A 72,089-nucleotide genomic window follows, 5' to 3' on the forward strand; every position below is an offset into this window, starting at 1 on the left:
TCCACCTCGAAACATAAATCACATTTTACGACCTTCAAATCGTCTATTAGCTCAATATGATTCTAAATGCCTTTAAGTCTCTTAGGCATCAAATGCTCAAGATTCATCAAAAGAGTCAATTGTCTAGGGTAATCTACTCCTATATGCTTATCATATCCTCTAGCCTTCCTAGTCTAGGCTCACATAATCAACATAGGCCACTAGGTGGCTTGCACTAAGGCACACAATCACACACAAATCTACATTTTTGTTATCTAACCTAGGCACATACATCTAAGCATTTATATAAATTTACATATATAATATAATCTGGTACCATGGCAGCACTTTTAATAGGTGTCATGTATCACATTTAATTTAATTTCTACTCACAACGACAAATTGTAGGTGCTCCACATCCAAGCTTCGATCCTCAACCTCCAATCGTCTTTCAGCTCACAAATGCACTGATTATCCCCAACTTCTCCTTGAACACATCAACTGATCAGATGCCTCCTGCTGTAATAGCAATGCTTATAATGTTTTGGTCAACTCCTGATTAACCTGAAGTGTTTGAGACTTGATCTCTTCCTTCGTTGTCGTTCTTGAATCAGCCCTGCTGAAGTGTGGCTTAGGAATTCTTCTTTCGGAGAACTACAAGATCTTGGAAAGAGTACAAGGCATCGCCGTCCATCACCTTGAAGACCACCAAAAAGAAAGAAAACACCACACAAACTCCATGGATCAACTTCAAAAATACCAAGCCAGCACCCAAAAATCATCCATGGGACGACATCCGCCACACCATCGCATCACTCTCGAAAATTATAAACCCATGAAAAAACCAATTTTGACAATTTTCCAATTTCCAAACCGTAGTCAAACGAGCAGTCCAGTACTTTTTTCCACCTTAAAAACCGAGAACAGCTTCGTTGGTAATCAATAGGTTGCTCCACATTCTTTAATCCTCTTTTACAACCGTAGATTCACCATAAAAAAATCAGATAAAAAATAAGAATGACCCACCTGCACGGTCGGGGGGGAAAAAAAGATTGAAATTGCTTCAAAGTCGACCTTTCATCACCAATCGAAGAGATTCCCATCTGTTTGCCAAGACTCCAGATTTCCTCAACCTCCGTTAAAATCACTGTATTTCCTTAATGAACTTAGAATTTTATTCATTAATGAAGTATAATCTTTTGATTAATCATAAAATATAACGTCGATATATTATCAATGCATTAAATATAAATTTATATAAATATTTATTAAATTAAAAAATTATACACGTGAACTAAATAGGTGTCATCATGACATGCTTCAAAGATAAGCAGGGGCGTGGGAGAGGGGCGGCTAGAGGTCGCGGTAGCCACCTCTCATTTTTTTTTTTCTTTTTATGTGCATGAAAATTAAAATGATTAACGTTACCACTCCTACATAGATAAAATGTATTGATTTGGAGTAGTGGTAAGAAATTTAAGTTAATTTTAATTTTTTTTATATTTATTGCGATAGTTAATGTGAAAATCTAATGTTAAATTTTTTTATTTTATATTTATTTATATTGATAAATTTAAAAATTTATATTTAAATTATTAATAAAATTTTATATTATAATTTAATTTTATTTTAAAGTAATTAATTTTTTTATTCCAAATCAACTCATTGATCTGATCCATGACTTTATATGATTACTTTTTAACTATCTCTCATACAAAATCCTAAATCCACCACTCAGTGTATATAAATAAAATTGTGATAAATAAAAATTTATATCTCCTCGTAAAAGCTGGAGAACTTTTTTGACTGCTCTGGTGGTTAGCAACTAGTATCAAATTTAAAGCAAACCAAACGTATAAAAGAGATACATAGGCAGTAGCATTACACTTCTCGAACGTACCACGACACTTGGCCAAACTACTTACATAAAACTGATATTATTAATTAATTAAACATACTCTTCCATAGAGCCAAAGTAGGAGGAGGTCAGCACTGTTCCTGCCTTACTATATGCCATGTCTTTTTTATTTTTGATCCAGTCAACATTCAACGCCTTCGGCTGACGGGCTCTTTTTGAGCGTTGAAATAGACCGTGGCCACAGGCAGGCCCAAGTTGAGGTGCTGAGCGAAGAGCCTAGTGCTGAAGTTAGCCCGTGATGCTGGTTGCTGCACTTGCCCCAACGGACCCTTTTGTTGGAAGAGCACCAGAATATAGCGGTGAATGCCTACAGGAGGGCGTGGCCCCATGTAAACCAGGATCTCCTTTCCTGTAACAATCCCCAAAATTTGGATTACCCCAGCTAGAAAACTTACCTCGTACATTGCATGAGAGACGTCAGAAACAAAGTATTGGATATTGGTAAAATTATTATTAATTGCATTCATATACTATTTACAAATGACGATAGAAACAATCGAAAAATTGAACAAACGAACATTACTTTCTATTTTTTTTTTGTTTGTTGGGGAAATAACATTAATCCTTACTATTCTTTATATCATTATGTGCTTTGAAACTGAAAAAAATTCGGGGTTAAATCCTAAAGCCTGAAAACATCCAGATTGAAGCAACTTAGGGTTGGCTAATACTATTTTGTAATACAGAAGTAATAATTTAATTTCAAAAATAATTGTTATATATATGACTAATTAAACAATCAAACAATTCTAGTATTTACTTTAGGGTTAATTAAAACCTGTTTATATATTGATCCTACAAATTTATATAATTAATCTCATTAATTCATGGTATAGGGTTTCAGCTTACTGGGTCGAGTTGTTTAGTGCATTTTTCCAATTATTAAAGCATGATGAACTGGCATTGATATTTTCTAGGCCGATTTTCTGTCTTGTCGCCACATGGACAGTCTTATAACATGCCATGTGGTGTAAAAGAATCCAAAGCAGCTATCCTGACAAGTAGCATGGACGTGTCACCGTGGACGTGAGCTGATACTTGTTGTTCAAAGAACTAACCATGTGTCATAGAAGGCGATGCATGCAAATGCAATGGACAAGGTAAACGGGGGAAATTGGAAAGGGAGAAAGGGCAAGTATTGGGTGTAGAAAGAGCCAAGATGAGGTTTTAGCAGTCATGTAAGACAATTTTGCTGCTGGACAGCATTTGCTAAGGCAGTATTGGATCATGGAAAATGTTTCAAGAGGAAATATAATTTGTGATTATTGCAAATTCTTGTGATAAATGTAGGCCCTAGAGATTCTTCTTGAAAATTTGAGATGTTCTTGCATTATTGCCTAGGATGCGGCAGGCATGCATGCAAGAATTGTTTCTGACACCCATTTTGGGCAACCTCCTCCTCGTATTGAAAGGCCAAAAATTGCTAAAAGTACAAGATTTGGTTTGATTTTTGAGTTTTTTCTTATTTAATTTTTCTTCATCATAAATTACTAAAAAATTAAAAAAAAAACTTAATCCATTATAATTTATTCATATGAAAATAAAACGTTCTTATTTCACAAAAAGTTTAAATTCTAATTATTCAAAAATGTTATTTAAATTTTCATTTTCACATACCCTTTTTTGTAATTTGCTTTCTTTATTTGAAATTTAATATTGATGTTAAATTTTGTTTAGGTTCCTAAATACTTCATAATTGTTTTAATGAAAACTTTTCGATATATACGCAATTTTAAATTATTAATATTTAACATAATAAATCAAAATAAAAAATTTAAATACTATAAAAGTCCAATTAGCGAGGACAATATTTATAAGATGGAATACATAGTAATAGAAAGTATTCTATTTTAGGGTCCTATCGTTTACCTCGGGTGGGGTTGGTTCCTCCAGGAATGTCAGAAACGATCCTGAAACAGGGAAGAAGGCAAGTGAATGATGTTTTACGAAATGGTCGAGAACATTTGTAAAAACTACCCAAAAGAAGTATTCCAAAGAAAACGAAAACGGAACCCATGAAAGCAGAAACGGACCAATGAACCCATTCACGCATGCTTGGCTCGCTGGGGCTTGGCGCATCGGGGTCAGTCATCACCTATATCAATCACCAGCATCAACCGTCAGATAGATGTATTAACATGCATTAAACGATCATAGCCTCCCTTGAAGAAATAATGGAAAAGGCTACAAAGCTGATACAGAGAAATCAAAGGATAAATTTCATGCGTATAGTTTAGATAGCGCAATTCCAATTGGTAAAGATAACGAACCAAAGTATAAAGCTCGTCAGAATGGCCATTGATGCTAACTTTGGGAGGGTTGATTGTCGTAGATGGCTTTATGTCACAGCCGTTAGTGACATGCCTGGAACCGTAGTAGACGGACATGGTGACAGTAGGAACAAACATGTCGACGACATCGCCAATAACTCGACCAACAACGAGAGGATCAACGGAGACAGCCATGGAGAAGAAGAGTGCAAAAAGGAGAGGGGAGGAGATCAGGATGTTTGTTTGATTTGGTGTGAGGGTGGAGTAGAGAAAGGCAAGTAGGAGTTTATAAAGAGGAGTAAAAGGTGAGAAGTGGCTTAGATTAGTGTGACGTATATGCCATGCATAGGGCATTAAAAAGTTTATTCAGGCACAGACTGCCACGTGCGACGCCTCCCAGCTGTGAAACGATCGCCTATACTTTTTTATCCTAGATTCCTTGTTACAGGAACCAATTCAATAAGAAAAACATGAGCTAATTAACTTTGCTTTCACTTTAATTATGCCTATAAACTCTACTCGGAAATGTTTAAAACTTCAAAACTTTTCCGTGAATTTTTATTATTTATATATAATATCATTGGTTAAATGAAATATAAGTGTTTTGAGAGACATGGAATTAGTTGCTTAATTCACCGTTCATGTTTCCAAGGGTAGCAATTTTTTTAATCTGACAAGGGACTCGTCTGCTAATGTTACAATTCTTTTTCAGGTCACATGTCATTTATTTTTAATCTATGTCGTCCTTTATGTTTGGGTAGAGGTTTGGTGAGTGCATCTGCTAACTAATTATCACAATACACAGTGGGAGAATTAGGTAGCACTATCTGAACTTCTTGAAGGAGATACTGAATCCATGTTGCTTTTGAAACAGTAGTTGCAATAGCTTAATATTTAGCTTCTCTAGAGAACCTGGCTAGTGTCTTCTGTTTCTTTGAACTCCAAGAGATTGGTGTGCTTCCAAGATATACGATAAAGGTAGAAGTAGAGGTCCTATCATCAAGATTTTCTACCCAATAAGATTATGTGAAGACTTGCAAGGATGTAGTTTCCTTTTTAATGAATAGACCATGGAATAAGGTTCACTTAAGATATCTCAATACTCTCTTCAATGCTTGATAATGAAATCTTGATAAATTATGCATGAATTGACAGAGTTTGTTAACCACAAAACAAATATCAAGTCTGGTAAGAATAAGATATTGGAAACAGCCAACAATTTTCCCAAATTTCTCGTTATTGGATGTGAAACCTCACTTTTTAATTAAGGTTAGATTTGTAACTTAGCTCGGTGAGCATGTAAATTCTTGTTTTCAAATAATATTTTGAACATTTATTACTTAGAAAAATATATAAATTGATACTAATTGAGTTTACTTGAAAGATGTAAAGCCTGATCTTATAAAATACTTGTCATAACATACATGTGATGATAGCATGATTGCATGCTAATAGAGTCTCGAAAAATTTACAAAAAGTAGGTATTGTACCTAGAAGTACAACAAAATTGATTTAAGTCTCGAACTAGATCAAATAGAGATTTTAGGGTGAAATTGAAAATTTTAAAGTCCAGGAATGATTTAATATGGTGATTCGGAGTTCGAGAATCAATTTGGAGTCAAACTAGAAATTTCACTATCTAGGGGTAAAATGGTAATTTTGCCACTTGAGGACAAGATGAGAATTTTTTTGAAAGATTTTGATCATATTTGACTTCTTGGAGTATGATTTGAGGTTGAGAAGTGAAAATTATAATCTCCGTATTTTTCGGAGCATAGGGGTAAAATGGTAATTTTGTCACCTTAGTGGGAAAATTGTAATTTTACACCACTAACACTTGTCATGCTCATAGAATTCATTCATTGACTTCTTATGTTATGGATAAGTGAGAAAATATATGTGATGAAGATAAAAAGTTTAAATTTTTAAAGTTTTAAAAATGGACCAATAAGAAAATGACAAGTGTCAAGCTTAGAATATTTTATTATTTAGCTTAAAAATCAACATAAATCAGCCTATTATCTCTCCAAATATTCGGCCAAGCAAGGAAAAGAGGGAAACAAAGGAAGAACAAACCCTAGGTGGAGAATTTCAAGAGAAAAAGTGTGGAAAATCAAGAAAAACAAGTGAAAAAGGTAGGACTTTTCAATTTAAACTTGAAATCTATTTTCCTTAAGCATTTCTCCTTATTTTCCATGGTTAAATTACATGTTTTCATGATGAATTCATGGCTGGTCAAAATGGGTATGGAGAGAGAAAGATGTTAGATTGATTTGATTTTAAGATATATTAGTGTTTTTAGTTAGTTTAGCACATTTAGAAGCAAAACAACAAGAAAAGAATCCATTTTCCCCATGAATCTTCATTGGCTGAATCTTCCTTGATGTGTGTGGGTGATGGATTGTTATTATTTCAAGAGAAATGACTTAGAAAATGATGAATAATGGTGAGAAAAATTAAGTAGGAAAAATCACGGTGTTAGTGCATTGTAATGGCCGAATTTTTCCATGAAGAAATGGGAGGGTTTTGATGCTGAAATTGGTGTTATTTGAATAATGTTTGGTGAATTGAGGTATTAGAAAAGAAATGGAGAATTTTGGAGCTAAATTGGATGCGTTGGCCAATTAATCGGGTGATAAGTCGAATTAGGCCAATACCGGGGATTAGATGGTTACCAGTGCATTTTGCATTCCATATCATACATTAGTAGTCTAAATTAGTTTAAATTCAATTTAGTACCAATGAAGTAAGTTTCTCGATTTTGTACTGTGTTAAGGTGGTGAGTCCTCCGATAAAAGCAAAAAAATTGCACCCGAGGACCAGTAATCTGAGTACTTCGAAAATCCTCATTCTAGACATTGTGAGTAACCTTATCATCATTTTAATTTTCTAAAGTATGTTTTAACTCGGTTTTGGTAAAATTTTATGAAAATGAGTTAAATGGCTAATTTTAGGTTTTATAAACAAAAATGTGTTTAAATGAAAAGATTTTATAAATTGTCTTGAAACGAAATAACAATTTTGAAAATAGAGTAATTGGAGACCACCGGTATGTTGTAAATTTATGATTGGAAATTGATGGCTTATATTATATTGTTATTGTGTTGGCATGACTGGCTGGGCTGTGTTTTATGAATTGTATAAATTGTTTTATTTTACCCTTGTAGGTTGGGTAGTAAAATATTAGCCTTGTCATGCTATCAAAAGTTTATTATATGGTGGGTTTAGCTTGCTGCAGTAGGCGGATTCTGTGGATCAGCCTATTAGAGGGGCACGGAATCCGGATATATATATGTACCTCGGTCGGAGAGGCGTGTAGGGTATCTCCTGAGGTATGGTTAGAGTTCACGTCACGTCGAACCACCTCGTGATGATGAACTCCGCTAATGCCAAGGAACGACTGTGTTTTTCAAACTAATAATTTGTTTACGTGTATATGAAATTTTTAACAGCCTTGGTGGACTCGATTAGATGCCTTGACCAAGGTATACCCGAGAATGATTTTGGCAGGAGCCAAGCTTTTAAAATACTCATAAGCCATGTTGATGATTTAAATAAAATGAGTATTTATGTTATGAAAAACATATTTAGATGAAATGTTTTAATAGTCTCCTTTTACTCGACTTTAGATCTTTTGAATGATGTTTGTTTACTCACTGGGATTATAAAATCTCACCACTCTCATTTCCACCAATTTCAAGTTCAGATTAGGCTGTAGATAGCTGAGTTCATCAAGGACTACCTTTGGATTTACATTCCTTCAAACTGTAGGTTCACAGTCCTCTTTACTTTTGGTTATTCGGGAGCCCACTTGTTATTGTAAATTAAGTTAAATACTCTGACTTACTGTATTACAGTATGTATGAATTTATTTAGCTTTTACGCTACAAAAAATTATTTACGTATAACTCTATAAATATTGTTTTATAAGAAAATAAAATATTTAACTTAATACTTTTTTTATTTTCTTATTATATCCAAATAATTGCAATTTCGTTTTAAATGAAGATTTTAGACTTTAAAACTCATTTTGATTATGAATTACGTGTTTTGTACTCGCTTACTACATTTTTAGCGGATTTCGAGATTTTTGAGAAAAAATTACCAAAATGCCCCTGTGAGGAAAAATTTATTTTTCTATTGTTTTGAATTGGAAATAGTTTATAATCTCTCAAAACATGATTTTAGCAACTAACACTCACGGGGGAAGTGAGAAAAACCGATGTTAAACCTTGCGAGGTTTCGATTGACATTTCGGGTAATGAATGTCTATTGGGACGCCGCAATGGTTGTCACAGGCTCGATAGGAGTTCTAGGTCGTGACAAAAGATGAGACTTAGAGAGGATCAAAATACTTGATTTTAGCCTTAAAATTGTATTTTGGAGTACAAGAATCAATACTTGTTAATATAGTATTCATACTTGTTAATACAGTATCAATACCTAAAACCTAGAAATGCATCTTGATGAACATCTATCAGTACATGTTCATGATGTATCGATAACTTTAGCTAAAAAGGAAATGAATCGATACTTCTAGCGAATTATGGATACTTCAACTGCAAATATGAAAGAAAAAAAATAGAGCATGTTAGACTTTTACACTTATTTTAAAGCCTAAATCCTCATATTTTTCCTCAAGGAGCTAAAAATGTGTTTTCTACAAAACCTAGCCTCTTTTTTTCTCTCTCTCCCTCTTCCCTATCTATATTCCCTCTCATCCAACCAACTTATTTCAAATCTCCAAATTTCATATTTGAAGTCAAATTTTGATTTTAAGTTCATCTGGAAGTAACGTTTCACCTTTTACAAACAATAAATTGTAGCTCAATAACCTCAAAGGCCTAAAGCTAAATATTCAAATGAGACATTTTTTATTAAATTTAAGAAAATTGGGCCTTTTTTTATTAAAGTTAATGAAGAAAGAGCAAATGAGGAAAGAAAATTCTTAAGTGGATATTATAAATGGAAAAAAATTGGTTTTATGTATAGGAAGAAAAATAACGATTGGAGACCATTAAATACATATTATCTGTAGTTGATTTGAAAAAAGAAAAATGGTTGAGCATTAATAGCATTTGTGGGAATTGGGAAGTGATAAAAAATTGAGATTTATTAGACTCATAATTAGAGAAGTAAGAGAAAATGTCATTTTATTAATTATATTTACTTTTACATATTTTTAATAGAAAATTAGATAAATAGCTGAAAATCAATAGAGAAGTGGAAGTGAGAGAAAATAAATATTTATTAGGCATGAGAGAATAGGTAGATATTTTATTAATTATCTTAATTTTTATATATGTTTAATATAATTAATTATATTATTACAAAATCATGGGGCTTATGAAAACTTGAGGCCTAAAGCCCTTGCTTTGGTGGCCTTACCCTAAACTCAGCCCTACAAACAACTAATCTTGGCTTGTGATTTCTAGAAATTTTGATTTATTAATAATTTGTTTTTCTTCCTAAAAATTTAGGTTTGGATTGATTTTTATACTCTCAAGCTCGCCAAGGTAAAGTTACTCTAAACCCTAACTATTAGAAGTTTAAACTTGTAGTTAGGATTAGATTTAGTTACCGATTTTTGTATTAATGATTAAGAAAAAAAGTTATGGAAAAGCAAATGGCTATTTATGAAAGATATAATTAGAGAACAAAGTATTAATGATGCAAAAATTGTGTGTTAGGTAATGTTGAAGAAGTTAGGATTTTGGAGAGATAGAGTTTTCGACAAAAGGTGCTAAAAGGAAAGGCACGCTTCAACGAGGTGGCTAGATGCGATGTTTTTAATTATTTTGGTATAATTATGCATGGCTTATCTACAATCTCACATTTAAATGTAGTTTTTATGAAGCATGAGTTTATACTAGGATTGTGATTTAAACGATGATTTTTAAAGTATGTTTGACGAAAGCTATATATTCTATGTAAATATGTTATCTATTATGTATTTAGCTTTGTGCATGAGAAACAAGCAATTTGAATGTTTTGATACCTCAAAAAAAAAAAAAAAAAACTTCTGAACATTTATCTATGGATTGATTAGATAAATGACTTTGAAATTTGAAATGAAAATGACTTTGAATAGACCTTAGCACTAGGTCACTTTGTCTTTGAAATGATAGCATAGGTTTATTACATTGGAGGAATCTTGTCTCGACCCCTGATAATTCTATTTTATAGAATTATTTTACTCTAATTTTGTTATTAAACATTAGTTAAGTCCTCAATTTTCAATTGTTATTTTATTTATTTTTAGTAGTTTTTATAATTAGGTTACTTTTAGTTAGTTATTTTAATTTTATGTTATTTCTTTTAATTTGTTTATTATTGATTAGTTTTTATATTTTTTGTAAGATTAAAAGTGATTGGGCTTAATTTTGGAAAGTAAGGTGTAGATAGACTCAAAATCTGCTTGCATATACTTCAATATTTTGGCTATATCTAGAGCTACAGAACTCCAAATGATGCGATTCTTAGACCAGTGGAAAGCTAAGAGACAAACCTACAACTTTTATGAAGATCACTTTGCCCAGTTCTATATCAAAAATAGAGAAAATCGCGTCGGAAAATAGCTAGATGTACTGTGCCGGGAATGAAAATTTGTAAAGATTCACAATTGAATTTTGGGCCTCTTATTATACTTTTAAGCCCAATTAAACCCTAGGTCAGCTTAAGGAACTTTAGGTTAAGTTTATTTGTATAAATAGGATATGTTTAACAATATTAGAAAGAGAACCTTTGGCAGATTCAAGAAACTAGAAGTTGAGGCTGAAACTTGGAGATTAAGACGGCAAATATTGTTTTGTTTCATTCCTTAGCTTTTATCTTTCTTGATACTTTTAATGGTTGAATTTTATACAATGTTATTTTATTTTGCGATAATGAGTAGCTAAATTTCTTTTTCTAGGATTGCAATTGAACTCACATGTAGTTTAAGTTTTTAATCTCTGTCTTACTTATTTTCAATGGGATTTGAATTGTTTATTCCAATTTTTTCTTAATGCTTTTAATTGCTTGGCCACCAATTAAATTGATCTAGGAACCTAAACAAACTTGAGAAAGGGAGTTTAAAGTAAACTAAAATTGAGATAGCATATGATCAAATTAATTGATTTACGTATAGGATAGGGATATACCTATAGGCCATATGTAGCCAGATTAGGGCCTGAACTTAATGAGTATGTTTTAATTTCAATTCACATAGGGATATAGTGTTTTGATTAAAATAGATATTTTTATAGGACGAGTCGGGAGACCCTTATAAATAATTGAGGACTCTAGGTGACCCCTCTTTGATTTTGTTGGTGAGTAAATCAACCCATTCATTTTAGAAATGAACTTTGGATAACTTTGCAATTTGGAAAATATTTTAGTGGAGCCTATTAAGTTAATGACCTATAGCTAGCAATGGTAAACATTAGCCATTGTGCATAATGCTTTGTTTATTAAGGTCAATGATTATATGTACCAGACCATTAGGTGTAACGATACCCTTTGCCTTTGATTAATTGTTGATATGATCCTACCCTTTGTTACTTAGTTGGTCGCAAAATGCCCAACTCACTTTGTTTTGGATAGTTCTTCGTAAGTTAGTGCTCCACTAATTACTCACTTTTTATTCGATATTTGGCTTGGAAGAATGAAATATGAGTTGTCCTTATATGTGAATCTTTGATCATTATTGAGTTTATTAGAGGTTTAAAGAAAACCCATTTAGATTGGACTTGTACTTTAAATTTGGTATTTGGACTTTGATAACTTTGAATCAGGTTGATTATAGACTTATTTAAGGACTTAGAACTTTATTTTTGATTGAAAACTGGGTTTTGTGAAGAAATACTTGTTCTTCAAAAACTCCCAAAACTACGTTCTATTTGAAAATGTTAGCATAGAAGTCTCACTAAGCAATATACCAAGAGGGGGGTGAATTGATATTTAAAAATTGTTTTAAACACTAAGTATAAAAATCAAAACTTTTGCAACCAAAAATTTCTTCTTGTGTCAAAAACAAAGTATATGATTTTCCTAAACAAGTTTTCAATAATGAATTGAAAAGAACAAAAAACAAATCAAGGTAAAATAGTTTTCCTAAGTTAAATGCAATTAAAGCATATATAATGAATTAAACTAAAATATTTTCCTAAGCTAAATGCAAGCAATAAATAACAATGTGGAAAGTTTAAAAGCAAGACACAAGATTTAATAATGGTTCGGCTTTCTTTAGTGCCTACATCTACTCCTTTGGAATACTAAGGAATTTAAAATCCACTAAGAGAAATGAGCTTTTTACGAGATCAAACGAAACCCTCACAATAGCTTTTTATGAGATCAAGTGAAACCTTCACAATGCTTCTTCACAAGATCAAGCTTACAAATGCTTTTTCATGGGATCAACTAAAACCTTTCAATAATGGTTTTTGCAAGTTCAATCACAAACCCACACATAGCTTTTCAAGGTTAAACTAGAACCTTACAATAGAGTACAAAGTTTAGTAAGAAAATGTCTCTACAAAGGTTGGATGCTAGGAGTTTAAGCTTGAATGTAGTGAGAGAAGAAATTTCAACTTGAATGAAGCAAGTATAAAACTTTTCAAAGTTTGGTGGAAGACTAAAATGAAGCTAGAGAGTGAGGATAAGCTTTTTGGAGGTCTCTCTAGGGTTTGAAACTTTATCTTAAGTCTTCTTTTGCTTCCAAATAGCTCAAAGGCAGTTGTTTATAACTGGTGTAAAGTTTGGAGTAGTTAGACACAAGTTTGAATCAAATCTAACCATTATTAGAGCCTAAGGGTTAACTACAATGCTCTTAAAGTCGACTATGTTCTTTAAATTTCTTAAATTAGGGCTCCATAATCGAGTATAACCTTGCGTTACTCGATCTAATTCCCAAGAGCATGATTGTTACAAGTCTAGGTTGTGGTAGTCAACTACACCTTTGCTAAGGTTGACAATAGCTGTATAAAGTCCTCTTTCTCACGCACTTGACCTGTCAAGGTCAACTATACTCGAGCCAAGGTCAATTGTGTTTGTTCAAATCGTCATTTTTCTAAAGCTTTTTGGAACAAGGTTGACTATAGGCACTCCAAGGTCGACTATGACTTGATATTCTTCAAGTTTTGCACTGTTTATGCCTTTGAATCAACTTGAGCTTCTTTAGGGTCGAATCTTGACTTGTGTCTTGACATTTGCATAGCTTTTTGGCGCCATTCTTCAACTATTTCTTCCTTGCCTTATTTCTATAATCAAAAAATAATTCAAGGCATGTTTGTTCTTTGTTTTCTTAACTGAATATGCATTGCTTGAAAGCTTTTATGATATTTTCTAACGATGCATGGCTTTTTAAACAAGTATTTGACCTTGAGGGATTAAAAATATATTTGAGACAATTTCTAATGCTTGATATTATTTTTAAGATAAAATATAATATTTGTGAAATCAAAACATGATACTACTTAAGACTAACAGAAAAGTATCAATACCCTTGGAGGATGTATCAATACTTAAGGTTTATTTGGAAACTTTTCAATGTTTTTAAAGGACTTTGAGATACAAATGGCTTTGGTATGACTATTAAACTTTGTAAAGACATTTTTTACAAGTAAATTTTTGCCTAATGCATTGAGTTTGAAAGTGTATTTTATAAACAATCTTTTATTTAGCTTGTTCCTGCTCCCCGTATCTACTCATGGAGTTTTTTTGACTCATCTATTAGTTTTCCTCATTTTTGTTTTCAGATTCCTAGGCTACTTGGCTCACTATCCTTTGAGAAGAGCTACTTTTGTTGGCTTTGGTAAGTTATCGATAAGGCATCCAATAGGCATTAATTCTTACTTTTGAGTTGTACTCTGTTGGTCATGTTTGTTTATTATGAGTTTGAACTTTGTTTTACATTTTGTAAATAAATATTATACTTTGCATTTGACACGAGGTGGCTTACACTTTAATGTTTGAAAATATTTTGTTTCGCATTTTGAGCATGAGGTAGTGCAAATTGATATATTTGAAATTTGATATACATTTTATATATGTTTACATGGTGATGCATCCCATGGTAAATATTTGATTATTGGATATTGTTCGTTTTTAGGCGTGCTTAGATTGAGTGAGGCTTACCCATTAGACCCTTGCGATAGTTATGGGCCCTAAGATTGGGTCGTGACATTGGTTGTTATAAAACCATCATGGAAAGTGAGGTGAGTTATAATAGAGATCGGTGTATTTTATTCTTTTGCCTTAGACATACCAACTTTGATTAAAATACCTAAGATATATTTATGTCGAGATTGAAAAACACCTTGTCGTGTAGGAATAGCTTCAATGTCAAGAAAGTAGTTTATGGAACCAAAATCTTTTATAGAAAGTTAGTTATGATGAAAAACTTTAAACAATGTTAGAGAGAAATGTCTTATTATTTCTTGTTAAAATCAGTTCATCACCATAGACAAATAGATATGCAATTATGTCATTGTAATGGCAAATGAATAAAGATGCATCAACTTTGATTAATTAAAGCCAAATGAAAGCAAAAAGCTACTAAAGGATTGATGTCATGAGCCAACTTTGTATAAGGTTATGACAAGGTCAAACTATCTAGGAGATTAAGTCTTTTGTACCTTTAAGGGAGATGCCCCCTTTTTAAACATTGTAATGGAATTTAATGACATCTTTAGAAATGCTTGTTACATCTTTAGGGAGAAGACCTTGTAAACTCTTGGTGAAATATGTGTAAAACCTCATAAACTCATTATAAAGGGTGAGCAGTCAGCGGATTGTTAAGCTGCCTCACTAGTAAAGGTATGTCTGTAGTGAACCATATAAGACTGCCTCTATGGCCCAACAATGGCATTTCTTTGTCCCTTTGTACTTATCTTGATATTAACAAAATATTTTCTTTAAGTGACTTTAGTGGTTGCATATATGGCATTCGTTGTGCCTTATGATTTTGATGTTACGTTGCCTTAAACTAATATGTGGCTATTATTAATGCTTGTTTAGATATAAACAAGTTATTGGCTAGCTTCTATGGAAACGTCCACTCAAATGCCACACGGACTATCGCATACTTAAGCGAAAGAGTGTAGTTCGTGACAATTGGTATTAGAGTACAGACGATACCTACTAAATGGAAGAGTAAACATATCGACCATGTAGAGTGCACTAGAAGACCATCAAAGAATTGTTGAGTTAAAGGCCGCGGTGGACATAATAAAAACTTAGATGGTCTTGCATAAGTGAATGGATAAATTGAGATAGTCCAGCAAGAACTGTATGAGATGCCAAATACCTTGAGTGATGAGACCAAGGATGGGTTAAGCACTCTCCAAGTCGAGTTTAAAGAATTAAAAGCTCACATAAACCTTTTGATTATTTCTGTAGTTAATAACAGTGCAAACCCAAGAGATTGAGGGAAAAGGGCTAAAATGCCAGAGCCCAAGTGATACAAAGGGGCTAGAAATGCAAATGAGCTAAAAAACTTCCTTTTTAATATTGAACAGTACTTTCAAGTTGTGCGTACAAAGTTGGAAGAAGAAAAGTTAGTGATGGCTACATTTGCTGGGGATGCAAAATTATGGTTATGTTCCAAATTTGTTGATGGCGAGTGCCACATCTAGAAATGGGAGACCTTAAGTGAGAATTGAAGAACCAATTTTTTCCTGAAAATGTAAAGTACATGGCTCAATGAAAATTGTGAGAGCTGACGTAAACCGGGTCAGTACAAAAATTTGTGAGGAACTTCTTTACCTTAATGTTGAATACTAAAGACATGATCGAGAAAGATAAGTTGTTCTATTTTCTTGAGTGTTTGAAGCCATTGGCAGGGATGGAGTTATAGTGATAAAACGTGTAGGACGTAACTTCAACAATAGCGATTGCTGAACATTTTACTGGTTATAGTGATGACTCAAATAAACGAAAGGATCCTCAATCAAGAATCAGTAGCTCGAGCTCTGATAATAGGGTGAAATTCTCAAAAGTTAACAGACCCTCGAGTGGGGAAAAAGAAAGGAGACCTCTCGCTAGGGACACACCTCAACCAAGAATAACTAAGTCGTAGGGCTTCAAACCTCGAGCCCCAATATCTTGTTTTCTTTGCAATGAACCTTATTAGGTAGCTGATTGTCCACATTGAGCAACTCTTGATGCGATATATATTGCTAACGTGGAAACACCTCAAGCCTAGACCCTAGTTGAGGAAGTCGAGGAGGAGCCGATGTGTATGGGTTCAATTTGTTTCCTTAGTGCCCTACAAGTGTAATTAGAAAAGATGAAGAAAGAGTCTCAATGAGGTCTTATGTATATGGATGTGTTTGTGGACGATAAAAAGACTAAAGCCATGCTCAACAGAAGGGACTTCGATACCTTAATCACTTCGAGAGAGGCAAAAAGATGTAGTTTCAAGTTTGAGAAAGACTTTAGGCAGATAAAAGTAGTTAACTCACAACCCTCAACTATTATGGGGAACTCCAAAGATGTAAAGATTAAAATTGGTTCCTAGGAGGGGAAAGTGAACATGATTGTGGCCACTATAGATGACTTTGATTTTGTTTCGCTTTTGGATTTTATGGCGAAAACATTAGCCATCCCATTCCCTGATGCGAGTTGTCTAATGTTTTTTAGGAAACAACCTTGTGTGGTACCAATTACAATTCTACCTGACAATGAGAAGAGGATTATATTAGCTATCTAGTTCAATAAAGGGATTAAGAAAGTAGAGCCTTCTTAGGTGGCCCTGCCCATCTAGAAAGGCGGAGATAGTATAAATCTAATACCCCGAAGGAGTGAAATTGGTTTTGGAAGAATTTCAAGATATAATGCCAGAATAACTGCCTAGAGTTCTTCCACCTCAATGAGTTATTAACCATAAGATAGAATTACTCCCAAACGTCAAGCTACTGTTGGCTCCATTAGTTTTTGATGAAAATAAAACATTTTCATTCATTTGTGTCTAATATTTCTACTTGAGTGTGCAGAACAAAAATTATATGCAAATGTTTAATCAATCATTAAAGTGCACACACCAAAGAGCATAGAAATAAAGAAGTCACAATTGAACAACAAGATAGAAGTCCTTTAATTGATTAATGAAGAGTTAGTCAGCTAAGATTTAAATCAAAGGTTGGCGGGCTGAAGAATATTGAGAAATAGAACTAACTTAGTTGACCAAGGAATGAGTTAGTCAATTAAGTGCACACTGCCAGAACTACCAGAAACTGGGAACAAAAGACAAAGACGACTTAGTCAACTAAGTTATTTGTTAGTCGACTAAGAGTATTCTGCCTGCAAGTTTGAATTCTACACGGAAAGATAGATTAACTACTAGAACCAACTCCCAACTGTTTTCAACGGTCAAAAAATTGTCAAACTACCATCAGAGTTGTTTCTCCAAGTATAAAAAAGGGTTCCAACGACTAGAAATAGAAGATAGAAGGCTTCTAAGGAAAAAAAGCTCAAAAACCAGAAACAATCTCTGTACTTTACTGCACTCAACGCCCATCTTTGTAGTTGTGTTTTACACTTCAACTTGTACCACTTAGATCAACTTTGTGATCATAGGTACACTTCAATTTCATTTCTCTTTATGTTCTTAGAGTGAAAAGGTCACTCTAAGGGGTTCAATCAAGCTAGAATTGCTTGTTCAGATAAAGGTTCTAACTTAGCCTTGAAAAGTTAGGTGCGGGTTATAGTTGAGGTCAAGAAAAACTATTGTGAAAGGTTTTGGCTGAGCTTGGTAAAAGCCATTGTAAAGCTTGGTGAAAGCTTGTGAATTTCATCGGTTCTTAGTGGATTGGTTGGAAAATCCTTGGTTGGATAATCAAGGTAGTGGATGTAGGTCTTGGACTAAACCACTCTAAATTCTGCTGTCTTATTTACTCTGTTTTTGTTTTATTTTCATTCTTTCTTTTATCTTGCATTTGTCTACACTTAGAGACAATTTTTGAAAGAGCCAAATTATGTTATTCAGCCCCCTTCTAGTACATTTAATTGGGACCAACAAGTGGTATCAGAGCTAGTTCCTTGTTTTTAAGGTGTAACACCTTTTGGGAAGATCCAATGGCTTTTCAAAAGTCAATAGTTGTTGAGGGACAATCAACAAATAGGCCACCACTGTTTGATAGCTCTAACTATGCTTATTGGAGCACTAGGATGTCAATATTTATTAGAGCTATAGATTATGAAATGTGGGATGTCATAACTGATGGATCATTCATTCCCTCAACTCTAAATGTAGTGACAAATAAGATGATCCCAAAGCCAAGGTCTAAATGGACTGAGACTGAAACGAAGAGAGTCCAAACAAATTTTAAGGCTATCAATACATTGCATTGTGCCTTGACTCCCACGAAATTCAACAAAGTATCAAGTTGTACAACAACTAAACAAGTGTGGGATAAGCTTAGAATTATCCATGAAGGGACTTCTCAAGTCAAGGAGTCCAAGATAGCCCTCTTGACCCATAATTATGAAATGTTTAGGATGGAGCCTGGTGAAAATATCACCAACATGTTAGATAAATTCACAAACATCACAAACAAAATAAGTCAACTAGGCAAACCAATTCTCGAGCGTGAGATTATTAAAAGTCTTTTTAGAAGCCTACCAAAAAATTAAAAGCCTAAAGTGACTACAATCCGAGAAGCCAAGGACCTAAATGTTATTACTCTAGATGAGATATGTGGTTCTCTCCTTACTCATAAGCTAGAACTCAAGGAAGAGGAAGAATAAGATAGGAGGGAAGCAAAAGAAAAGAAAAAGAGCATTGCATTAAAAGCCAACATTCTTGAAAAAAAGCTAGAAAAGTTGTCCTGTGATGATGATGAAGAGTTAGCACTGGTAGCAAGGAAATTCAGAAAGCTTATGGACAAAGAAACCAAATATTAGCTAGAAGAGGGTTTAGAAAGGATCAAGGTTCATCATGAAGAACTAGAAACAAAAATGACTCCAACAAAAAAGATGAATTGACCTGCTTCGAATGCAAGAAGCATGGACATTTTCAGTCTAAATGCCATTGCTCAAAGATGAGACTCTAAAGAAAAACAAGAAATCAAAGAAAGCAATGGTAGCAGTTGCTTGGTCAGGTAGTGACACATCAAGTTCTGAAAGTGAGGAAGAAAAGGCTGAGGAAAGAGCAAACCTGTGCTTGATGGCACAAGATGATTAATCCGAGGTATCCTCATCCCCCTATAGTATGAGTGCCTTTATGATGAATTTGAAAAACTATTTTCAAAATACAAGACTTTAAAGAAAAAGACTGCATCTCTTAAAAATGATTTGGAAAAGATAAAAGAAAAGTTCAATTTTATTTTCGAGCAAAGAAATTTTTTGCAAGTTGAGTTGGAACATTCGAAAATAGATTTTGAAGTTTTAAAATTAGAGTTGGAAAATAAATCTGAAGCTTTGCAAAAAACACTTGATGAAAACACAACTCTCAAATGTTCAAAAAGGGAAATATCAAGTAGAAACACATTTTTGAAGAAAAATTCTACTAATATAGCATCTAGATGTTATATTTGCAATAAAATTGGCCATTTATCATATGATTGTTTTTAAAAAAAGAAGGACACAAAAAATAAGAAAAATATGGGCTCCAAAAGGATCCTATGTTGCTGCTAACAATCAAAGACCTATCAAGGTATGGGTACCTTTAAAAAAAAACTGAAATTCTATTTTGTAGGTTGAGCTTCACTCAAATGAGACATGTTCAAGAGCTCAACTCAAGAAGAAGCAGCCTTGGTATATAGACAGTGGCTGCTCACGGCACATGACAGGCAATGAAATGTTATTTGCTCAACTGGACAAAAGAAAAGAATGTACCGTATCCTTTAGTGATGATTCAAAAGATAGAATGCATGGTATAGGAACGGTTGATAAGAACTCCCAAACTCAAATCAGTCATGTGTTATTGGTTAAAGGCTTGAAATATAATTTATTGAGTATTAGTCAATTATGTGATTAAGGATTTAAGTATGCTTTGATTCAAATAAGTGTGAAGTAATAGATATAAGCACAAATAAAGTTTCATTTATAGGAAAAAGATTAAAGAATATGTAGTATTTCTTGAAAATCTTGAAATGATTTCTAAAATGTGTTTAGTGGCAAATGCTAAAAATAATAGCTGGCTATGGCATAGGAGACTAGGACATGTGAGCATGCACACGATGTCAAAAATAATTAAGAAAAATCTAGTTGTTGGACTGCCAGATGTAAAATTTGAAAATCATAAAATATGTGATGCTTACCAACTAGGAAAACAAGTTAGAACATCCTTTAAGACGAAAAGATTGTATCTACATCTAGACCTCTTGAATTACTACACATTGATCTATTTGGTCCAATAAGTACAACTAGTCTAGGAGGAAAATCTTATGGCTTTGTAATAGTTGATGACTACTCTAGGTACACTTGGATTTATTTTCTTGCTCATAAGAATGATGCTTTACCAGCATTCATAAGTCATTGTAGGAAAGTTGAGAATGAAAAAGGACTAGCCATAGTTAGTATTAGGAGTGATCATGGAGGAGAATTTGAAAGTGATGAATTTGAGAAATTTTGCAATGAAAAAGGATTGGATCATAATTTTTCTACACCTAGAACACCCCAACAAAATGGAGTTGTAGAGAGAAAAAATCGAACCTTTAAAGAAATGGCTATAACTATGCTATGTGAGAATAACCTACCAAAGTAGTTTTGGGCTGAGACAGTGAACATAGTAGCATATATACTTAATAGAGTCTCAATTAGAGCCATGATATCAAAGACTCCATATGAACTTTACAAGGGTAGGAAACTAAATATTTCACACCTTAAGAGTTTCGATTGTAAATGTTTTGTGTTAAATAATGAAAACCAATTCTTAGGTAAGTTTGATGCAAAGAGTGATGAGGTAATATTTTTAGGATATACATAAAACTCAAAAGCTTATAGAGTTTTCAACAAAAGAACTCTAACTGTTGAAGAATCAATCCATGTAGTTTTTGATGAGTCCAATGCCTTACAAAAGGAAATTCATGCTGATGATGATGAAGTAGAGATCCTAGAAAAGCAAATGGAAGAAATGAGCTTAGAGAACAATAAGAATAATGAAGAAAGCTCACCTAGAAGAGAAAATGAAACTTCATCTTTAGAAAATTTGCAAAGGATAGAAATTCAGCATAGTGATCTTCCAAGGAGTTGGAAATATGCAAATGACCACCCACAAGAACTAATCATAGGTGATATTTCACAAAGTGTTAAAACTAAGAGAGCAACAAGAGAGACTTGTGAGTTTTCAGCTTTAATATCTCAAATTGAGCCTAAGACATTTGAGGAAGTAGAAAACAAGGAAAGTTGGATATTGGCCATGCAAGAGGTACTTGATCAATTCAAAAGAAACCATGTGTGGTTATTAGTCTTTAGACCTTTAAATCACCCTATTGTTGGCACAAAATGGGTGTTTAGAAATAAGGTAGATGAGCAAGGAAATGTAATTAGAAATAAAGTTAGGTTAGTAACCCAAGGATACAATCAAGAGGAAGGAATAGACTATGATGAAACCTTTGCACTGGTTGTTAGGATAGAAGCCATAAGGTTGTTGCTTGCTTTTGTATGCTTTATGAATTTTAAATTGTACCAAATGGATGTAAAAAGTGTATTTTTAAATGGATTCATTAAAGAGGAAGTGTATATTAAACAACCACCTGGATTTGAAGACTTTGAAAAACCAGATCATGTTTTTAAACTTCATAAAGCCTTGTATGGATTGAAACAAGCTCCTAAAGCTTGGTATAAGAGGCTTTCAAAATTTCTGATTGAAAAAGGCTATGTTAGAGGCAGCATTGATACAACATTGTTTATCAAAAGATACTTAAATGATTTTAATTGTTGTTCAAATTTATGTGGATGACATTGTGTTTGGTACAAATAATGAGGCTTTATGTAAGAACTTTGCTAAAGAAATATAGGGTGAATTTGAGATGAGCATGATGGGTGAGCTGAAGTACTTTCTTGGCCTTCAAATTACACAAAGTAAGAAAGGAATCTTCATCAACCAAGAAAGATACACTCAAGACATGCTTAAAAAGTTCGATATGATGAATCTAAAATCAATTTGTACACCAATGAGTCCATCCACCAGACTTGATTTAAATGAAAAAGAAAGGATGTTGATCAAAAGCTCTATAGAGGTATGATCAAATCATTACTTTACTTAACAGCAAGTAGACTAGATATTCAGTTTAGTGTGTGTTTGTGTGCTAGATTTAAGTCACTGCCTAAAAAATCACACTTAACTGCTGTTAAGAAAATTTTTAGTTACCTCTTAGAAACACAAACCTTAGGAATATGGTACTCTAAAGAATCATTATTTAATCTTGTAGGCTATTCGGATGCAAACTTTGCAGGAAGCAAAACCGATAAAAAAGTACTAGTGGTACATGCCAATTTCTAGGAAGTATGCTAGTATCCTGGTCGAGTAAGAAACAGAATTCAGTAGCACTATCCATAGCTAAAGCAGAATATGTTTCTCTAGGCAGCTGCTGTGCATAAATTTTGTTGATTAAACAATAATTAAAGGACTATGGAATAACAGCACATAATGTACCAAGATATTGTGGTAATACAAGTGCAACATTCTAGAACTAAACACATTGAAATTAGGCAGCATTTTGTTAGAGACAGTGTAGTGAAGGGAGATGTTAAAATTGAGTTTGTGAATACTTTGCATCAATTAGCTAACATCTTTACCAAACCTCTAAACGAAGATAGATTTTGTGAGATTAGAAGGAATTTAGGAATGATTAATATGCAGGAGTTGTAGGAAAATTTTTGACTTATACACATAAAACAGAAGGCACTTAGTCAACTAAAGAAAATCCTAGTCAACTAAAAGCATTCTGTTTCATTAAATAATAAGACACAGTTAAGTTAAAGGCAGAAGGAATAAAATAATAAGAGAAACTGCTTATAGGGAAATAAAATAGAGAAGAAAAACCGCCCAAACCAAAAGTAAATTTATGAGGTAATTTTTGAATTTTGAAAGGAGAGTTGCAAATTGCACTTAAATAGGGGAAGTCAGATAGTTTTTCATTTGGAAATAAACTGCTCTCAACCCATTTTCTTTACACACACTCTCTCTCTGCTAAAACCGAAGCCTGAAACTAAAACCCTCACCTCTTAACCATTCAAAACTCTAAATCCAAAATCATCCAAACCAAATGGTGAAGTCAGGAAAATCTCAAAAACTTATGGAAAAAAAGAAAGGCAAATGGTCGATGGAAGAAAATCTACAAGTTGAAATACTGAAGAAAAAGAAGAGGATTGAGTGAGAATCTGTAAGTAAAGAATTTGGAAAATCAAAGAGCCACAAATCTGAAAAAAAGAAAGAAAAGAACAAATTGCATAAGAAAAGTACTTTTTCATTTCCTAAATTCAAAAATAAAGTACATGAAGAGAGATTTAGGAAAATAGAGAATGCACCCATCACTTATGGAAAATTTATTGATTAGGAAAGTTTTAGTGAAATGCCTAAAATTTTGATAAGTCTATCAGAATATTTTGAAAAACTAAAATTGAAAGAGTTCAGCACATTTAAAAACCGATCATATAATGCTAGTTTAGTTAAGAAATTTTATTTGAGTATTGTTGTTGACAATGATGAACTGGAGGAACCAGATGATTATTCTGATGAGGGTCTAAATGTGTTTTTGAATGGGAAAGAATTTACTGTCATTGCTACAGACTTAGGGGAACTTCTTAAGATAGAGTGTAATGAGGGAAAATTTGAATTCCTTGATAAGTATGACCCCTCATCCCTGTGGGAAGTGATCATAGGGAAGAAAGAAAAGTATTCCTCTAAAAACAATGCAGGGCTTATCACAAGTCCTCAAATAAGGATTCTGCATTATTTTGTTATTGTTAATCTTCATGGGAGGAGTGGAAGCTTAAGCTACATTAGCCTCCAAGATTTATGGCTAATGGAACATGCCTTTAACGATGATGCAGACTGGAGAAGATCAACTTGCCTTATAGAAATATCATCACTTCTCTAGTGCAAAAAGAAAAGAATTTGGAGTTCTAGATATGAGGCAAACAAGGTCAAAACTAGAGACCAAGACATTTATCTAGGAAACTTATCTAAAATGGGGTACAAACTGGACGGAGAAAGATACATAAAAAACAACAAGGCTACTCTAGGAAAGGAATCCTCCTTACCTGCTCAACCAGAGACAGCACCATCCCAATTCTCAAATGAAGTAATCTTTAATCTGCTAATGAGAATTGATAGGAAACTCACATATCAAGGAGCAAGAATTCAAAAAATTGAAGAAAGGTAAACAGAAATGGAAAGCAAAAAGGAAGAAAAAAAATGCCATTTAAACCAGTTGCTGCAAACAACTCTACAACTCTTAGCTTGGCTCCAACATGACAGAAAGCTGAAGTGCAAGTTGAAGGTCATGAACCTGAGGTGGAACAATCGAGAAAATCCCCTTCACTTGAGCCTCGGGACAAGGAAAATTAGTACAAGCAATTGAGGAGCTTGAATCACTTAATGAAAATCCTCCCTCTGAACCTCAACCTCAACCAGAACCTCAATCATCTCCTCCACATTCTGAAGAGGTTTTCAATCATGGGACTTTTCCATCAAATGGTTCAAGAGGAGCAAGCTGAGAAAGAGGTAACTAAGGCAAAAGCTCAACAAACAACATCTGCATCAACTCCTACTGCAGAAGGGACACTTGGAAAAGGAAAAGCAAAGATCACTATTGCTCCCCAAGTCAAGTCCAAAGCACCTGGCATGGGCAAGAAAATAATGGCAACTAAAACAAAGTTCATCGAAATGAGGAAATCATCCAAATTGGCTGATAAGGCCAAGCCAGCACGAATCTCCTCTCCTCAAAACCCTTTTGAGATTTCATCCCCTGAACAATCCCCTGAAAAATCACCACCTCAACCTTATCCTCAACTAGAATCTTCTCCTTAACCCCTCAATGTCAAATACTACACTGATGATGAGTCCTCTCCCTTATCCTCCTTAAAAAGTGATTAGAAACTAATGATGACAAAAAGGGGGAGAAGTATAGCAAGGACCTTAAGAGAGATAGGAAGTAGAAAACTATCTAGGAGTAGTTTCAGAACATTAACAGTTATTTTGTGGTAGTCTACTGTTGGTGCCATGATGGCAATTGAATACTTAAATTTGACCTTGTTTATGTTTTTGTGTGTGAAATGGGATGCTGATATGTTTATGTTATTTGGTTATTGATAATTAAATATCTAATGATGTCTTACTATCTATGATATTTTAACTGCTGCTTGGTATATTAACTGTTGCTGATGAAAATCTGGGGCTGTATTGATAATTGGGATAGTATTATGGTATTTTAAATGCTGCTTGGTATTTTAACTGTTGCTGATAAAAATCTAGGGCTGTACTGATAATTGGGATAGTATGTTGATGACTGATTTTTATTATGACATTATGAATGGATTGTGTTTGTGAATACATATGAATGCTGAGTATATTATATTTGATGAATAATTGATGGGAAAGACAAAATTTGGTAACAATACATTGTTGACAGACACAGCAGAAATAAAGATAAAAACCTGTCAACATTCACCTGCTATAAATCACCTTATATTTTTGCATATATATACTCTGAATGTATAGTGTCATTTTCTGTATGACATGGATAAAATTTGCTGGAATAAATAAGCAAAATATGCACACACTAAGGGAGAGCACACGCTTAGGGGGAGCAATCTCCATTTTCTACAGAATTAAAAAGCATAAAATGACACTGTGGTGTTAATCAAGGAATGTTTTGTCATCATAAAAAAGGGGAGATTGTTGGCTCCATTAGTTTTTTGATGATAATAAAACATTCCCATTCATTTGTGTCTAATATTTTTACTTGAGTGTGTAAGAAAAAAATTATATGCAAATCTTTAATCAATCATTAAAGTGCACACACCAAAGAGCATAGAAATAAGGAAGTCACAATTGAACAATAAGACAAAAGTCCCTTAGTTTATTAATGAAGAGTTAGTCAGCTAAGATTTAAATCAAAGGTTGGTGGGCTGAAGAATATTGAAAAATAGAACTAACTTAGTCGACCAAGGAATGAGTTAGTCGACTAAGTGCACACTGCCAGAATTGCTAGAAACTGAGAACAAAAGACAGAGACGACTTAGTCTACTAAGTTATCTGTTAGTCGACTAAAAGCATTCTACCTGCAAGTTTGAATTTTGCACTAAAAGACAGATTAATGGCTAGAACCAACTCCTAACTGTTTTTAATGGCCAGAAAACTGTCAAATTTCCATCAAAGTTGTTTCTCCAAGTATAAAAGAAGGTTCTAACGGCTATAAATAGAAGATAGAAGGCTTTCAAGCAAAAAAAGCTCAAAAACCAGCAAAAATCTCTTTGTACTTTACTGCACTCAACGCCCATTTTTGTAGTTATGTTTTGCACTTCAACTTGTACCACTTAGATCAATTTTGTGATCATAGATACATTTCTATTTCATTTCTCTTTATGTTCTTAGAGTGAAAGGGTCACTCTAAGGGGTTCAATCAAGCTAGAATTGCTTGTTTAGATAAAGGTTCCAACTTAGCCTTGAAAAGTTAGGTATGGGTTATAGTTGAGTGCTAGAAAAACTATTGTGAAACATTTTGGCTGAACTAGGTAAAAGCCATTGTAAAACTTGGTGAAAGCTTGTGAATTTCACCGGTTCTTAGTGGATTGGTTGGAGAATCCTTGGTTGGATAATCAAAGTAGTGGATGTAGGTCTTGGACCGAACCACTCTAAATTCTACTGTCTTATTTACTCTATTTTTGTTTTATTTTCATTCTTTCTTTTATCTTGCATTTGTCTACACTTAGAGACAATTTTTGAAAAAGCCAAATTGTGCTATTCACCCTCCCTCTAGCACATTTAATTGAGACCAATAGCTACCTATAAAGGCCCATGTAGGATGGCTCTCCTAGAACTAGTAGAGTTAAGGAAACAATTAGATGAGTTGATCTAAGTTAAATTCATTCGACCTCCAAAAGTACCTTTTGGGGCCCCAATACTTTTCTAGAAAAAGAAAAATGGAAGTTTACAGTTATAAGTGGATTATTAGGCTCTGAACAAAGTCACAGGAATGAATAAATATCCAATTCCTCTTATAGCAGATCTTTTTGACCAGTTAAGTCGTGCAAAGTACTTCTCTAAATTAAATCTAAGATTGAGCTACCATTAAGTAAGAGATGTCTATGGAGATGAACCAAAAACCACTTGCGTGACATGGTATGGAGCATTTGAATTTCTTGTTATGCCTTTTGGACTAACCAATGCTCCCACCATTTTGTGCACAATGATGAATAAGGTTTTCCATGATTATTTGGGCAAATTCATGGTAATCTACTTGGATAATATTGTGGTGTACAGTTTAACCTTAAAAGAGTATTTAAGGCACTTGCTATAGGTCTTCCAAAGGTTGCATGACAACCAATTCTATGTGACAAGAGAGAAATGCACATTTGCACAAACCCAAATTCAGTTCCTTGGACATATAATTGAACAAGGTACATTTGGATGGATATGTAAAAGGTGAAGACTATCAAAGAGTGGCCACCCTAAGAATACAATTGAGCTTTGCTCATTTTTAGGGCTAGCCAACTATTATCAAAGATTTGTGGAGGGGAATTCAAAAAGAACGGTGGTACTTACAAAGCTATTTAGACAGGGACAAAAATGAGACTAGACACCTCAATGCCAAGAAACTTTTGAAGATTTGAAAAAAGTGATGATGCAGATCCTGTCTTAGCACTCACAGATATTGAAAAACCTTTCGAGATATAGACAAATGTGTCAGACTTTTCTCTTGAAGGGTATTATTACAAGATGGACATCTAATTGCATTGGAGAGTCAAAAGCTGAATAAAGCTATAAAGAGATACACGATGCAAGAAAACAAGCACTTAACTATGATTCGTTGTTACAAGTGTCGCGACACTAGTTATTAGGGTCTCAATTCGTGGTTAAGACAAATAATGCTACAGTTAGTCACTTTCTCACTTTGTCAAAATTTACAACTAAACAAGTAAGATGGCAGAAGTTCTTAATCGAGTTTAATTTCCCTTCGAACAGAAGTTCGAGGAGGCTAATCAAGTGGAAAATGCCCTTAGCAAAAAGTTTGATTTCCCAGCTCTCAAAGTTATAGCTTTGATCGTAATCAGCAGAGTAACTACAGATATTCGCAACATTAATGAAGAGAACTTAAAAAGAAACCCCCAAGCCATTGCCATCATGAAATTAGTGGAGAATGGGAAATCTAAGTATTTTTGAGTGGAAAATAGACTCTTACTAACAAAAAGGCCACGAATATTTGTTCCAAGAGCTGAAGAGTTAAAACAAAAATTGATGCTGGAATGTCATTACACTCAATGGCAAGACATCCAGGTTGGCAACGCATAATGACATTATTAAAACAAGGTTACTATTGGCCCCATATACTGCAAGATATGGTGGATTATATCAAGACATACTTTATTTGCCAACAAGACAAAGTGGAGAGACAGAAGCCGACAGGAATGCTTGAACTACTACCAGTACTGAGCAGGCTGTGGGAAAGCATTTCTCTTGATTTCATAATAAGGCTTCCTAAGGTGGGAGATATAACAACAATTCTGGTGGTAGTGAATTGTTTTTCAAAGTATGCTACATTTATTGTAAAGCCGGATCTTATAAAATACTATTCATGACATACATGTGATGATAGCATGATTGCATGCTAGGAGAGTCTTGAAAAATTTACAAAAGTTGGTATTGTACCTAGAGGTACAACAAAGTTTATTTAATCCTCGAACTAGATCAAATAGGAATTTTAAGGTGAGATTAAGAGTTTCATAGTTCATGGATGACTTAAAATGGTAATTTGGAGTTTGAAGATCAATTTGGAGTCAAATCGGAATTTTCACTACCTAGGGGCAAAATGGTCATTTGCCACCTGGGAACAAAATGGAAATTTTAGAAAAGATTGTTTTGACCCCATTTGACTTATTGGAGTATGATTTGAGGTTTAGAAGTGAAAAATTTTAATTTCGGTATAATTTGGAGTAAAAGGGTAAAATGGTAATTTTGCCATTTCAGGGGCAAAATTGTAATTTTCCACCACCAGGATATTTTTCCAGCACATGGTCTTCCTTTATCTTCATCTTTGACCCTTGACTAATCATGTGGTGGAGATAAAATGTTTAAATTTTTAAAATTTTAAAAACGGACCAATGACATGATGCCACGTGTCATACCTTTATTAATTTATTATTTTCCTTTTTAAAAGGCACAAAAATCAGCTCAGCTTCCACCCCATGGCCGGCCGAACCAGCAAGAAGAGAGAGAAAACAAAAACAAAACCCTAGAGAGAGAAAATCAAAGAAAAAGTGTGAATTTTCAAGGAAATTAAGTGAAAAAGGTGAGATTTTTCTATTAAGCTTGAGTTTTCTTATTCCCAAGCATTTCTCTTTATTTTCCATGATTAAATTACATGTTTTCATGATGAATTCAATTCTGAAAAAATGGGTTAGGAGAGAGAAAGTTGTTGGATTTATTTGATTTTAATTTATGTTAGTGTTTTTAGTTAGTTTAGCATATTTAGAAACAAAACAATAAGAAAAGAATTTATTTTCTCCCCCAACCATTAATGGCTGAATTTACCATGTAGTGAGTGAGGATGAGTTTGATTTTATTCTAGGAGAATTGGTTAAGGAATAATGAATTATGAGTCTAGAAAAATAATGAAAATTTTCGGAGCAAAAATACAAATTTTTACCCACTAGAGGTATTTTCGTAATTTACTATCGAGACTGATAATTTGCACCACACTAAGGGACATTAAGTTAATTTGGGTGCAATTGAGGTATAGAAACTGAAAAGAATTAAATTGGAGTTTAAACGGACGCGTTAGGAATTTAATCGGGTGATAAGACGAATTAGGCCAATACCGGGTTTAGATAGTTACCAGTGCATTTTTGCATTTCATATCATGCATTGGTAGTCTAAATTAGTTTAATTTTGATTTAGTACCAACTTGGTGAAATTCTCGATTTTGTACTGTGTCAAGGTGGTGAGTCCTCCGATAAAGGCAAGGAAATTGCATCCGAGGACCAGTAAACAGAGTGCTTCAAAAGTCTGCATTCTAGACATTGTGAGTAAACTTATTGTCATTTTAATTATCTAGGGTGGTTTTTAGATGCTTTCATGAATTCTATGAAAAAAGAAATTTAAAAAGGTAAATTTTCATGTTTTATGAATAAATGTGTTTCAATGAAATTAATTTATAAATTGTTTTGAAATTAATAGTGATTTTGAAAAATAGAGTACACGGAGACTGTTAATTGTGGCAGTTTGATTGTTTAAATTAACTGGCTTATGATAAATCGAGCATGATTGGCTAGTTGGCAATTGTATTGAAATGCGAATTGTTTGGTTGCCTTGAAAAACTGCGAATTACAAAATTGCCATATCATGTTATTGAGTTTTATTATATGGTGGATTATATATTAATTAATCACTGCAGTAGGGGGTTTCTGTGGACCAGCCTTTAGAGGGGCACGGTAAACCCCATTATATTCTTACCTCGAACGGAAAGGCGCGTAGGGTATTTCCTGGGGTAAAGTTTAGGGTTCACTTCATGCTAAACCACCACGTGAGGGGGAACTCAGCCAACGCCAAGGAACGACTATGTTTTCAAAACAAAAACATGATTTATGTGAAATGTGAATTTTAATAACCTTGGCGATCTCGGTAGGATGCCTCGGCCAAGGTGTCCCCGAGAATGGATTTATGGCACAAGCCTAGATTTTTATGACATTCATAAGCCTCTTTACGTGTTTTGAACAAAATGTGTTCTAATGCTATAACCCAGTTTATGATGATTTACTTTATTGTCTCGATGTACTCAACTCTAGATATTTATGATGATGTCTGTTTACTCATTGGGATTTTATAATCTCACCACCCTCCTTTCCACTCATTTCAAGTTCAGTATAGACTGTAGATAGCTGATCTCATCGAGGACTACAGTGGGATCTGCATTTTCCAAACTGTAGGTTCACAGTCCTCTTTACTTTTGTTTATTCGGGGGCCCTCTTGTTATTGTAAATTAAATTAAATATTTTGGCTTACTGTATTTAAGTATGTATAAATTTATTTAGCTTTTACGCTATAAATATTGTTTTATAAGAAAATAGAATATTTTACTTAATATTTTTTTTATTTTCTTATTATATTCAAATAACCATAATTTCGTTTTAAATGAAGATTTTAGACTTTTAAATTCATTTTGAATATGAATTATCTGTTTTGTACTTGTATATTACGTTTTAGCCAGTTTCGAAATCTTTGAAAAAAATGACCAAAATACCCCTGTGAGATGAAAAAAATTAATATTTTATTTGTTTAAAGTTGGAAACAGCTTAAAATCTTTTAGAACACGATATTTGACAATGGTTGCTCACAAGGGAATAGAGAAACTGATAGTAAAGCCTTGCGGGGTTTCGGGTTCACATTCCGAGCAATGAGTGTCTACCGAGACACCGCGGCGGTTGTCACGGGCTCGAGGGGAGTACCGGGTCGTGACATTTATCCTAATACAAAAGTTTGTCTTTGCAAAAGTAACGACCTGTACAGTTTTCAAACATATGGTAAAGTACTAGGGCATACATAAAACCATTATCAACATCAGAAATCCGCAATTTATTGGTTTATTTTAAAAAAAGCTTTTCAAGCTATTAGAGTTAAAACTCAACATCTCTTATAGTTATCATCTATAGACAAATGGTTAAACAAAATGCTTCAACAAACTACTGAAGGAATATTTATAGCACTTCATGTCACGACCCGGAACTCCCCATCGGGCCCGTGACAACCGCCGCGAGGCCTCGACAGACATTCTTCACCCCGAATGCCGATTGAAACCCCGCAAGGCTTAGCATCAACTTCTGCATTTCCCCGGTGAGCAACAATTATTAAATCTCGCATTTCAAAAAAATCATAAGTCATTTTTAAATAAGAACAATAAAATATTATTCTCTGGCTCACAGGGGTATTTTCGTAATTTTTCATCAAAAATCTCAAAACATGCTAAAAATGTAGTAGGTAAGCAGAAAATATATATTTAATGATTTAAAAACAATTAAGTATCTAAAATGTTCATTTGAAAGCAAATTGTTGACAACTAGTACTATTCAAAAATAATAAATAAAATATCATATTTTCTCATAAAATAAATTTTTATAGAAATATTCGTAAATAATTTTTCGCACATGAAAGTAAAGTAAAAATTGTATGAATAGAAATACAGATAACCAAAATATAAGTTTTGATCTGCAATGACACGTGGGCTCCAATTGACCAAGATGATGTAAGACTGTGAACTCTTACTTTCTATAATGCAGTTCCGAGCTTAGTTCTCGTCCTACTCGACTATCTACAAACTGTCCTGAGCCTGAAAAATGTATAGGAAGAAAGGGTGAGATTTTATAATCCCAGTGAGTAAACAGATACCATCAAAAGTATCTAAAGCCGAGTAAATTGAGACAATTAAAATAAGTCATCATATTGTAATCTCATTACCTTTCAATTCATTCCAACCAAATAAAATCAATCCATATAAATCGAGTAATCAACTTGGCTTATGAATTTCTTAAAACTTTGGCTCGTGCCAAAACTCATACTCGGTGATACCTTGCGTAGGGCATCTAACCGAGTCTGCCAAGGCTGTTAAAATTTTGTATACACTTAAAATATATTTTAGTTTGAGAAAAATACAGTCGTTCCTTAGCGTTGGCTGAGTTCCCCTTCACGTGGTGGTTTGGCGTGAAGTGAACCCTAAGCTTTACCCCAGGAGATACCCTACGCGCCTCTCCGTTCGAGGTAATAATATAATGGAGTTTACCGTGCCCCTCTAATAGGCTGGTCCACGGAACCCCCTCTGCAGTAAATAATTAATATATAATCCACCAATCAATAAAATTCATTCTAACATGACATGGCAATTTATCGCAACCTAGCCTCTCAAGGCTGAATACACAGTATAAATAATTCTAACACTAAAATCAGTTTAGCCATTCATGCTCATTTATTATCATAAGCCATTCAATTCAAAACCATAAATTTGCAACACAAGCAGGCAGTCTCCAATTACTCTATTTTCAAAACCAATATTCGATTTTCCAGAAAATTTATAAAATCATTTTATAAAATTACAATTTCTCTTAAAACATAGCAATTTACCATTTAAACCCATTTTCCATAAAATCACACAGTTGTATAAAACTACTCTAGATAATTAAGACGATAATAAGTTTACTCACAGTATTAGGAGTAGAAATACTCCTATCTTCCGCCCTCGGGTGCAGTCTCTTACCCGAAACAATTGACTCACCACCTATCCATAATCCATGATACAAAATTCAATAAATTGTGTCAATTTATCATAAATTATTTCAGGCTCTTATCCATGCGTATGCACTAGATAGGATTTGAATTGTCTAGACAATCGCTTAATTGCGGTGTCCGACCTAACTCGCCTATACACGGTGTAAATTCCTAAAATCCCCAATTCGACCCCAATTCCATCCATTTCAGTTTCAATTATCCAATTATATACACAATACCTTAATGACTGTGAATTTGGTCCAATTTATCAGTCCGAACTATAAATTACGCTTTTACCCCTAGTGGGTAAAAATTTCAATTTATTGCACCGAAAATTCCCATTTAATTTCCAACCTCATAATTCATCATTTTTCCACCCAATTCTCTTAAAATAAAGTCAACCCCATCCTCACATACCATTGGCTAGATTCGGCCTAGGGAAATTCATGGAGAAGATAAATATTTTTCTTGTTGTTTTACTCATAAACATGCTAAACTAACACTAAACACTAACATAGCTCAAAATCAAATTTATCTAACAACTTTCTCTCTCTAAACCCATATGACCAGAATTCAAATCATCCTCAAATCACATGATTCAACCATGAAAAATGATGGAAAATGCATGGGAAAGGTAAAGCACAAGACAAATTTAAGAAATGTTACCTTTTTTCACTTGATTTTTGAATTTTCAGTTATTTTCCCTTTAAATTTCTTGGCTAGGGTTTTATTTTCTCCTTTCTCTCTCTTGTTTCTTGCTTGGCCGAATGTTGAAGAAGAAGAATGGGTTATGGGCTGATTTTTTTATGCCTTTTTTATTGTTTAATGAAATAATATTATTTTATTCATATTTTAAATATTTTATGAATTCATTTTTTTTCTAGCCATCCACTTGTCCTACTTTTTCCACCATGCATTCCCTTTGACTTATCCAAGTCTTAAGTGAAATTTTCAGATTTTTCCAAAGTTTTGGTGGAGCAAATTTTTCAAAATTACACTTTTAGCCCCGAACTTTTTAAAAATTACATTTTTGCCCCAAAAATTGAAAATTTGCCATAATGCATAATTTGCACTCCTCATACTCATTTCACACTCCAAATAATTAAATTTGATCAAAATCCTTTTAAAAATTAAATTTTCGATTCCGGATGGCAAAATTACCATTTTACCCTTTTTCTCCAAATTATACCGAAATTAAAATCTTTCACTTCTAAACCTCAAATCTTACTCCAATAAGTCAAATGGAGCCAAAAATCTTTTCTAAAATTCCCATTTTGTCTCTAGGTGGCAAATGACCATTTTGCCCCTAGATAGCGAAAATTCCGATTTGACTCCAAATTGATCCTCAAACTCCGAATTACCATATTAAACCATTCTGTGAGTTTAAAATTCTTAATTTCATCATAAATTCTCTATTTGATCTAGTTCGAGGTTTAAATCAACTTTGTTGTACCTCTAAGTACAATACCGACTTTTGTAAATTTTTTTCGGGACTCTCCTAGCATGCGAACATGCTATCCATCACGTGTATGTCATGATAAATATTTTTATAGAGTCGGCCTTGTCATCTTCTCCCCCACTTGAATCAACCATATGATCTTTCTTCTTGACTGATTTCGACATCCGGCTAAATATTAATATTTTAAAAATTTTATCTTGTCTCCTTGGTACCTGAAATACCTTATTATGCCTCACTTGACTTCTGAATTGCCTTTTATCTCACAAATTCTCCTCTGATAAAATTATTATTATTTTATTGTTATTTTCTCACTTACGGAATATTTTATCCTAAACTATTCCTTTCGTCTCTTATCACTTTTAAACATTTTAATTGACTTCAATTTGCATTCGCTCAACTTTATTTATCACCATATCAAAGTATGGGGTATTTCAATCTCCCCCACTTAAATAGAATTCGTCCTCGAATTCCCGTCGATGTTGCGTTATCAATCTCCTTCTATGATCCTACTCCTTGTTCCTTCTATAAGGACATTCAATTTATTTACCTCGTTCACCTTCAGTTCAATTAAATGCTTTATTTATGGCAATTATCATCCTTTGGAACCGGATCAGTAATACTTTTCACAACCATGATCTCTTATATCTAGACACTAAGCATGCCTTTATCACCAATATTAAATTTGAACCATAACTTCACCTCAATTATACTGATTTCAATCACATATCATACTTACTTATGTATACCTAATCATCATTTTATTAATTCACTCCGTACCAAAATTCTCAACCTTGATTCATCCATCTTATATTGGTCCATACCTTTTCTTTATTAGAGTTCCATTAAGAATTTAAACAATCCAAGGTTTACCTTCAAAGTCATTCATAACTTTAATCGTTCATTACATGTTCGTTAACACTTTAGCTCACTGACCTCTCTAGACACTATTTCAAAATCTCTCAATTACTGATAACCATTCTTCACTTTAGTTAGTAAAATTATCAATTTCATATATACATAGATACATGCATTTTCAAATGTCAACATCTCTCTTTATATATAGGAATCCATGTGTTCACATGCCTTGGACTACATTCCCCCTTTATTCATCCGTATCCTAATCGTAGTTTCAATATAATAATTCTTATAGTGCATGTCAACCTTCTTATTATACTTGTGTATAACTTCATATCATTCATATCATTTCCAACCATATGTTTGAGTTTCCTTATACTATATATCATTCATCACAATGTCATCTCCATTGAAATATAATCTATTATGCGTGTATGCTTTATAATCCTATTGATGCCTTAAAGATTTATCTCAACTTGATCATTGCATCTCATGCAATACCACAATTCCTAAGAGTCATCCTTTTGTCCTTAATCATCTTTCATGCCTCTATATTACCTTGTATCTTTCTCGCATTACGATATGATTTGTCACTTAAGACTCGAACCCATTTGAATCATGTATGCCTTAAGCATTTTCGAATTCCAATTTCCATAATATATTGGGAAAGTTTCATTATCTGACTTCATTTTCAAGGTCAACTTCTATCATCCTTTGTTCCACTCCTTCATATGAACATAACATCATTCTTCCTTAACTAATTTATAAATTGTACTTGAAATTGTAAAACTTAAAACTAGATTCTCCTTAAGTATTTTTCAATATTAATACTAATATCACTCTCAGCTTACAGCTTCTTTTTTTATAATCACATAACTTAGTGCTTGCTTTAACGAGATCCAGAGCAAAACTTCTCTTGAGTATTTCCTTGGGAATATCTATCTTAAACTTATGTCTCACAGCATGTGATCCCTTAACTTGTGATTAGCCGTTAGGCTTCTCAGCAAGTTTTAAAAATTTTACGTTTCATACTTGCTGTGTATGATTATAATCTCTTCTCAAAGATGTTTATGTATTCCTAAAACACTTAATCTTAAAGATATATAAATACGTACTCATCCATTCAATCCCTAACTCATCTTCATAGGTTTCCAGGGTGCCACACAATTAGCCTCATATTGTTACTAACCCTTGTCATTTTACTATATCAAAATAGATATTACAAATTCTCGTAATGATATTCTATATAAACTGATTTTCTATACCAGTCTCGTAATTCTTCCTTCACACTTTCATTACTTGGTATCTCATCTCAATATAGTCATCTTAAGAATCTTTCAATTTTTTTTTTAATTATATGCCCATATACAACGCAATAAAGAATTTTTTTCAATTCATTTGGGTAAACATTCTCCAGAATATTTAAGACTCCTAGATAACAAAACACAATGACCAACAACCAAAATTCAATTTATAAGCTCATTATCGTGTCACTCTCATCTTACTCATGCATCATAGGCGTGAGGTATTCGGAGTATTACAGCGTTGAACAGTCAATGTTGAAGCACTGTAGTTATTAGAAATTTTCTCATCAAAGCTATTTGTCTGCTTTCAAAGTCACCACATCAATCATTCTCAACCAGTGGTTTCCCTTCTAGATATATATCATGAGTTCCATAAGTATAGGTACCTTCTATTTTCTTGTCATACACATTAAGCCAGATTAATACTTCCATCTCATGTCATCTTTTGACGTTTATCAACATTTATAAAATTCCACCTCAAAACATCCTTTCCATACAGTGTAATAAATTCATGATACATATACCACTCTACACATAAGTTGCTTACTATCTACAACTTTTCTCAAATTTATTGTCATCCCTATCCAATTATCTTATTTGTCTTATACTCCAGTAATCTTATTGACTTTCGGTATAATTAACTACGAAAATAGCTCAGCTTCCTCCTTACTTTATTCTCACAATCCTTACTGAATCAAAATTTTATATTCCTCATATTCCATAATTTAACTTCATTAGGTTATATTTGTGCCCAATTATTACCTCATAGTGTCATAACATCACTGAATAATCCCCTTCATGCTTAAATTACAATCATTAATGTAATCACATTATCCATTCCGAATGTCATTTATAACCTTATTGCTTCCTTCTATAACCTTCCTCAATAATTATATTACCAATTTATCCCTATCATACTAAAGATTCCCATATACCTTCAGTTACTTAAACAACCATTTTATAATACATTCTAGTCCTATACTTTAAAAGCCAAACTATTTTTACTTCTTTGTACAGATAATTATTATCTCTTTTACACAACATCTACTTAGAGTTAAGGTAGTGTAAAATCCTACGAAAATATTACATGTCCTTGGGATCATCATCTTAATCTGATCTTATCGGAAGATTCTACTCCGAGTCCTCTTAAAGATTCTCTTCCGGGTTTTCCTCCTCCTGAGATTTTTTTTTTTTTTGCTCCTCAATCCAGGCTTGTTGTATTCTCCTATATTCTTCATCACTCACCGGTGCAGCATTTCTTCCACAACCAGGAGGAAAATGTCGTACACCTGACACTTTTCTAAGGGGTTTACTTGCCACTGTTACTTTCTCCTTATCCTTTTCTGGTTGTCCCCTTACATTTCTCTCACAGCTTGGTGGAAAGTGTCAGACTACTGTCACACTCTTCCTAGAACGAATATATCCCCTTGCAATTTCTTCCCTCGTCCATTCTCTAGGGTGCTCTCAGGTTGTTCCGAAAGGAAATCTTGTTCAATTTTCGATGTATTGGAGCTACTCTCACTTTCAAAATTCTCGCTACTCTCGAAGCTCCTCTTATTATGAACCCATTCTGATAAGTTCTTAGGAATTCTATTATCAGGAATTCGGGATGGACCACCTTCCGAATCACCTGTATCAAGGTGCCATTTGCTTCTAGCCGTAGAATCTAGAGATCCCTCGCTATCACTATGAGAGGTATCGAGACTACCATCACTTCTAGACATGGTGTGTATGTCACCATTGCACCTCAAAACCTATATGCAATTAAATAGTAATTGTTTAATTATTTATACATCTCAAAAGTAGGTAGATTTCTATATGAAGATGCATACATACTATTCAATCTAACCTAACTTAAATTATCTTAACTTATCTTAACTTAACTGGACTTGGGGCCACGCAGTGTCAGTGTAGATTCCTTAAAACAACTTTAAAACCAGAGACTTTAAAATCCAAAGGTTTAAAATCAAAATATCTGATCTTTAAACCATGCTCTGATACCAATAAAATTTTCACGACCCGGAACTCCCCATCGGGCCCGTGACAATCGCCGCGAGGCCTCGACAGACATTCTTCACCCCTAATGCCGATTGAAACCCCGCAAGGCTTAGCATCAACTTCTGCATTTCCCCGGTGAGCAACAATTATTAAATCTCGCGTTTCAAAAAAATCATAAGTCATTTTCAAATAAGAACAATAAAATATTATTCTCTGGCTCACAGGGGTATTTTCGTAATTTTTCATCAAAAATCTCAAAACTTGCTAAAAATGTAGTAGGTAAGCAGAAAATATATATTTAATGATTTAAAAATAATTAAGTATCTAAAACGTTCATTTGAAAGCAAATTGTTGACAACTAGTACTATTCAAAAATAATAAATAAAATATCCTATTTTCTCATAAAATAAATTTTTATAGAAATATTCGTAAATAATTTTTCGCACATGAAAGTAAAGTAAAAATTGTATGAATAGAAATACAGATAACCAAAATATAAGTTTTGATCTGCAATGACACGTGGGCTCCAATTGACCAAGATGATGTAAGATTGTGAACTCTTACTTTCTATAATGCAGTTCCGAGCTTAGTTCTCGTCCTACTCGACTATCTACAAACTGTCCTGAGCCTGAAAAATGTATAGGAAGAAAGGGTGAGATTTTATAATCCCAGTGAGTAAACAGATACCATCAAAAGTATCTAAAGCCGAGTAAATGGAGACAATTAAAATAAGTCATCATATTGTAATTTCATTACCTTTCAGTTCATTTCAACCAAATAAAATCAATCCATATAAATCGAGTAATCAACTTGGCTTATGAATTTCTTAAAACTTTGGCTCGTGCCAAAACTCATACTCGGTGATACCTTGCGCAGGGCATCTAACCGAGTCCGCCAAGGCTGTTAAAATTTTGTATACACTTAAAATATATTTTAGTTTTAGAAAAATACAGCCGTTCCTTGGCGTTGGCTGAGTTCCCTTTCACGTGGTGGTTTGGCGTGAAGTGAACCCTAAGCTTTACCCCAGGAGATACCCTACGCGCCTCTCCGTTCGAGGTAATAATATAATTGAGTTTACTGTGCCCCTCTAATAGGCTGGTCCACGGAACCCCCTCTGCAGTAAATAATTAATATATAATCCACCAATCAATAAAATTCATTCTAACATGACATGGCAATTTATCGCAACCTAGCCTCTCAAGGCTGAATACACAGTATAAATAATTCTAACACTAAAATCAGTTTAGTCATTCATGCTCATTTATTATCATAAGCCATTCAATTCAAAACCATAAATTTGCAACACAAGCAGGCAGTCTCCAATTACTCTATTTTCAAAACCAATATTCGATTTTCTAGAAAATTTATAAAATCATTTTATAAAATTACAATTTCTCTTAAAACATAGCAATTTACCATTTAAACCCATTTTCCATAAAATCACACAGTTGTATAAAACTACTCTAGATAATTAAGACGATAATAAGTTTACTCACAGTATTAGGAGTAGAAATACTCCTATCTTCCGCCCTCGGGTGCAGTCTCTTACCCGAAACAATTGACTCACCACCTATCCATAATCCATGATACAAAATTCAATAAATTGTGTCAATTTATCATAAATTATTTCAGGCTCTTATCCATGCGTATGCACTAGATAGGATTTGAAATGTCTAGACAATCGCTTAATTGCGGTGTCCGACCTAACTCGCCTATACACGGTGTAAATTCCTAAAATCCCCAATTCGACTCCAATTCCATCCATTTCAGTTTCAATTATCCAATTATATCCACAATACCTTAATGACTGTGAATTTGGTCCAATTTATCAGTCCGAACTATAAATTACGCTTTTACCCCTAGTGGGTAAAAATTTCAATTTTTTGCACCGAAAATTCCCATTTAATTTCCAACCTCATAATTCATCATTTTTCCACCCAATTCTCTTAAAATAAAGTCAACCCCATCCTCACATACCATTGGCTAGATTCGGCCTAGGGAAATTCATGGAGAAGATAAATATTTTTCTTGTTGTTTTACTCATAAACATGCTAAACTAACACTAAACACTAACATAGCTCAAAATCAAATTTATCTAACAACTTTCTCTCTCTAAACCCATATGACCAGAATTCAAATCATCCTCAAATCACATGATTCAACCATGAAAAATGATGGAAAATGCATGGGAAAGGTAAAGCACAAGACAAATTTAAGAAATGTTACCTTTTTTCACTTGATTTTTGAATTTCCACTTATTTTCCCTTTAAATTTCTTGGCTAGGGTTTTATTTTCTCCTTTCTCTCTCTTGTTTCTTGCTTGGCCGAATGTTGAAGAAGAAGAATGGGTTATGGGCTGATTTTTTTATGCCTTTTTTTTTGTTTAATGAAATAATATTATTTTATTCATATTTTAAATATTTTATTAATTCATTTTTTTTCTAGCCATCCACTTGTCCTACTTTTTCCACCATGCATTCCCTTTGACTTATCCAAGTCTTAAGTGAAATTTTCAGATTTTTTCAAAGTTTTGGTGGAGCAAATTTTTCAAAATTACACTTTTGCCCCCGAACTTTTCAAAAATTACATTTTTGCCCCAAAAATTGAAAATTTGCCATAATGCATAATTTGCACTCCTCATACTCATTTCACACTGCAAATAATTAAATTTGATCAAAATCCTTTCAAAAATTAAATTTTCGATTCCGGATGGCAAAATTACCATTTTACCCTTTTTCTCCAAATTATACCGAAATTAAAATTTTTCACTTCTAAACCTCAAATCTTACTCCAATAAGTCAAATGGAGCCAAAAATCTTTTCTAAAATTCCCATTTTATCCCTAGGTGGCAAATGACCATTTTGCCCCTAAATAGCGAAAATTCCGGTTTGACTCCAAATTGGTCCTCAAACTCCGAATTACCATATTAAACCATTCTGCGAGTTTAAAATTCTTAATTTCATCATAAATTCTCTATTTGATCTAGTTCGAGGTTTAAATCAACTTTGTTGTACCTCTAGGTACAATACCGACTTTTGTAAATTTTTTTCGGAACTCTCCTAGCATGCAAACATGCTATCCATCACGTGTATGTCATGATAAATATTTTTATAGAGTCGGCCTTGTCATCTTCTCCCCCACTTGAATCAACCATATGATCTTTCTTCTTGACTGATTTCGACATCCGGCTAAATATTAATATTTTAAAATTTTTATCTTGTCTCCTTGGTACCTGAAATACCTTATTATGCCTCACTTGACTTCTGAATTGCCTTTTATCTCACAAATTCTCCTCTGATAAAATTATTATTATTTTATTGTTATTTTCTCACTTACGGAATATTTTATCCTAAACTATTCCTTTCGTCTCTTATCACTTTTAAACATTTTAATTGACTTCAATTTGCATTCGCTCAACTTTATTTATCACCATATCAAAGTATGGGGTATTTCACTTCATATAGATAAACTAGAAGAATTGGCCTAATCTATTAGATGTGGCTCAATTATGCTTCAATTCGCAAAGAAGGTTTGCCATGAACAAAACCCCTTTCGAGGTTGTCATAGGACAACAACCTAGATTTTCGCACTCCTCGATGGAATCTTATAGCGGAAAGAACCCTTGAGCATTTAACTTTGCTAAGAAGTGGAGACAAAATATTAAGATCACTCGAGCTTAACTAGAGAAAGCCTCCAACCAGATGAAGAAGTAGGTAGGTAAAGATTAAAAAGAGCAACATTTTAAAGTGGGGGACCTTGTGCCAGTGAAATTGGTACTTGAACAATTTAGATTTTTAAGAAAAAGAGATAAACGATTAGTACGAAAATATGAAGGCCTCGTATAGATTACAGCTATGGTGGGGAAGACCTCTTACAAGATTCATACACCCAAGTGGATGAAGGTACATCTAGTGTTTCACATCAACAACCTAAAACCATTCCATGTAGATCCAGTAGATGCAAGTAGGATTTAAGCCACGAAAGCTACCATCACCACCAAGCCACCATCACAATGTTGAGTAAAAGAGATTCTTGCACAAAAGACGGCCATAATCAACTGATGACCAACACAAGAGTATTTGGTGAAATGGAAAGGTTTAAGGACAGATGAAATCACCTAGGAGAAAGCAGCTGATTTTTGGTCCTTCAAGTAGAAGATTGAAGGGTTCCAAGTCACCCGATCAATGAAGATGTTCAACAGATTGAATGGGGGAGGATGTCACAAGCCAACCTTGCATAGGGTTATGACAAGGTAGAACTATCTAGGAGATTAAGTATTTTATTCCCTTAAGGGTGATGTTCTCATATTAAACATTGTAATGGCACTTGGTGACATCAATAGAAATGCTTGTTAAGTCTTTAAGGAGAAAACTCTTCAGGAAGGAAATGTCTCCATCTCACGCATTATAACGGCTCTTGGTGAAATACTTGTAAAACCTCGTAAACACTTTATAAAGGGTGAGTAGTCGATGGATTGTTGGCTGCGTCACTACTAAAGGTATGTCTGTAACAAACCATCTAGGGCTACCCCTATGGCCCGGCAATGGTGTGTCTTGATCCTTTCGTACTTATCTTGATATTAATAAAATGTTTTATTTATGTGGCTCTAGTGGTTGCGTATTTGGCATTCATTATGCCTTATGATTTCAATGTTGTGTTCTCTTAAACTAATTTGTGGCTATTATTGATATTTGTTCATATATAAACGAGTTATTGACATGTTTGTGTAAAAGCATCCATTTAAATGCTGTACAAACTATCGCATATTTAAGTGAAAAAGTGTAATTCATGACACTTGTTACCGTTCTCAAGGTGCCTTATTTGAGGCCGTAAATAACCTTCTTAAGCTTGTAGAAAAAATTAGGCTTGGTCTTGTCATAAAACTAGGGATTGCTTCATGTACAACAAAAATTATTACTCCATAAGAAACATTAAGAGATAGTAAAATCATAAAATCTCTTTCATATTTATCTTTTAAATATTATTTTTATTAAAATTTTTAAATATAAGATGAACTAAAATTCTACTAATAACTTCAAAAATTAATAAAAAATATAAAATCTCTTTTCTTTACTCTTATATTTCTAACTTTTATATAATTTTGATTTTTTTTCAAAATTCTTGGTCTCATTAAAACAAAGTTAAAAACACATTCTTTCTATTATTATAATTAAATTCATTTTTGTGATCATCACCATATATAAAGTATTTCATTTCTATTTGCCCTTTATTTTTTATTCTTACAAAATTATAAAATAAATATTTAAAATAGATTAAAAATAACTTTAATTGAAAAATCCATAAACTAAAAAAATAGCAATAATGCTAACTAAATACCTACTCTTAAACATATTACTAATTTATTACACCTTCAATAGATGTTATACATTATCGACTTTCTAAGTTGTAACTATAATTTATGGTGAATCACTAATAATGATATAAATAATTAAATATCAATTAATAAAAAATCAATAATAGTTTTTTTAAGGAGAAAATTGTTAATATCTGATAAAAATAATTTTAAATCAGTAAATGATTTTTAATTAATTTTTTTAAAAAAATTTATTATATTAAAAACCAAAATTAGAAGTATATCACTACGGAAAAACATGACCTTGAATAACTTAATTAAAGTTGATGATGACTTGAATAATCCATCTTAATCCAACTTTATTTAATTTTAAAATTCATAAACTTGAACACCAAATAACTTGATCCAAATAACTTGAACTCAAAATGACTTTGAACTTGAGATGATCAGAATCTAAAATCATCCAAACCAATATTGATTCGAACCAAGAAACAACCCAAGTTCAAAAATAACTTGTATTCCTTTCAACCAAAAATTACTCGACTTAAAAGTGATACGACCCACCCATCCAATTGGCACCTTTACTTCAAACTATTTAACTTCAATATTACTAGAAATATCTTTAAGGCATAATATCTAAAAAAATCTCTAAATTATTAAGAAAAATTCAAATAAACCTTTATACTTTTATTGCATTTAATCAAATCTTTATAATTTTATTTTATTTTAACCAAATAAACTCATACTTTTATTTTGAGTCAAAAAAATTCTTATAATTAATGATTATTTTAATTAAAATACCACTTGTCATTTTATGCCTTATAACGTAAATATAGCATGTTAATATACCATGATTAATGATGATGTGATATATTGATATATCATAATTCTGCTTTTTAATTAAATGTTCTGATCTCTGCTGGTTCTGTGCTATTTAATTTCATGTTAGATTCTGTTAACCTGTGTTCTTCTTCTCTTGCTCATTGCTTGCCATTTGTTCTCTTCTGTTGACATGCTTATTCGATGGGGTTCTGTTGTCTCATGGCATTTTCTTTTGGTATTCGGCTACTGCACCTTTGGTCCTTCGTTCTCATCTGTTGCTCGCGGATGGAAAGAAACGTGTTCTTGTGTCCTTTGTTCTCGCTAGTGTTTGTTCTTGGGTGATAATGAATTTTTACTTTTTTTTTTTTAAAAAGTGATATGTTAATTTGGTATGATAATATGATTATGTGATATTTTCTAAACCTCACATCAACAATATATCAATACCATATAGATATAAAATGACAAGTAATATTTTAATTATTAATAATTAGTCAATTATTAATTACAAGGACTTATTTGATCTAAAAAAAATATAAAAACTTAATTGAATGTAATAAAAAAATAAAAATTTATTTAAATTTTTTGACTAATTTAAAGGTTTTTTGGAGCATTCTATCTGTTCTTACTAAAAATTTCTGAAACCAGAAAATTGAGAAGTTTGAATGGCTCAAAAGCCTTTCATTGGAGAAATCATCATATAAACCCCTTTTTTATCACGTGATTACCATGGTCCAATAAATTATGTTTTGATACGTTATTTACAATTATCATATTTGTTAATATAATTATAGCAATTGTATAGCTCATAGGCTGAACAAGTATGAATGCAAGATTTCAAAATAAGAGAGACCATAGATAATATAACTCGAATATCATATTACAAAAAAAAAATTTGTATTCTAAATTGTGAATCACACACATACACACACATATATATATATATATATATATATATGAGATTTTTAATAATTTAAGAAAGAGCCAAGATAATAGTATTATCATCATAATTTAATAATACCATAATCCCATTGATATAACTTATAATCGGTATAATTGCAATAATTATGCTAAAAGTATTATCAATGTCATGAATGAATTCACACTTTAATAAATAATAACTTAAATAACATGTAAATCCTAAACACGATAAAATTGGATTATAATAAGAATTTCTATCTTCTCTAGCAAAGTCCTTGGTTAACCTTAAAGCCCTGTACAATACAGAGACCCACATGACAAAATGGGAGCCCACAAGTGAGGGGCTCCTTCAATTGGAGTAACCAAGAAGGGCCGGTGAGGGAAACGGTTTCTCTTAAGGCCTCCATGCTTTAGACTTCTTTTTCAAATAAAGAAAATTGAAGAATAGCATTTCCTTAGGTATTGAAATTGAGCTTTAATTTTCTGTTCCCGAAGTATTACTTTATATTAGATTCATAATATTGCAAACTAAAACTGACAAGTTTGAGTTTAGTTTCTTTCAAGCATCTGTGTTTGAAATAGAAATTCCTAAATATCTTAGGTTAATTTTGGCTAAAAGTTCCTCTCCTTAGGTACGTAGCTGCAGTTTAATAAATTGAGAAAATATGACATTTAAATATTAAGCATAGAAGTTTTAATTTTTAAATTTTATGAATTTTTTACTATAAAAATCAATACAAGAAATTGATTTTTTCTGATGGAAAAAATTTCGTTGAAAATTTCAAACGGAATTCTAACGGAAATTTCTTTTGACTTTTTTCTGATGGATTTTCAACGAAATAATTCCAATGAAAAAATTCCTTTGAAAATCTGTCCAAAATTTTTTTGGCACAAAAAAATTTACTCATGCCAAACTTTTTAACTGAATTTCCAACAAATTTCCATTGAAAATTTTCAACGAAAAATAATCTGTTGGAAATCCGTCGAAAAGTTTAAGACTCCAAAAAACTTTAAAGTCCACTAAATTTTTCAACGAAATGTTTTGCTGGAAAAGACATTACTAATGGAAATTTTTCAATAGAATATTCCGCTGAAAAATTTTGTCGGTATTAGCATTTTTAAAATTTTTTATTTCAAATATATTAAGAATCTTCTAAAATTTTATTAATCCTTTATAAGAAATATATTAATAAAATTAAATATAAACATACTGAGTTTTATACGATTAAAAATTTAAATATCTTTTCCTTTACTTATTATTTTTTAAATATTTTAAAAACTGTATTGAATCATAAATTATAAATAAATTGTTCCAAATTCATTAATGTTATAAACTTAAAAGTTTATAAAATAACATAATAAATTTTTTAATTTTATAAAAATAGATGATAAAAGCTAATAATATATTAAACAAAAAGAGATAATAGTTTAGGTACATACTAATGTTAGTTAATATAAATTATAAGAACACTGATATTTATATAGTAAACTTTAAATTAGTAAAATATATTTAAAATACATTAGTTTATTATAAGTATACAAATTATATATATCTAATTATATATAAACTTGTATTCATATAAAATTAACTGTTATCTATTTTAATTATATAACTTTATAAGTTAATATATATATATATGAGATATTAAATATCCTACATATATATTAATATGTTATAATTACTACACCTATGTTTTATATGTTAGCTTATAATAAATTTTATTTATATGATTGCGTTTAATAACTTTATTAGTAATTATTACTTTAGTTTTATTACATATTATTTAAAATTAGTTATTAGTTATACAAACTTTTTAATATATATATATATATATATACATTATAACATATAATTTGTGTAATTAATATATATACAATAAAATAATATAACATTATATTTTGCATTGATTATATTCATATTAGATAATTCTAATATTACTTTGAGTACATTATCCTTTACGATTAGTTTCATATTATAATTTTAATAATTGAAATCATGAGTACTATATAGATATATAACCATATAAGGTATACAAAAATAATAATACTTGACGTATACTTGTTGCAACGTGCGGGTTCGAGAACTCGACCTCCAGACGTGAGTGAAAACTCTAAAAAATTAAGAGTCGCCACCAATCTTTTTTTTTAGGTGCGATTGGCCACCTAATGACTCGGTTCTAATTGATGAGGCTTTAAATTAATTTTAAGTTCACTAAAGAGAACCTTAAACTGGTCTACGATTTTTTAGATCTAGGCTTGAGAGTACGGTTACATATGTCAAACGAATAACCTTTTATCGAGGACGCTCTCCCGAGTCCGCCCATAATACTGGTGGGATCTAGGGTGTTCTCTCACCTAGGGAATTATCCGAGAAACTCGCCTTCGCAAAATTCAACGAATAATTCTCATCATCGGAGTCATCGTACGTTTTCTTTTAAAATAATATTTTCGTGCATAATGAACCTAATTCGGGCAAAAGCCTTTTATTAAAGATGTTTCTCGAGCCCTCCCATCATACTGGTGGGACTCGAGGACACCTTTTCACCTAGATAACTTTTCGAGGAATACCCGTCTTTGCAAGATCCTCGGAAGATCCCATCATCGGGGCTCAAACTCGAAAACAAAAATATTTATATGCAATGATATGCATGATGTAACATATATATATATATGCTATGCTAATGCAATTATCTATTTTTTTGTCATTTTTTATTATTTAATTATTATTTTCATTTTATTTCATATTACCATATTTTCTATTTTTTTATTCTCCTATGTTTTATTTTTTATATTCTAAATTTCTCCTATATATATTCCTTTTATAATTAGATAAATTGTTTATAATTCCTTGTTATTTTAGTGAACACAATTTTATTTTTCTTTTACATAACATTTTATTAATCTGCAGTTTATACTATTAGATATTTAATGATTAATTTTAAATTAGCTGTTGTTTTGGGTTTTTTCCTTATTTTTTATTTATTTTGTCTATTTATTTAATGTCATGGATATTAACTTTTCATAAATTTATTATATATATATTTGAATCATTATTATTGTTTTATTATTATTTTTATATATTTTTTCTTCTCTCTTTTTTTATCTATTATTTGCTTATTTATTATTTTATTTATTATTTTTTTAAATGATTTTGTGTTGTTAATTTTTTTTTTATAAAAAATTTCGGGATCTTGAAATCAAGGCTCTCCCATCGTACTGGTGGAGCCTTAATTCGGATTCCGAACCTAGGGAAAATGAGCCTGGGATTATGACTTCTTGCCTCTCGACCGACCATCCCATCATCGGTGCGTTGTACTTGTAGTTAATGTCATGGTGTATTATTATTCTTTTTATTTTTATTTTCGTTATTTTTATTTTTATTATATATTTGTAGTAAATATTTTCCAAAACTTAAGTTCTTTGTATAACTAAACATTTTCTAAAATATTTTTATTTTTTATTTTTTCATGCTTTATTATTTCTATATTCTTCTATTTGTATTAATTTCCTAAGTCTAAAATATCATCTAAAGAATTTAGAACTTTATACTATAATAATTTAGAATTATTCTACCTAATGTTCCTAAAAAACATAAAAAATGGGCCTACCTAAAACACAAATATTTTCATAAAAGGTTAAAGTTTCTACCTAATTAGGCTAAATTGGCCCAAATAATCGGCCTGACCCGTGATTCACTCCAAGGCCCACTATCCAGTCTCCTGCCCAGCAGCCTCCAAGTGCCAAAACTACGTCGTTGTGGTGCCCTAACCTTAAGTATAAAAAGGCTTTTTCTTCACCCTTTTTTCATTTTCTCCTTTCAACTTCTCTCTTTAAAACCCGGACTCTCTCCCTTCTCTCTACCAAACCACCGGCCACTACCCAACGGTCGGCTCTTCCCAACCGACGGCATCACTCCCCCAACGATCGTCTCTCCCCAACCGGCAGCGTCGCTCCCCCAACGGTTACCTCTCCCCAACCGGCGGCGTCGCTCCTCAACAGTTAGCTCTCCCCAATCGGCGGGGTCGTTCCCCCAATGGTCGGCTCTCTCTAACCAGCGACGTCACTCCCCTAATGGTCGGCTCTCCCCAACAAGCGACATTGCTCCCCCAACAGTCGGCTCTCCCAAAACAGATCCCCTTCTCTTCTTTCCCACCGGCGTCGCCCAAATTGGCTTCCTCTTCTCCTAATCCGGTGACAACCCAAAACTTCCTCGCTAGCCGACAACAACAAAAACCCCCCCTAAAAATGAACCAAAAATTCACCCAAAAATTCTCCCTCTTTCACTGTGTATTTTTGATTTTGTTGGTATATATATTTTGGTATATTTCTTTGATTTTTGTGGATTGTTGGGGCTGCTAGGAAGCTAGGAATCCTTTGATTTACAAGTTGCTTAGGGATTTTTCTAAGGTTTTTTTTTGGTTTGCAGGTTGTGGCTCTTGATTCTCTTGGCTCCGGATCCCCTTTTTGCTACAGTGCCCCATCCCCTTTATACTCGGTTCTTGGCCTTTGGAGGGGGCACGCTCCCACTACCTTGCCAGACGTGAATTTTTCACGTCTAGCAGGGTGAGGGTGGTGGCTGGCAAGGTTCGTCCGCACCTTGCCACTAGTACCTCACTCTCCTTTTTTCCTCTTATTTTTTTCATTTTTTTATTTTTTTCCTTTTTTGGTTTATTTTTTATTTATTTTTAATTAATTATGATTTTTCTTTTTTACAGTGTCTATAGCTACCTCTCTTTGCACATTTCGAAAACCTGAAATAATGCAAAGACATAGACACTGTATTTGACTAATTCTTTAATTCTCTTACCAAGTTTAGTTTATTTTTTTGCTTTTTTTTTGTTTTGTTTTTTTTTCTATTTTTTCAAGATTGAGGTAATGACACTTTTAAGAATAAACTCCTCAAAATTGAGGCAACGAAACTTCTTTAAACGAACTTTTCAAAGCTGAGGCAACGAGACTTTTAAAAATGAACTCTTCAAAGCTGAGGCAACGAAACTTTTAAAAATGAACTCCTCAAAACTGAGGCAACGAGACTTTTTAAAAATGAACTCCTCAAAGTTGAGGCAACGAAACTTTTAAAAATGAACTCCTCAAAGCTGAGGCAACGAAACTTTTAAAATGAACTCCTCAAAGCTGAGGCAACGAAACCTTTTTTCTTTTTTGATGTGGTGAAAAATAAATCAATTCCTCATCTGAGGCTCTACGACTTTAAAGATGAATTTTCCTCTTTTTCAGTTGTTTTAAAACTTTGAACATGGCAATTTAAATATCCTAATCATCTTCATCAGTTTTTTTTGGGTGTTTTAGAGTCTTCTCTTTGATCAATGAGGGATGAACCGATCACGCTTTCGATCTCTCGTCTTCCCCGATTCATAGCTCACAAATGTTTTCTTCCTCTATCATATGCATGGTCCAATCATTCTTCACATTTTTTACTGTTCTCCATTCTATTGCTATTTCCATTTCTTTCTCTTTTCTTAGTCTTTTCTCTTTCTTTTTTACATTACTAGACTCCATTTCATTCCCTGTCAATTACGATCCTTTTTCAAAATATTGCAAACATTTCTTACTTTATCATGTTCTTTATTAAATATCATTCCAATTTTATGACAAATGCAATGCAATGTACTCATATCTCCTCTCTTGGCAGAATGGAAATGATGACAATGTTGGGAGCAGAAAGGCTATTTTCATTAGAAAAAGGGAAGTTTCTATAATCGAGCATAATGACAAGGAACAAGGGAAAACCAATTGATACAAAAGGGATATAGTTCTTTCTTAATGATTGTTCCGATAGATATTAACAGTAGTCTCAAAATTTTATCCCGAAACAGGCACAATCGTCAACTCCCTTGTCTTTTGTCTGAACATCTCGGATCATGATTTTCACCCTTTCTGTGTTAAGCCCTTGTAGTATTTGGACCTCTTTCGTGTCTAGACCGCCCTTTCGGGTTTTCGCCTTAAACACATCTCCCATACTCAAGCCGCCTTTTCAGGTTTTTAACTTGAAAATTTTTCTTTCTTTTTTTTTTTTACACAAAATATTTCTTGACAGCATCGGCATTCACTGGGTTGGAAAACTCCCTTTCTTCTATCTCTGCCAAAATTAGTGCTCCTCTTGAAAAAGCTTTCTTCACCACAGATGGTCCTTCCCAATTCGGTGTCCATTTCCCGCGAGGATCTTGCTAGTTCAAAAGAATTCTTTTCAATACTAACTCTCCCTCTTGGAACTGACGAGGATGTACCTTCTTGCCATATGCCCTCATCATTCTTTTTTGATATAACTGCCCATGGCAAAGTGCCGTCAACCTTTTTCTTCTATGAGATTCAATTGCTCATAACGAATGTTAACCCATTCGGCTTCTTCCAACTGTACTTCTTTAAGGACCCTTAGGGAAGGGATTTCTACTTCAATTGGCAAAACTACTTCCATCCCATATACCAAAGAGAATGGCGTAGCTCCCGTGGAAGTTCGGACTATTGTGTGATAAACATGCAAAGCAAAGGGTAACTTCTCATGCCAATCTTTGTATACATCTATCATCTTTTCAATTATCCTTTTGATGTTCTTGTTAGTTGCTTCTACCACTCCATTCATCTTTGGGCAATAAGGCACTAAATTGTGATGCTTGATCTTGAACTTGGTACAAACCTCTTTCATCATTGAACCATTGAGGTTACTAGCGTTATCTGTGATGATCCTTTCCAAGAGACCATAACGGCATATTATTTCTTTTTGGATGAACTTACATACCACTTTCTAGGTCACATTGGCATAAGATGCTGCTTCTACCCAGTTAGTGAAGTAGTCAATCGCCACCAGAATAAACCAATGCCCATTTGATGCCTTCGGGGTTATTAACCCAATCATATCCATGCCCCACATTGAGAATGGCCATGGTGATGTTAATACATTTAGTGAATTTGCAGGAGCGTGGATTCTGTCTGCGTATATCTGACACTTGTGACACTTTCAAGCGAAATCTATTCAATCTGTTTCCAACGTGAGCCAGTAATACGCTGCTCTCATGACCTGTCTTGCCAACATATGCCCACTTGCATGTGCCCCACAAATTCCTTTGTGAACTTCCTCAACTACTCTCCGAGCTTCGGCTGCATCCACACATCTCAAAAGCACTTGATCCCTACTTCTCTTGTATAAGATGTCCCCATCCAAGAAGAAATTCATTGCCAACCTTCTAATGGTTTTCTTATCATTTTCTGAGCTTTGTTCCGGATACTGCTGAAACTTGAGATAATGCACAATATCATAGTACCACAGTTTCTCGTCTACTTCTTCCTCTATACTGGAGCAATGTGTGGGGCACTCTCGAAGATTAATCATGATGGGTTGAATCTTGACATCGGTACCAATGTTGAACATTGCTGCCAGCGTGGCTAATGCATCAGCCATTTGATTCTCCTTTTAGGGCAAATAGGTGAAACAAATCTTATCAAAATTTTCAATTAGCTTTGAAACATACTTATGATACCGGATTAACTTCGAGTCACGGGTCTCCCATTCTCCTCGTAACTGATAAATGACCAAAGCAGAATCCTCATACACTTCCAAAACGTGAATTTTTCTCTCGATTGCTGCCTAAAGACCCATGACACAAGCTTCATATTCAGCCACATTATTGGTGCAATAGAAGTTGAGTTTGGCTATGACAGGATAATGATCTCCTTCTGGTGACACTAATACGGCTCCTATGCCATGCCCTAAGGCGTTCGAAGCTCCATAGAAAAACATCTTCCAATTCTCTTTCTCCTCTAATTCCTCTTCATTTGTTTGGCAAACCGACATCAGGTCCTCATCTGGGAACTCAAACTTCATTGGTTCATAATCCTCCTCCACCCTTTCCGCTAGAAAATCTGCGATTGCACTTCTTTTGATAGCTTTTTGGGACACATATACAATATCATATTCAGACAACAACACTTGCCATCTTGCCACTCTACCTGATAAAGATGGTTTTTTGAAGATGTATTTAATAGGATCCAACTTCGCAATGAGCCAAGTGGTATGATATAGCATGTACTGCCTGAGTCGATACGCCGTCCATGCTAAAACGCAACACATCTTTTCCAACGAGGAATACTTGGACTCATACTCAGTGAACTTTTTACTTAAGTAGTAAATTGCTCTTTCTTTCTTACCAGTTTCATCATGCTGTCCCAACACACATCCCATGGATCATTCATTTACTGTCAAGTATAAAAAGAGGGGTCTCCCGACCACAGGTGGTACCAACACTGGCGGACTCAACAAATGTTCTTTAACCTTGTCAAAAGCAACTTGGCACTCCTCATTCCATGCCCTAGGATTGTGTTTGAGAAGGAGCTTAAAGATTGGGTCACATTTGAGTGTGAGTTGTGATATGAACCAGGCTATATAATTCAACCTTCCCAAGAATCCTCTAACTTCTTTCTACGTTTTGGGAGGAGGCAAATCACGGATTGCTTGAACCTTATCTGGGTCAACTTCTATTCCTCTTTCACTGACGACGAAACCAAGTAACTTTCCTGAAGTGACTCAAAAAGTGCACTTTGCTGGATTTAATTTGAGTTGAAACTTTCGTAACCTCTTAAATAACTTTTCAAGATTGGTCGCATGGTCCTCTATTTTGCGAGCTTTTACAATCATATCATCCACATACACCTCAACCTCTCTGTGCATCATGTTATGGAAAAGAGTCACCATGGCTCGTTGATAAGTTGTCCCAACATTCTTCAAACCAAATGGCATTACCTTATAACAAAAAGTTCCCCACATAGTTATGAAGGTAGTTTTTTCTCTGTCCTCTAGGGCCATCTTAATTTGGTTATACCTTGAAAAACCATCCATAAAGGAAAACATGGAATGACGAGCAGTATTGTCAACGAGAGTGTCGATGTGGGGCAAAGGAAAATTATCTTTTGGGCTAGCTCTATTCAGATCTCGATAGTCCACACACATTCTTACTTTCCCATCTTTCTTAGGCACTGGGACAATATTTGCAACCCATTCGGGGTACTTAGCTAATTCCAAGAATCTTGCATCGAATTGCTTTTTCACCTCTTCCTTAATTTTCAATAGCATTTCAGGTTTCATTCTTCTCAACTTTTGCTTAATTCGTTTGCATGCAGGTTTCAAAGGCAGTTTATGGGCTACAATGTCTGTAATGAGTCCTGCCATATCTTGATAGGACCATGCAAACACATCTACATATTCATGAAGTAGCTTTATTAGTTCTTCTTTTTCAATCAGCATCAACATTGTACCAATTTTAACTTCTTTCTTATTATCTTCATTTCCCAAATTAATCGTTTCAAGTGTCTCTTGATGTGGGACAATTTGTCTCCCCTCCTGTTCTACTAGTCTTAACAAGTCCGGAGTTAAATCATAATCCTCCACGTTTTCTATATCGTCAAGTTCACTGACACTTGTACCTTTTTCAAAATTAACCTCAAAACCACTATCACTATCATCTTCGCATTCATTATTTGGAATCTTGTAAGGTAAAGGGAATTGAAAGATGTAAAGCTATTGTATAGATAAACAGTTACAATAAAGGGATGAGATGGCAAGAATGGAAATGGTGAATCATGAAGGGAGATATGAGAAATGCACTACGCATGTCAATTTATTAGAATGATAAATGATAAAAAGCCCGATACATAAAATTTCCAATGCTCTTGGGTATAAACACGGATGTTTAGTTTGCATTACTTTGAAATTGAATCACAAGTGACTGGTAAACTCATGGTGGTCCAACTGCTCAACTTCAACTTCGGTGGCTCGAGGTATGTAGTAGGAATCCCATCCACATTTCCTGGCTACTCTTTACTTTCCTCCGTTGCGCATATTGATAAATCAAAAAAGGCTTCCCCTAATGTTGACACTGATTCTCGGCTTCCAACGGTGAGTGATTTAGGAAAGATGCAGCCTCCAAATCGAAATGTCTCGTAGAGATGAGGATATATCATTCTATGGTTTTCTAACTCATGCCCCTTAAAGCGAGCCAACCTTTCCCTTCTTCTTTCAGCTATCATTTCTTATCTTTCCTTCTTAGTCGGCTTATATCCTAGGCTAAACCTTTCTTCATTTTTGGTAGCACATATTGGCCTTTTAATGCCTTGCAACTCTTTTCCCAGTCCCACCCCTTTTCGGTATCTTTTCCCTACTATCTGATTGACAACCATCTTGGTGGTTTTGGAAAGCCTTGGAATGGGTGGTGTGGTTCTTTCTCCAACATACGTGGTGTTAACAAACTCGAAGGATCGAGAGGAACATTCAGGCATTTCTTTCGTCGCTTCCAAGTAAGGAGTATCCGCTGGCTTGCTTATGAGTAAGTCTTCTTCCTCGTTAACACATATAATCTTCTCATCCATGATGAACTTGACTTTTTAGTGAAGTGATGAAGGTATGGCCCCAGCCAAGTGGATCTAAGGTCTTCCCAACAAATAATTGTATGAAGGAGTGATATTCGTAACTTGGAATTCAGTGGTAAAGGTACACGGGTCGATTTCTATCGGTATCTCAATGTCCCCTACTACTTCTCTCCTCATCCCCTCAAAGGCTCTCACAATCATCTAGCTCTTTCTCATGTAAGACATGTCGATGGGTAAGCGAGCCAAGGTCCTCATGGGCATCACATTCAAGGACGATCCGTTATCAAGCCGCACTTTTACGACGGTACAGCCTTTACACTTGGTAGTAATATGCAAGGCTTTGTAGTTTCCCCTACCTCCAAAAGGGATTTCTTCATCGCTAAAGGATATTATGTTACCCACTGAAATGTTCCCAATGATGTAGTCCAAATTTTCAACTGGAATGTCGTGATCCACATATGCTTGGTTCAGAATCCTCATCAAAGGATTCCTATGTGATTCTGAGCTGAGGAGCAATGATAACAATGAGTTACGAGAAAGCAACCTATTCAATTGCTCGACTACATTGTACTCACTGTGTTTGATGAACTTGAGGAACTCTGCAGCTTTTTTTTCCGTCACCGGTCCCTTTGAGCCATTTGTCAATTCTTGAGATTGCACTTTTTCTTCTCTCAAATTTTGCTCTTTTTCTTTTCCCTTCTCCTCCTTGAGATTCTCCAATGCCTCCGATGTATAGCAACGTCCATTGCGTGTAATCTCCCCAGCACCAGTTATATTTGCAACATTATCTTAAGATTCGGCCATCCATTTCCCTGCATTTGAAACTTGTACATTGCAATTGTAGTTCCATGGGACAGCTTTGTCATCTTTGTAGGGTAAAGATTTAGGGACTTCGATGGTCATTTTGGCATGGGTTCTGTCTTCCACAAACTCTTCTTTTGGTTCATAGAAAATGGTTAAAGGTTTTATCTTCATTGGGTGAGTGGAATCTTTGGCCATCATGTTTACTGTTGGCCTTGAGGCTTCCATGTATAATTCAATCTTTGATTCGTCCATCATCCTTTGCACTTTCTTTCGGAAAGAACTATAATCTCGAATTAAATGCCCCACACATCCTTTGTGATATAAGTAGTATGGTCCTTGGATATCTCCTGAGTCATTCACATCAGGACATTCTGACCAAACCTCGAGCATATCGGCCTTTACCAAGGCTTCAAACACTTTCTCCATGGGGGTTTTCACTTCCCGAATGTTCCTTTTAACATACACCTCCCCTTCGATTGCATTTACCCCTGCCCCAACATGATTTGGCAGTGGGTTATTATTAACATTCTGTTCCAGCTTCTTTTCAAAATTCAAGATTCTTGCCTTGATCAACCCTTGCACCTTATGTTTGAATGCTGTACAATTCTCGATCGAGTAACCTTCAATTCCATAATGATAATCACAGTGGGCGGAAGCGTCATACCATCTCGAGAATGGAGGCTTTAATGGCTCTATGTATAAAGGTGCCACCAAATGGTTTGCAACTAACTGAGTGAAGAGTTTGGCATATGGGATTGGGATTGGGTCAAACTGCACTTTCTCTTACTTGTTTTGCCATCCTCTTGATTCACCGGCAGTATGGCTGTTTGAAGGTGTTGTTTGTTGTGTGGTTGAAGTTGTAACGAGTGTGGAAGTAGGTGGGTGGATATTTGTAGAGTAAGGTGTCCGTTGGATGGGAGCATATGGGTATAGGTTAGAAAAGGCATTTGGCATGAGTGGATATAGGTATGGGTTTTGTGAAGCGTTATTCACAATTGGGTAATAGGGTATGGTGGATATGGCTGGTAAGGGTTATAACTTCCTCCTTGGGGTTGTGCCGAAGTGATGGCTTGGGCTTCTCCTTCCCTCTTCTTAAAAGTTCCCCCTTCTTTCGTGTGTGCCGCATCACCTCCTTCTATCTTCCCTTGCTTAATGGCCTTCTTTATCATCTCTCCTGAAATCACCATATCAGCGAAGTTCTTTGTGGCACTACCTACCAATCATTCATAGTAAGGGGCTCACAGGGTGTTAAAGAACATGACGGTGGTCTCTTTCTCAATCAATGGTGGCTGAACTTGAGAAGCCATATTCCTTAATCTTTGAGCATATTCTTTGAAGCTTTCAGTGGATTTTTTCTCCATGTTTTGTAAAAAAAGGAGATCTGGAGCCATATATGTAACATCCTTATACTGAGCTACAAACGCCCGAGCAAGGTCCTTCCATGTGTGGATTCGATTACGGTTTAGTTGGACATACCACTTTGCTACAGCACCAGTGAGGCTATCTTGGAAGCAATGTATCAAGAGCTTATCGTCATGGGCATATGCGGCCATCCTTCTACAATACATGATGATGTGTGTGACCGGGCACTTGGTTCCATCATACTTTTCAAAGTTTGGACCACATCTGGAACGAGACAGAGTTCGATTGCATCCATAGAGCAATACATTCCCATTCCTTCTATCATGCGTAGTCTCTCCTCAAAAAGGTCAAATTTTTGGTGGGTATCGGGATTGTCTTTTGATTCAACGGATCCACACTTGAGCTTCTCTTGTTCCTTCGGAATGTCCAGATTAGGTACAGAGATGGGGTTTGAAAGACTTGCCTCTCAAATTGGTCTCTGTTGGGCATTATTCGGTGGTGGCCCTGTAGGCACTGGCATCCCAAAGAACGGATATTGTCCTATCAATGGCATGGGGATAGACGCATTCCTTACTGGTAGTGGTGTGAATCCTGGTGGATATATGGGGTCTGTATTGGTTTTTGTCTGTTAAACATCTCCTAACACACCAAAACTCCCCGCCACTCTCTTCTCTTTATCTGTCGACATCAACTCCAAAATCTTTGACAACTGACCTATGATCTCTTCTTGCTTCTTTTTGATCTTATCCATTCTCTCCGAGTGTTCGTCCCCCATGATCTTAGAGAGAGCTCTTGTGTTGTATCTGTGTAGGGTTCGTTTCTCTGGAATTTTGTTCTTTACGGGTCCAATGGATAAGTTAGAATTTTATGTTGATGAATACATTGTCATTTGTTATTATTTATATGATTCATGCAACTATGATGCAAGTGAAATGTGCTCGAAAAGAAAAAAAAAATAGGAAAAATATTGGCCATCCAACATTTACCATAAGAAAATCCATATCCATAGAACTGAAATATCCGATTACATCATTGTCTAAAACCATTACATAACTACTAAAAGGAAAAACCAACTTTGTCATATTGGTCCCTAACCACCTGAGGTGATCGATCAACCGTTCACTCAATTCATCTTTTGAAAGAATTTCTCGCTTGAGTTCTTCTGTCTTGTCTGCCATTACTCGCACTCTAAATGCCACTTCTCTCATCTATCTCAGTATCCATCGCATTTCAGCTTCTTTCCTTTGAAGGCTTAGTGTGTTGAATCATTTCTTTCCCTCATTGGGAAATACTCTTGCCTTACTGCTTCATACTATGCCTTGTAGCCCTCCATGGCAGTTTTCAACAAGCCGCAGTCATTTCTCAACTCTAGGATGGTTGGTTCTTGTCTTCGTTCCTCGTGTTGCAAAGCATTGTTGGCACTTTGGAGTTCTTGCATTATGGCTATCAGAGAAGAATTTGCCACGTTCATTTCCTCAAACTTGCTTTGCCACTCATTCCGCTCTTTCAAAGCCATCCGTACCTTTCTTACCATATTTTTCTTCACTTCTTCTAGCTCATCCTCATGTCTCTACTTCATATTCATCATCTCCTTTTCAAGTCTCTTTCTTGTCAACTCGCTCTCTAACAGGACATCTTGAGGTTCCGGGTTTATGGGATGTTTTGATGGATTTTTCGGGGGGCATACGACATCTTTCACCCTTTGGTCGTGCCAAGTATGATATCCTGTGGTGACTTCATCGGTAACCCTCCCCTGATCCACTCGGTAAGTTTTCTTTCAATCTTGTGCAATTTCCTCAATTTTCTTTAGCGTTTTCGGCTCTCCATATGTAAACTCTAACTGGTTGAGCTGGTGAGTCATGGGCACGAATTGCTCAGATCCGAACTGTCTTTGTACCATTATCGGTGCATAGCTAATGGCTCCCCATGGTCCCATCAGCGGCACCCATGGCTTGTCTCCGCATTTATACATCACTTGCATTCGCTGCATCCATGGAGCTCTCCAAGTTACTTCAATGCTCATTAACCTCCGGAGATTCGCGACCCACTTTTTTTTCTCTTGCAGTCGGGCCATACAGTTTCACAAAACTCAAGGATAGGGCAACTTGTAGATAGATAAGGCTTCTGAAATTTGCTCTCTTTGCATTCGAAATGGCTTTTGACCCATATGGTTAAGAGTTGGGCATATCCGATGAATCGTCCCTCGCCTTTGCGCTGATAGAAATTCAAGGATCTGAAGGTTTCAGCTAAGATGGATGGGGTCGGGTTGATGCTCCTTGTCACCTGATCAAAGAAGTTTATGACTGATACCTCCACATGACCTAAAACCTTTAGGAAGACCACTAAACCATAGATTGCCATTACGAAAGCTAGGAGACCTTATTCATCTTCCATGTGTTTTTTAATATATCCGTTCAAGAAACTCCACGAAATGCATTCTGTGTTTCCTTTCTTCTTCAGGTGCTGATCCACTTCTACCGTAGTCATTCCTAGCAACTTAGCTAACTTCCGCCGGTGTCCTGTCTTTTGGGCCCTCCAATAGATCTTGTCAGGCTGCATGTGATCTATCCGGAGTAAAGAGAAGTACTCTTCTATGGTAGGGGTCATGTCCACCTTGTTAAAGACAAAGCAACGGTATGAAGGATCCTAAAACTGGACGATGGCTTGGAGCATCTGGTCATCAACAGGTACATATAGGAGCCATGTAATGTGTCCATACTTGCTCTGAAAATTGTCTCAATGAGCACGTCTCCATTGTTCCAAAATTCCTACCATCTTTGTGAAGTCATTCTACTGAAGGTCCAAATGAACTCTCTCGGGTAAAGTTGGGATATGTCCTTGGGTCAAATAGTCTCCTTTTTCTTGTTGAATCTGCCCCATCTGTAACTCTATCTCATAGTTATTTCTGTATATGTTGAGCGGACTTGCTGATGATGACGCCATGGATGTAACCGGGATCTCTTAGGTTGGATGTTGTGTAGCCAATATTTCTTCTATATGCAATTATGATGCATGCAAATGAACATGTAATATGCACATGACAAGCAAAATAAACTTAAGTTAGTATAGTAAAAAGAAAGAGTAGAGTGTTAAAAATAATGAGAGAATAATAAGCAATATCATGGGTATTACTAACGTCATTAGACATTATTTACTCCACGATATTTTATTATCTCATGGAAAAATTTAAAATAGAGGGGGTGGAAGAAATTCCTTCATGTGTACCTATTTATAGGGTATACTTTCAAGGGTATGGCCCTACCTAGGGTTAAGCTGCTCTTGGTATTCTATATGCTGAGCGGGGTTTATAAACAGAGCTAAGGTTCTCAAATCGTTCCTCACTGTCGTCCACGCGGACTAGTAAGGCACTCTAGTCCTCACCCATTACAGGCTTCAAACGGACTAGGTTCGATTTGAGTGGGAGTCTTCACTAGTCCGTGTGGAGGTTATCACTTCACGAGAGCGTAGCTACTAAACTTCCTCCTAAAAAGGACATAACCCGGGTGGAGGGTTTATGCATGAATGCAAAATATGCTATGTGTGTGAAGGAAAACATCGAGTTCGGAGTAACATTCTCACATCCCTCTATCCTAAATCCCCACAATTATTAAAAGCAATAAAGTAACAAATGCGAAATAAACAAATGCACTAAACAAAATATGCAGAACAAATCATCAACACTAAGGAAACATCGAATTATTTAAAGCCTTGGATAACCTATTATTATTTAATGGTTCGACTCTCGACAGTCCTCAGTGGAGTCGGCAATTGTCGCAACGTGCGGGTCTGGGAACCTGACCTCCAGACGCGAGTGAAAACTCTAAAAAATTGGGAGTCACCACCAATATTTTTTTTTAGGTGCGATTGGCCACCTAATGACTCGGTTCTAATTGACGAGGCCTTAAATTAATTTGAAGTTCGCCAAAAAGAACCTTAAACTGATCTACGATTTTCTAGATCTAGGCTCGGGAGTACGGTTACGCTCGGGGAAGGATTAGCACCCCCGGGACGCCCATTCCATGAACGGTACTATTTTTAGATTATCCTATTAGGCTTTAATTTTTAATTTCACTATATTTCCTTAGTTATTATTCTCTTATTTTATTTTCTATTTAACCTAAAATGGAATGCAAATGTGAGGCAAGATGAAATGCATGGCGTGGGATAAAAATATGTCAGACGAATAACCTTTTATCGAGGACGCTCTCTCGAATCTGCCCATCATACTGGTGGGATTCGGGGTGTTTTCTCACCTAGGAAATTATCCGAGAAACTCGCCTTCGCAAAATTCAATGAATAATTGCCATCGTCGGAGTCATCGTACGTTTTCTTTTAAAATAATATTTTCGTGCATAATGAACCTAATTCGGGCAAAAGCTTTTTATTAAAGATGTTTCTCGAGCCCTCCCATCATACTGGTGGGACTCGAGAACACCTTTTAACCTAGAAAACTTTTCGAGGAATACCCGCCTTCGCAAAATCCTCGGAAGATCCCATCATCGGGGCTCAAACTCAAAAATAAAAATATTTATATGCAATGATATGCATGATATAACATATATATATATATGTTATGCTAATGCAATTATATATTTTTTTTCATTTTTTATTATTTAATTATTATTTTCATTTTATTTCATATTATCATATTTTTTATTTTTTTATTCTCCTATGTTTTATTTTTTATATTCTAAATTTCTCCTCTATATATTCCTTTTATAATTAGATAAATTGTTTATAATTTTTTGTTATTTTAGTGAACAAAAATTTATTTTTCTTTTACATAACATTTTATTCATCTATAGTTTATACTGTTAGATATTTAATGATTAATTTTAAATTAGCTATTGTTTTAGGTTTTTTTCTTTATTTTTTAATTATTTTGTCTATTTATTTAATGTCATGGATATTAACTTTTCATAAATTTATTATATATATATATATATTTGAATCATTATTATTGTTTTATTATTATTATTTTATATATTTTTTCTTCTCTCTTTTTTTTATCTATTATTTGCTTATTTTTATTTTTTATGTTTTCATGCTTTATTATTTCTATATTCTTCTATTTGTATTAATTTCCTAAGTCTAAAATACCATCTAAAGAATTTAGAACTTCATACTATAATAATGTAGAATTAATTCTACCTAATGTTCCTAAAAAACATAAAAAATGGGCCTACCTAAAACATAAACATTTTCATAAAAGGTTAAAGTTTTTACCTAATTGGGCTAAATTGGCCCGAATAATCAGCCTAACCCGTGATCCTCTCCAAGGCCCACTGTCCAGTCTCCTGCCCAGCAGCCTCCAAGTGCCAAAACTACGTCGTTTTGGTGCCTTAACCCTAAGTATAAAAAGGCTTTTTCTTTACCCTTTTTTCATTTTCTCCTTTCAACTTCTCTCTCTAAAACCCAGACTCTCTCCCTTCTCTCTACCAAACCGTCAGCCACTACCCAACGGTCGGCTCTCCCCAACCGACGGGGTCGTTCCCCCAATGGTCGGCTCTCCCCAATCGGAGGCGTCGCTCCCCAACGATCTGCTCTCCCATACCGGCGGCGTTGTTCCCCAAACGGTCGGCTCTCCCCAACCGACGGCGTGGCTCCCCTAATGGTAGGCTCTCCCCAACTGGCGACGTCGCTCCCCCCAACGGTCGGCTCTCCCAAAACAGATCCCCTTCTCTTCCTTCCCACCGACGTCGCCCAAATCGACTTCCTCTTCTCCTAATCCGGTGACAACCCAAAACTTCCTCCCTAGCCGACAGCTACAAAAACCCCCTCTAAAAATGAACCAAATTTCACCCAAAAATTCTCCCTCTTTCACTGTGTGTATTTTCGATTTTTTTGGTATATATTTTTTGGTATATTTCTTTGATTTTTGTGGATTGTTGGGGCTGTTAGGAAGCTAAGAATCCTTTGATTTGCAGGTTGCTTAGGGATTTTTCTAAGGTTTTTTTTTTTTATTTGTAGGTTGTGGCTCTTGATTTTCTTAGCTCCGGATCCCCCTTTTGCTACAGTGCCCCCTCCTCTTTATACTCGGTTCTTGGCCTTTGGAGGGGGCACGCTCCCACTACCCTACCAGACGTGAATTTTTCGCGTCTGGTAGGGTGAGGGTGGTGGCTGGCAGGGTGCGTCTGCACCCTGCCAATCGTACCTCGCTATCCTTTTTTCCTCTTCTTTTTTTTTTTATTTTTTTTCCTTTTTTTTGTTTATTTTTCATTTATTTTTAATTAATTATGATTTTTCTTTTTTACAGTGTCTACAATACTAATATTAGTTAATATAAATTAAGAAGAATTGATGGTAGACTTAATTAAATAATATACTTAAAATATATTAGTTTGTTATACCTTAGTAATGTTTTGTAGTATAAAATGCTATGAATATATATATTTGTATAAATATATTATATATATAATTTTTACATAAGTATTACTATAACTTATAATAAACTTTACTTATATGATTACACTTAATAACTTTATTAATTATTACCTTAATTTTATAACTTATTGTTTATAATTAATTATCATTTATACAAACTTTGATATAAAACATTATAAGATATAAATTATGTCATTAGTTTCATATATATAATAAAGTAGTACATATAAATATATACTATATAAAATTAACATATTACTTATTATAAAGAAGCAATTAATATTTTATAAAATAATAAATTTAGTTTATAATGAATATACAATATATTACAAGTTGCTTGGCTTTTGCCATAGTAGCCTTGTTTTTGAAAATATTATAAAAAGCTACTTAGAGTGGTTGGAGAATGTTCTTGGTAAGCTGGATTATTTCATAAGTCTTGTTATATAACTTCTCGGTTGTGTTAAGATCAATAGTTGCAGTATTTTGGTTAGAGGTGGCAAACAGGTGGGTTTGGTCCGGTGGACTTTGGGTTGAAGTCACTTCGAGTTTGAGTAACTTCAAGCAGGTCCTTTTATGGTTCGGATGGTTCGGGCTAATATCATGCCATTTTTGATTTTATGTAAAATGTAACCATTTGAACATAATTTTCTGTTTTAGACCCTTTTGGATTTCTTTGCGGTCGAGTCTTTGACTTTTTTGTCAACTTGGGTCTGATTTGGTTCAGGTTCGGACTTTTTCAAGTGGGTTTTTGGTTTCAAGTTTGTTTTGCCACCTCTAATTTTGGTTATTGGCTAACAAAAGATGAATGTATAATTTTATGTTTACTTCATAACTTATAAACCAATGAAAGTTTAATAATCTTTGATGATTGGTAAATACTTGGGAGAATATCTAATAATATGATGAATACCAAAAGGTTAAATTTATTTCTTTGTAAAAATATAAGTGAATATTCATGGGAGATTATTACTTTCTCTTATATAATTCACTTTCAAAGAAATGGCCTTTTCTACTTGTGGAAAGTTTCAAAAATGATTAATTTTGATTTGACTTAGTGGTGTCAAGATGTGACTTCTAAGAAGCTATACATGATCTCCGACCTTTAATGACCAATTTATTGAGAGCTAAGATCCATTTCTAAGGGATTCTAATAATTTCTAATTTATAACATTCTTGTCTTCCATTTTTCATTAATAATTTAGGATGATTATATGCAAATAAGTTTTCCTAGCGCCACAGTTCCTGAGTTTCCGTGCCATTGATTTTAAAACATATTGTCAATTTAGTTCCATTTGTTGTTCATGCAAAAAAGGATGGTTTTAATTAATCTTACTTGATTTGTGTTTTTCTTCAAATTAAATTTAATTTGTATGTGCAGTAGTTTGACTTGAGTTTTTCTTTACATAATATTTATATTTATAGATTATGATTGAATATATATAGTTGTAAAAAAATATAGGCAATCGAGATGGAACGAGATGTTAACTTTTTAGAAATGTTCAACCGCACCCCTAAATGTTTAGTGGGTCACAATGGATTTATAAATAAGTCAAAGTCTACTAGCGTATGCAAAAAATTGATTGATTTTACTTTAAAGTTGATGATATAATTGAATACTAATCTTTTTTTTTGTAAGAAATGTATAATTTTTTATTATCACAGAAGTATGGTGAAGATTCACCCTCTTAGCCAGAATTCAATCTGCATGCTTGGATTGAAGTAATTGGAGGGATGGAGACTACATGCACTCACGTGTATGGGTTTGGTACTCATTATAGCTCTACTTAGTGGAACACAAAGCAATGCAATAATATCTGAGTCAGGGTGTGGTCTTACCAACTCAAACCCTCTTAGTCCCGCAATTGCATTAGAAGAAAAAACAAAAAATCTATTACAAGACTTACGTAAGATACATGAGGAAATTAAGGAGAATAATACCAATTTAATGGCAAACATGAAGGAAGCAATGGTGGAAGTATGAGTGAATTTATGACACGTATGAAAGCAATGATCTTGAGTAATGAGCTTTTGAAATACGGAAATGCAGGTACTTCAAGTTCAAATCTTGACAAGTAAGAACATAACATTGCATGATATGATGTCTTTTGTCTATTGTTGGACTTGGATACTTTTTTAGTATGGCATACAGTAGCACATTTAGCCTTATGTTTATATTCGTTTGCATTTTTAGATATTGTGTGTTTATGACAATTTTTAATTGCATGAACTTGACTTTGAATTTTAGTTTTTAATTTGTGTTTCTCTTATAAATTTTGAATGTGAATTGTGGATATTGATTGATAATTTATTACCGAAATTTTAGTTGGTAATTTTTGTTGGAAAGGCATTCCAATAGAACATTTCGTCGGAAATTACTAACAGAATTTCTATTAGAAAGGCATTACAATAGAACATTCTGGTGGAAAGACATTATTGACGGAAATTTTTGATGAAATTCCAATGAAAATGCTTCTCCAATGGAAAATTGCATTGGATTTTTTTAACAGAATTTCATTCGAAAATCATTTTCAATGGAATTGATACAATACAACTGACAAATTATGCACTTTTTTCAATAAATTTTCAACGGAAAGTATTTCTGACGATGCTTTTACTAATGAAATTTTTAAGGAAATTTTTTGTTGAAAATCCATCATAAAACGATAATTTCAACGAAATTTTAACTTTTTCTAATGAAAATTATGTCAGAAAAAACTTGGTTTTTGGTAGTGAATCTTTTGGTAGTATATAGAGAATTAATACTAAATAAATGTTTTATTTTTCTAAGTATTTTAGTTAAAAAGGAAAAATATATAGTTAAAAAGGAAATAATCTAAGGTAAATGCAAGTAAATGAAAATGTTTTCCTTAAATAATAGTGATTGAATATATCAATTAACTTTTTAATTGCTTAAGTTTTTCAACATCTTTTCATTGCAAAATTTTCATTTAAATTGTTTCTAAAAAGAATTATCAAATGCATTAAAAATTAAATCTTTGAAAATTAATTTAAATATTTTCTCAATTAACACACCTTTAATCAAATATTTATTATCATCCTATGATTTTATTTGAAAACATTTAATTTTATATTACAAGTATTGCAAAATGAAGAAAAATTGTTAATACTTTGACCTTAAACTACTGTCTTGGTGACGTGATACTGATATGACACTTATATGATATTAAAAAATATAAAACAAATATTATAAAAAATTTTCTTTGTTTTTCTTAAAAGTATTTTTTTTATTGATGCTAAAAGCAATAAGTCATAATGTAGTTTAATGGCTCATTCAAGTACATTAGTAATATAAAAAGAAATGATAGCCCCATGACATTGGAATACTCATAATAGATTAAACCCATAAGAAATACAATAGATAAGAGAAAGGCTCAAAGAACAACTGCACCAAAACAACAGCAGCCAAACTCAAAACAGAAAAAAAGTACATCAACAAGACAACAACAAGAGCAACTCAAAAGAAACTCTAGCAATAAACAAAAACAAAGAAAAACAAAGCTAGAGCAAAACAGAATAAAATCCATAGTGAAACAACGAAGAAAAGATGAGTAGAAAAACCTTAGAGAGCGGTGATCAATGAAACAGAGACATTGGAGCCAAAGTCGACAACATCAGAGAGGAAGCAACAAAACAAAAAAGCCTCCAAGAAAAAGATACTTTCAAGCACGAGAAGAGCAAAGCGATGCAAAAACAAGAGCTAAAAGAAAAATTGAAAGAGATCCATAAAATGATTAACACCCTCTTTAGCTAATTGATCCATAAGCTGATTAGCAGATCTCAGAGTGTGAACCACTAACCATTTAAAAAGCTTACTCTTCATTTTTATAATCGAGCTTAAGAAAGGAAAGACATCACAAAACTAGAAACCTCAAAGATGGAGCAAAGTGAAAGGCAATGCGAGTAAAGTATATGATTATAACCTTACTTCATTAAGCATTAATGGAAGCTTATATACACATAATATATGCATTACACTTGGAATTACATGCAAAACAAGTGTTAGACATAAACTTATATAACAACATGCAAGCACGCATGTACAACAAGAAATGACAACAAGCATAATTACAAAATACCAGTACAACAAAGCAAAATGCATTCAAAACTTTAACTTGTTCACTTCATGCAAACATTAGTAACTTAACCCTCCTCTTTAATGTTTGTGTCTTGGACATTCAGCTTAATTATGAGATGTTCAAATCTCGACTTTGGTAGTATCTTGGTCATTATATTAGCTAGTTGTTGATATGAAGTGCAGTGTTGAACTGATATTTCAACATTCTTTTCTGCATCTGTAATAGCAGGATACTTAACATGTATATGTTTTGTTTTACCATGGAAAACTAGATTATTGGTCAATCCTATGGTTGACTTGTTGTCCACAAAAAAAAGTAGGCTTGCTTTGAATAAGATCCAGATTAGTAAGGATTTTTCTTAGCCATATGGCTTGATGTTGGTCCCAAGTAAATGTGCAAGAGGGGGGTGAATAGTAAAATTTAGCTCTTTCAAAAATTAGCCCTAAGTGGGAACAAATGTAATTGAAAAGAAGGAATGAAAATAAGAACAAAAATAGAATAGACAACACAGCAGAATTTAGAGTGGTTTGGTCCAAGACCTACATCCATTACCTTGATTATTCAGTTAAGGATTTTCCAAAGAAATCCACTATGAACAGTGAAATTCACAAGCTTTCACCAAGCTTTTATAATGGCTTTTACCAGGCTCAGCCAAAACCTTTCACAATAGTTTTTACCAGGATCAACTAAAACCCAAAACCTAACTTTTCGAGGCTAAGTTAGATCCCATACTGAATCAAACAATTCTAGCTTGAATCAATCCCTTAGAGTGACTTGCTCACTCTAAGAATACAAGGAGAGAAGTGAAAAAAGTGTACCTATGATCACAAGGTTGATCTAAGTGGTACAAAGTGAAGTGCAGATCACAATTACAAAGATAAGAGTTGAGTGCAGTAAATGAGAAGAGAATATTTTCTAATTTTTGAGCTCTCTAGTATTCTTGGAAGCCTTGATTGCATTTGTAGCCGTTGGAAGTCCCTTTTATACTTGGAAAATCAGCTCTGAAGTGAGTTAGACAGTTTTTGACTATTGGAAATAGTTTTGTTGCAGTTTTGGCTGTTAATCTGTCTTCTACTACACAATTCAAATTCTCTGACAAAATGCCCTTAGTCAACTAACTTATGTCTTAGTCGACTAAGTTGTTTCTGTTTTCTGTTTCCAGTTTCTAGCAGTGAGCACTTAGTCGACTAATTTATTTCTTGGTCGACTAACTTATTCCTTGGCCGACTAAGTCTTTTTTGTCTCTCAATACTCTTTAGTCCGCTAACTTCTTGTGTAAATTTTAGCTGATTAACTCTTCATTAATCGACTAAAGGGCTTCTGTCTTGTTGATCAATTGTGACTTCCCTATTCTTATGCTCTTTGATATGTGCATTTGATTGATTAATTATTTGCATACAATTTTTTATCCTGCACACTCAAGCAGAGATATTAGACACAAATGAATGAGAATGTTTTATTATCATCAAAATCTAATGGAGCCAACAATCTCCCCCTCTTTTTATGATAAAAAAACATTCCTTGGTTAACAACACAATGTCCTTTTATTCTTTTTAATTCTACACAAAATGGAGGTTTTCCTCCCCGTAAGTGTGTGCATAGTCTTATTCATCTCAACATGTTTTTATTCTTGTCATACAGAAAATGACATGTAAGGTTTCAAACTTTTGACAGAATGTATTTATACAGGTTTATGGAATAATAAGTAGTAAGTGACAAGATGATAGAACATTATTACTATTTCAGCTTGCTATCTGTCATATTGTTTCCAAACTTAATTCATTCCAAAGCTAAGAACCATAAACCATCCAGTCAAAAATATCAGCATTCATATTTATATTCATCTAAATTTTACTCATAATATCATATCAATAATTAATTGTCAACATAACAGTTCCATATCAGCACCAAAGCAACAACAGAAACTCAATGGCAGATACTCTAATCACAGATTTAAATATTTCAACTATCAACTTGTAAACATAAATAGCAATAAACCACAATGTCTTTCAGCACTCACAATAAAAAAAAACACCTAACAGCAAAGTTAAAGTTAATTATTCAACTGTCAAAGTAAAAACCAGAGGAAAATAAAAACAAAATTCAATATTCCTAAATTACCCCTAGTTCTCCCCTACACTCTGTACCCAAATTCTCCCCAGTTTCCTATCTCCTAATTCTCCCCCTTTTTGTCATCATTAAATCTGAGGAGAGTTTCAATCTTATGAAGAGGCAGAAGGAATAGATTCATAGTGCCATAAAAAACATTTAAAGGCTCGGGAGAGGGTTCTGGTGGTGATTTTTGTCATGAGGGTTCAGGGATGATTTATCAGGAATTTCAATGGGGTTTTAAGGAGAGGAAATAGTTGCCGGTCTAGCCTTTTTAGCAATTATGGAGGATTTTTTTCATTTGAGGAATTTGGTCTTAGTTGCCATTATTTTCATGCGTTTGCCAGATGGTTTTGATTTGGCCTGTGGGGCTGCAGTAGTGTCAAACCCTGTTCTATAAAATAATTATGACGTCATTTACATGCTCAATAGAATGTTTGCATGTTTAGGAAGTTCGAGGAATCATTAAAAGACGATATTGCCCCTAATGGTACCATTAAGTCGATTAAGCCTCGAACTAGTTCAAATAGGAATTTTGAGATGAAATTAAGAGTTTCACAGTTCAGGGATGACTCAAAATGGTAATTCGGAGTTTGAGGATCAATTCGGAGTCAAACCGGAATTTTCACTATCTAGGGGCAAAATGGTCATTTGCCACTTGGGGACAAAATGAAAATTTTTAGAAAAGATTTTTTTTTTTGCCCTATTTAACTTAT

At 33.8% G+C, this 72,089-nt stretch overlaps 1 protein-coding gene and 1 long non-coding RNA gene across 2 annotated transcripts; both read right to left on the minus strand.

Annotated features, from left to right (window-relative positions):
• Positions 1-1,833: 1,833 nt before the first annotated feature.
• Positions 1,834-4,434, minus strand: E12A11 (PEBP (phosphatidylethanolamine-binding protein) family protein). Its single transcript, XM_018116946.2, has 4 exons — positions 4,168-4,434; positions 3,931-3,992; positions 3,767-3,807; positions 1,834-2,246 (listed from the first exon to the last, which is right to left on the minus strand). The coding sequence occupies exons 1-4, from the start codon at positions 4,360-4,362 to the stop codon at positions 2,026-2,028; spliced, it is 519 nt and encodes a 172-aa protein (XP_017972435.1). The 5' UTR covers positions 4,363-4,434; the 3' UTR covers positions 1,834-2,025.
• A 27,986-nt stretch (positions 4,435-32,420) lies between these two features.
• LOC148763521 (uncharacterized) lies at positions 32,421-34,330 on the minus strand. Its single transcript, XR_016025565.1, has 3 exons — positions 34,238-34,330; positions 33,508-33,581; positions 32,421-32,639 (listed from the first exon to the last, which is right to left on the minus strand). It is a non-coding gene; the product is annotated as an uncharacterized LOC148763521 (long non-coding RNA).
• Between the last annotated feature and the right edge of the window lie 37,759 nt (positions 34,331-72,089).

The sequence above is a fragment of the Theobroma cacao genome, chromosome 3 (assembly GCF_053813885.1).
Source record: "Theobroma cacao isolate CCN51 chromosome 3, ASM5381388v1, whole genome shotgun sequence".
NCBI classification, from domain to species: domain Eukaryota; kingdom Viridiplantae; phylum Streptophyta; class Magnoliopsida; order Malvales; family Malvaceae; genus Theobroma; species Theobroma cacao.

What these genes read in the sequence shown, in the direction of transcription:
- E12A11 (XM_018116946.2), bottom strand. Translation starts at nt 4,362, where the DNA reads ATGGCTGTCTCCGTTGATCCTCTCGTTGTTGGTCGAGTTATTGGCGAT. An exon ending in CTGACGAGCTTTATACTTTG is followed by an intron (nt 3,993 to 4,167) that starts GTTCGTTATCTT and finishes TGATTGATATAG; the next exon opens with GTGATGACTGACCCCGATGC. An exon ending in ATGCGTGAATGGGTTCATTG is followed by an intron (nt 3,808 to 3,930) that starts GTCCGTTTCTGC and finishes TCCCTGTTTCAG; the next exon opens with GATCGTTTCTGACATTCCTG.